Here is a 62,810-nt window from a genome sequence, read left to right on the forward strand (position 1 = left end):
CAACTCCAGAACTGGGCCTCTTCCTGCCAAGTCAAGAATTCTAGTTTGTGTTGGGAAGATGTTTACTCTCAGGAACACACACAGGTACTATAGGCACTCTGGCTTTTGTAATAGGGCTGGGTATGGTTGGAAATCGGTTGCCAATTAATTTATACCTGAGTATTCAATAGCAGTACCATAATATACGTAAACAGCCCCATCCCTGCAGACCGGGAGCCAAGAGTTAATATATATGTAGTAATATAACTACTAAATATTTTTATATTACTGTTTATAAAGATACAAATCATTTTTAAAATTCAAAATCAAATCCAAACCTATGAAACACATTGAAATTGAATAACACAATAAAATACAGTAAAAAAAATCGGAAAATTTGAATTCACATCAGGCAATATCTGGTCAAATGAAGTAAACATGGCTAAGAGTCTGGCTCTGCGCTAGCTTTCGGTACTTGAAGTTTGACAATTAAATTCATAATTCAAACAGTATTTAGATTTGATACCCAGCCCTAATGTAATATAACTACAAACAATACAAAAAGATAAATTAAAAAGATGACACAAGCAACTACTCAAAATAAAAAATCTCGGCCTCTTTCTCTTTCCAGAAAGCAAAGCTGCGGTCGATGTACTTGCAGATTTCTTCATTGCTGAAACTGGAAATGTCGGTTCCAGCGTGGAGCACGCCCTCGTCCGGCGTAGGCGTCTGCACGATGACCTTGGGGACCTGTCTAACCTCTGGGAGGGTGTGTTTCACCACCGCCACGGTGCTTTCGGTCGGACTCGCAGCGTCGCCAAAGAACTTCACTTTGATGTCCTCGAAGCCGTCCTTCCACTCGCGGTTGCCGGCCTCGATGTCCTGGATGACGGCCCTGTGGAAGTCCCTGACCAGCTCCCAGGGGAAGCTCCCCACGTGGTCGAACACCTCGAAACACAGCAGGTGCCGTATTTTGCGTTCGTCGACGGGAAGCTCCAACTCCAGGATGTGGAAGTAGCCCAGCATGAAGAGATCCAGGGTCAGGTTGTCGTACTCCACCGGCACGCCGTCCAGGCGGGGCAGGAACTGCTCTGGGGAGCAGAGCGCCTCCTGCCTGTGGAGCCTGTAGGGACACGGAAAGGTTACTCAAGGTTGTATCAACACTCCAGTAGAGATTATAAACTTAACCACCAAACACTGCTGAATGACCTCAACGATCGAAGCGATTTGCATTTTCTGTCACTTTCTACAAATGGATTGATTGACAGCGTTTCAAACCAAACCTTTATGCTGTTCAGTTGAAACTTTTTAAGTTGAGCACCCTGGACTTTCAAGATCATTTTTATTTTTAATCAAACTGAACAAAAACTTTAGGATTTTAAAGCTGCATTATTTTACTTTTTGGCCACTTGGGGGCAGAGTAACCCAACAAGCTAATAATATTGGTTAGTGCCGCTTTAATACGTTTTTCCTTTCTATGAAAAGGTAATGCACAATCAACCATTTTTTTTCCATCAATGTTAATGTTACTATCTACACTTCTTACCAAATTTATAAAAAATAGACATTTCATGGGTTGAAAATGGCTCAACAACTCTACTTTATGGTCTATTTGACCCTAAATGACCATAATTTACGAAATGAACATCATACTGTATTGAAGAAGACTTGAAACTAGAGATTGAGACATAAACTCATGTTTACAATGTTTACTGAGGGAATAAATCAAGAGAGAAGGAGAGTCCTTTTCTCATAGTCTTCTATACAACCAGAGGAGTCGCCCCCTGCAGGTCAGTAGAGAGAATGCAAGTTTTAAGACTCATAGAATTCGCTCAGCAGAGCCGGCGGTTGCTGCCTGGTGAAGACATTCTGTCATAGAACAGGGACGATGTATATAAAGGTCACGACGTGCCTTACCTGCGTATCTGTCTGGACGGGACGCTGGAGATCATGCTCCTCCAGTTTCCCAGCATCTTGTTGACAGCACTCCTCTGCTTGAAGAAGTGTCCCAGAGAGCTGTTCATCATATTCGACTGGGCGCTCTCCACGCTGTTCCTGCGACCCGGCCCGGTCTTGTCGCCCAGCCCCGGTCCTCCGCCGCTCATCTTCCTCTCGGCCGCGTCCTTGCTCTTCAGTGACACGGTGTAGGCCGATTTCTTCCAGTGGCCCAAGAACAGCACGACTATGCGCTCCTTCCTGAGGCTGGTGGTCTCGATAACGTCCGCCACGTTTTCATCGTAGTCGATGCCGGAGTCGTCGTTCTGGTCGGTTTCCGGGGCCGGAGTCAACGCCTTCGGCTCTTTGTCCGACTCCGTGGCCTCGAGCTGCGCGGGACAACTTAACACCTCCTCCGGCTCGTCGGACGAAGGCGAGTTCTGCGTCTCAAAATTGGACTTCAGCGTCCGCACGGACACCCCAAACTGGTGGATCTCATCCTCTATCCTCTCCCTGCGCCCCCGGGTGGAGTTCTGCCGTTCGGGCGTCTGAGAGAACACAGTGATCAGCTCGGTGTTGGGCATCTTGCAGTAGGGCTGGTCCGTCAGGTTGGTCATGAGCAGAGACATGCTCTTCACGATGCCAGAGATGCGGCCGCACCACACGGGCAGGGGGACTTGATTCGAGAGGTTTCGGAACTGCGTGTTGGCGGTGATGTTCACTATGGGAGCCGGCAGGATGTGCCTGAGCTCCTCGGCGAGGCGGGCGAGCTCCATCTCGTAGCCCTCGCAGTTCCTATGCATGGAGACGTTGGCAATCTGCTGCTCCACATAGATGAGGTCGTCCTCCGTCAGCAGCTCACCAGAGGGCCCCAGGATGGCGTTGTGGGCTTGGGAGAACCTCCAGCTGACTTTGGCATATCTGTTCCCATTTTCCTGTCAGAAGAGAGGCAAACAGCGTGCAGATAAACATGCAGGATGTCATATTTAAACTTACAATTTGTTTTAAATATATTTCATGTGGCTGAGGCGTGAGAGTGAAAGAGTAATGATTCAGTAAAACTGCGATCCAAACCTCAAAAATATGACTTGGCGAGCAAAGTGTTCAGTGATTTGTTATATGCAATTAAAAGTAAATGATGATGGAATTTCCAAGTTTTTTTTTATTTGAAGTAATGCAGATTCAGAGCAGCATCACAAAAGTAGACTTTAATCTCTTCTTTGCATTTTGGAGCTGAAGTTGTGCTCTGGAGCATTTGTTTTGAAGGGGCTGCACAATATACCACTGACTCTTTTGGGGGCCGCAATCGATCCATAAATTATCAAAAATTTGTTGCCGATAAATCTCCTGTGTAACTCAATCAAAGCGCATTCATGATGTAACCCCGGTTCATCGTCCGGAGAGACGTTACCTTCCTCCTCTGGTCCTCCTCGTCCAGCAGCCTGGCCTGCAGCTGTCTCACCATCACTTGCCTCTTCCACTCAGCGATGGGACGGCCTCGCTCGTCGTGGGTGGGCACCAGGTAGTCGATGTCCGACAGGTTGGCCTCCTCGGTGGGCAGGACCACCATCTTGTTCTGCGCAGACACAGCCGGGTTTGTTAAGCTACGGACGGGGCGTGCTGCAAAAAGGCCGGACGTACAAAGTGAGAAAGCTTTACTGCTTGTCCGGTGAAGACTCCTGACATCCCCGATTGTTTCAAGGATTTAATGGACTTCATGTCGCCGAGGAGTTTTCTTCCAGCCAGGAGGTCGGCACCGGGCAACGTCGTCTTATCGGCAGCGATGTTTATCTCCCTCCTAGAGGACTTGGACTGACTGAAACCTTTAATAACTGAAATACACATCAGAAGTCTGTAAAGAACACACACACTTTCTTTTTCCGCCCCCTTCACTGAAGATTGACTTCCAGTAACAGAAATGTTTTTTTCATCTCACCAGATGTCGCGATTTGAACCTGCCCTATTCTGCTGAAGGCGGTTTTCTCCGGCTGGGCGGCTGTGGGCAAAGCGGAGGGTAAAGGAGGCGCAGGAGGGGGCTGAGGGTATCTGGCCTGCGGGGCCTCCTCGCTCTCAGGTTGCTAGTTTGGACAAAAAAAAGAGTCGATGATGGAACATATGCTTTGGGTGGAATCAGGGAACGAAAATGGAGAAGTCAGCGGTCTACCTTTAAACTGTCCATGGGTGTGTCGCTGCTGTAACCGTCCCTGCATGTGTCACTCAGGCCGCCGTAGTAGTCCTCCCTGCTGCACGGAGACAACACAGCCGGCTTCAGCTTCACCTCCTCCTCCTCCTCCTCCTCCTCCAGTGGAGCGGGTACCTCGATGGTCTTATCTGGGCAGGCTGTCTGCAAATAGGACAGTCACACATAATACCCTTTAAGACGTCCGAAGACCAGATATTAGAAAATGCGTCACTTATTTAGTAAAAATGAAAAACAAAAAAAACAAAAAAATGCTGACTTTTGAGCATTTTTTTCTGGCACCATTTTCAACAAAATCACATCCCAGTGTCTCATCAGATCACATCACACCTACACACAGACCTGAACGTCCTCCCTGGTCATAGACAGCCAGATTAAACAGTTTGTGACGCACATGGGCTATTTTCTGTTGGGATTTTTCCATTCCGCGGTGAAGAAATAGGTAACTTTTCATTAAAGGAGGCAAGGAACCATGACCTCTGCATCAAAAACGCTTTCTTTACTTTGTGCTCTTCTGTTTAATTCTTTTGTAAACAATAGACCTGGTTTGTGTCTTTACATTTGACTTCATACTGATTATAGAGAGGATTTGTACCTTTTCTTATTTTTACAGCACACTTTACTTGATAAGATATTATTCTGGAGTTTGTGTTCTACTGTTCATACCTAATGTAAAAACAAGGCGAGTGACATTTATTGTTGTACAGGGGGAATAAACTACGTGACGGAGGTTATTTAATTCTCACTGGAGAAAAAGTACAAAAAGGTATTAGGCGTTTGCTTCTGCCCAAACGAACATACAGTGTGACGTAAGCCGTTAAGAGTCTGTGGAAGATAGATGAATCAATCACACAATGACACTCATGACATGTAAAGGGAGTTAAGAATATTCAGCTCAAAAATGTACATAATGCCGGTGAAACAATACTTAAATGCAAAAAATGATATAACACTTAAAGCATACTATATTGAAAGAAACACATCCAAACATTTGAAGCCTGAGGGTGAAAAGCACGGAGAGCAAAACCAGTAAGCAGCCCGGGATAATTGGCAGCGCTTCACACCGCTCTGGAGGAAGTTGGATGTATGGAAACATTTAGATCCCCCTTCTAATGAACCTGCGTTGTCCTAATGCGCTCCATGCAGAATGCATATCAAATTCAGCTCTCCGAGGACATTATTAGTAACCCAAACATCAAAGGCAGCCATAATAAGGCTGCTGCATGCTGTTGTGCTTTGTGTCCGTGAGGTGGTCCGTGCCATTTCCTCTCACGCGGCACTTTGATGTCCAACAGCACGAAATATGCTGTGACACCGCTCGGGCGGAGGAACTGACTTCCCCGAAGTTGTGCAATCGGTAAATAGATAAACAAGGAGAGTGTGTGTGTGTGTGTGTGGGGGGGGGGAAGGGGGGCTGATTCCTTTGTGACCCTTCTCGTAACAGTTCAATGTCCTAGCAGCTATGATGAACCGGTCCGCCTGTGAGAGAGACTGTGTGTGTGTGTGTGTGTGTGTGTGTATTTAATTAGATCCAGTGGCCTGCGAGCATTTGGTTTTCATCAGCACCCCATCACAATTGCCACGCAGATATAGATAGGCGAGCCCTGTTTTGGCCCAGGATCCACTCCCCCTCTATCGAAGACCGCAAACAGCCCCATCCCTGCAGACCGGGAGCCAAGAGTTAAGAAACAGCGCTCGTCCTCGTTGCCGGGGCGCGCAGAGCCGGCGATTCCCCCCGGGGGTTCAAGGCCCCGACATTTCAAAACACCATGTGTATTTAAAGAGATGTCTTGTAGTTCTGGAGTCGCCAAAAACAACCTGCTCCCACATGAAATATTCATGTTCCAGGTGATAAATTGCAATGTGGAATGTATACAGCCGGTGTACATTATACACAGAACACTATAGTGTAAATACACGTCCACTCGCATGTTAAAAATACTCTCAGGTTTCCTGCGTGGAGGTAAATGCTCGAGGCTGACGGACGCTGTGCTTTAGCCAACTTTTACAGCTTTTTTTGTAGCTGAAGAAGACAAATGACAATATTTATCTCCTTCATAATGGAACATTGTAACAGCTACTGGATGAGAAAAAAACACATCTAGAGTACATGGTTCTAAAAAATAATTTGCTAAAAAAGAAAAAAAATCAGCAATGGCAACATGAAGCGAAAGTGTTAGTCATGGCTAACCGTAAGAGGCCACGGCTGATCAGAAAACAGGTAGAACATTGCCAAAACATCTCGTGGTTCTAAAAACCACAAACTACAAAACGTTCCCTTCCATAAACTAATCACCCAGCCTGACCAGTCACCTGCTGACTCAAAGAGAAATAATGAAGGAAAGCACAAAGGAGGCAAAAGAAGCAGAAAGCAGCAATCGAAAGTATAAAAATAAAAAATGAAAATGACGATCAAACCGACCTAAAAACCTACTGACCTTGACCTTGGACAATCCTCGATAAGACCTCACTGCGCAGCGAGACTCCGAAAAGGCACCGACTCCAGCGGCCAGGTAACCCGGGGCGATCGCTCCGCGTTGTGGATGCGACACTATCGGAAGATCACCAACCACTCGTTTGACACCATCGCGAGCATCCCAGTGGCCAAGGGCTGCCAGGCAATAAACAAAAACCTCTGATCGTGCCGTTAATAATTAAGGGACAGGATAGGATGGCCCGATAATGTCACCAAGACACGGACACAACCAACGGACACGAAGGGAAGGATCCGCGGAAAAGAGATATTTTATCCATGGGGCTCCATTCAGGAGCTTTTTTTGTTTGTTTTTTCCACTTGGGACAATTGAAAGGAGGAGGTTTTTTGTGAGGTTGGGGACAAAATCTACCTGAGATGATCAGCGGGATGCGGCAGTGGAAACGCAGTGACACCAGAAGACGGTCTGAGTGGGAACGTGGAAACGCTGACAACAACCAACTAAGAGTGCTGGGACACATTCTGGGCACATCATTCACCAATTTCCAACTAACTATTATTTATTTTTATTGTCAGTCACAATTCCCTAGTTGCCTTAGTTGTTTGTTTTGTCGACCAATATTCCAAAACCAAGTGATGTCAGGTGTTGTATAACAGCATTTCCCAAGGTTTTTATCTGGGAACCCACTTTCTTTTCCGAAAATGACAAACCATCGCGACCCATTTCACAAGATCTATAAATTGTGAGAAGAGTGAATTTGTGCGTGAATAAATGTTCCCTGAACATTTTTACTGCCATTTCCGCATGTTATTGAAAATATATACACATATTAGGTAATTTAGAAATAAGAACAAATAAATGCATCATTTTTGGTAAAAACAGGATGTTCGATCGCCTTTCATAGTAGATTCAATGTTATAAGTCGGCTCCAATTATCACAACAATAAGTGCATTCAAGCTCCCTCAAGTGGCCAGAAAATGTACTGCAGGTTTAAAAGTGAAGTGAAAGACGACGGAGGAAATTCTGCAGGTTTATTTGGAGACCCTAATAAACAGCTATTAACCGTGGCATTCTTCACTTTAACAGCTGGATAATGTAGACGGCATTACACTGTGTATGGAGGTATAATGTAGGATATAGATTTTATAGTTCTGTAAAATATCTCCCCATCTGTGTCACACATGTAAATGTGATGCAGCCGGGCTTCGTGAGATTGAGACGGATCAACAGACCTGGTGTGAAAGAGGATGAAGCTTCAGGAGAATATTACCAAAACTAATCTGATAGATGTTAAATAGTGATCATGTTGATTTATTTATAACACAAATAGAAGTCACTAAAGCATGCGTTTTCTTTCTCACTGCAAAAACAAAGCAGAAACCTTGACAAAAACACAGTGATGAATTACACAACGGTGCGTTTCCTCTGTCCAAGTCTTCTAAAAATAAAGCGACAGTATCTTGGGCCGGATCGCTGTGGATGGAGCGCAAAAGCCACGAATGTGTGTGAAGTAAACTTCCGGCCGCACACTGTTTATTTGATCGCAGCTGTTCCTGAGATGCGAGATGAGGAAGAGTGGGGTCTGACCCTGCTGTGAGCGGCCAAACACATGCAGCTCTCTCGGGTCGATGTCCCAACATGTGGGTTTTGCTCGGAGATGAGGCGGCCGGACTGACACTTTAGAACGGACCAAACCCGTGACCCACAAACCCGAAACACCCACAGAAATGTGATTAAAGCCCGCACACACATCTGCGAAAGCGGAGGGTTTCGAAAAGCATTACATAAGTCTACTATCCTAATTTTCCGAGGGTTTAGAATCAATGAACAGCCGGTTCAGGTTCTCCATCAGATGACCCCTCTCTGTGTGTCCGATTCATACGTTGCCAAGAAACCCGACACATCACTCTGTCTGCTACCGTCTTTACACAACATCAGGGGTGACAATCGTAGCACTTCCAAGTCACTGGAAAAAAACAAAACAAAGAAGAAGAAGAAAAAAAAAACCAAGACGCACAATCAAACGTGTGTTTGATTGTCAGTGACATCCTGCTCTCCGAGTCCGCAGAGGGATAGAGTTGCCGGTTCCTGGCATGAGAACGGTGAAAACGCTGAAACTTAAGCTTGTGGATCTCGTAACGGGCTCAGGCCCCGGGCCCTCCACCTGAGCCGCAGGAGAGCGGTAACCGATAGGCCCTTAGTTGGCGGCGGCTCCGGCTGCGTCCGCGACGTCCCCCGCGCTAATTACCTCCCCATTGTTAAAGGGAGGATTATTTCTGAAGGGGGGCGGGGCTTAGCGGGCTCCCGATCATCATCATCATCATCATCCTCTTGGCGTTTGAGCGCTGCTCTTCTCTGCTGACTTATTAATGGCCTTCTGTCGGACGGACAGCTTGCGTTACTCTCTGCGTACATCGCTGTGTCGCCCGTGCTGCCGGGCGGCGAGTGGAGAAACGGGGACAGACCGCGAGGCTTTCAGGCTCAGTAAGTCTGCTGCACCAGTATCAGCTGTCATCCTCTAAAGCTAATGATTGTGAAGCTGTTCAAAAGAAAAAACAAACAATTTAAGATAAAACTGACTGGTAATTTGAGGTGAACGCTGGCCGGTTTTTAACTGCCTTGACCCTCTGACGCCAGGCACAAACAATGTGTTCGCTAAAATATTCATCGGCCACATTGAAGGGTGTCGTTTCTGCACTAATTAAAAGGGCTTAACTCTGAGAGCCCTTGGTGGCAAGAATCTCCTCCGGCACTCACGGCACCTCACTGAGCACAAAAGCCATCATCGTCCTCCACTTCCTCGGCCCTCTTAAGCGGAGAGCAAAAGCCATCCGGCCGAGTGGAAGACAACGGTGCTGGAGAAGGGCGCGCTCGAAGAAACATTATTCACCAAGGCCTTCCAGATGTTGTCGACCACAAACCAGCCTTGGCGCTCATGGTGAGGCAAACAGCTGGCCAGTGCTGGCACAAAGAGAGGAGAGGTGTAACACGGGCGAGGAGCTTACGTTCGTCTCCATGGCACAGAGATATCTGGCACATTCATGGTGTCCGTTGTAATCCGCCAAGTCTGCTGCCGTGAACCCGTCAATATCATGATCTGAAGGGTTCGCTTGATTGGCCAACAGGATTTTACAGCACTGAAAGAAGAAGAATAGAACAATATATACAGCTTTATGACAATAGTTTAGTGTATTCAGACAAGATGAGACTCAGGAAAAGTAAAGAAAGAGGTCTTGTCCAAACCTCCAGCTCTCCATTCTCTGCAGCGTCGTGCAGTGGGGTCCCTCCCCAGTAATCCTTGATGACCTTTGAACCCATGCGAAGCAGCCTCTCCAAGATGCAATAGTGCCCTCTGCTGGCAGCAAAGTGCAGAGCAGTGGCTCCATCTCTGTCCTGGCAGGTCAGGCCGACATCGGTGCACGTCACCTATTTTGGGGGTGAGTGAAGAAGGATGGAAAGCGGTGACTGAACAAAACCGCATGTATTCACGTCGCAGGAAACGCCGTGCCTCTCTACTGACCAGCCACAGCACCACCGCCTGGTGGCCCATGTGAGCGGCCGCGTGCAGGCAGGTCATGCCGTCGTGGGCCCGCAGGTGGACGTCGGCGCCGCAGTCGTTCACCAGGTGCTCCGCCACGTGCAGGTGACCCTGCTGGCAGGCCAGATAGAGCGGGGTGGCGCCGGTGAAGGTCTGGCGGTCCACACAGCTGTACCCCAACACAGAGCTACGTGTTGGGGGTTACGTGTCACGTTAAGTAACATCAAATAGTACCACGTAGATGTAGACATGTAGATAATGCTAAAAACATGTTGGGTTATTTTAGCTTCAACAGGCTGCTGTTCAGTTGGGACAATTACTGAAGTGATGGACAAAACTTAAAGCTGAAGTTCTTACTGCTATGATTTGAACTTTGACTTTATTGATATTCTGGCCATGACGGGTGAAACCGACAGACCAGGACAAGTCGGTCCATATTTGGTAAATGGGGGAGCTTCTCAAACTGTTGTAAACCCGTTGATGCAAGTGTTTTATGATGCTCCGTCATATAAGCACTACTCCGAAACTTTAAACAGATACGCGAACAGGATGTACACCAATTTGAGTTCCCATCAACATATGTCCTTCCACATCCGCAAGGCTGGCATGCGACGGGCGGTGCCCAGACATGTATTTATTATTCACAGGTAACTGATGAACTGATGGTCACGGGGGGGGGGGGGGGGGAAACTAATTGTGGCTCAACTAATATAATTATGATTCGGTTTTAAACAATGTGCCTATATATTTGTGCTTAGGAGGATAATAAAACAGATTATTACAATTGGTGTGATGCTGATCTTGGGTCCATTTACCAGGTGAACCCCAGCTATGATTGGCTGACTGCACATTACCGACCACATCCCCAATATGAGCAAGTTGTGACGCATTCACACTTAGCGGAACAATAGCTGTAGTTGTTACCTAAAAGGTCATGAATAAGTGGTTGATACGTTAGCTCAGTGGTTCTCAAACTGTTTTTGTCACTCCCTACTTTGGAGGAAGAAAAATGTTCATGCCCCAACAAAATTGTAACAAAATGGTCTATGCTGCACTTTTTATTTAAAAATAACTTTTGTGACTCCATCCGTGCTTTTTCAAATAATAGAATAAAGAAAATTGCAATCAAGCCAGATTGCCCCATCAGACAAAAACAAATAACATGTGCAATCACTTTGTTTGAACAATGCAAATAAAGTTATATCTCTGCAAAAAATTACTAATATTTGGCAAAAGAAATAGCTTATTGAGGCTGCAATTAACCCCCACCTGTAATACCTCCCCCACAGTTTGAGAACCACTGAGTTAGCTGTATGTAATGGGTAAACACATAGTTAGCTAAATGTATTGAAATGAATGTATTTATTATTTTTTGTTGTTTAGTCTGTCTGTTATTGGATATTGTCAGCGTGATTTCTGAAAAAAGTTGTAGAATGATTTCAACATGGGACAAGGAGGATGCTGAACATACGGCTGAGGGAGAATGTAAAATAAATGCATAGGTGCTGAGTGAGCATGACCCGTATACTGTATTGCACCAATGCAAACCACAACAGATAAATCATGTTGGGACACATTGAAGCAGTGAGAGACTGGCTACTGACAAGTTTTGGGAGGAAGGTTAACACTGGTCTGTCCTTACTTACTTTCTGTTGCTGGTGGGTGCACTCAGTAACGGCTAGATGAATTAGGATTTTTCTTTGAAAGCTTTGTATCAGTCTAGCTCACCTTGACCCGAGCAGATGGTATAGGTTCCGGTTGTGAGGCTGATAAAGTAGAAGGCCTAAGTTATATTTGTTAAACCTCCCAGAGTTTGTGTTTTGCCCCTGTTCAATACATGGATGTGTTAATAAACCCATAAACACATCTACTGGGGCGCTGGCTGTGAACTGACCTGGGAGCCTGTCGAACGAGCAGCTTTAAGCAGGCCAGGTCCCCGTTGGCCGCGGCGTAGTGAGCCGGCACGGCCCCGCAGTTCGTCTCCACCCCGGCCTCTCCTCCCACAGAGAGCAGCCACCGGATGACCTCTGCACAGCCGAACCGGGCGGCGAGGTGGAGGGCCGCGGCGCCGGCAGCATCCCTGTCCTGGAAACACGAACAGAGGCTGTAAAGGCTCACTGCCGCACACATCCTTGACTATCAACACACATTCATTCGGGGCATTTGTTTTCCTTTCATGAGCGCCTCCAATTAAGACATTTGGTCCCATTAATAATCAGTGAAAGAAGAAGAAACATGTGCTCTTTACAGTAGACCTGTAGAACTGTGAGGCACAACAGGGATGTACATGCAAGTAGACTTGACTCTATCCTAATAGCTCGGTGAGCGCTCCCCTGAAGCATCTGGACCCAATTACACTTTACAACACTCATGGATACCCAGTAAGTCAACGCCACATGATGTAATCAGATTGTAATACATCTGAAAAGGTACAGTACCTTTTTACAACTGCAGTGATGTAACCTCACTCTGGGATCAGTTAGATGACCATCTGAAGCCATCTCCTGAGTTTAGGCTCACACACATAACCGGAGTCGGTGGAAATTACCGGGAGAGCTGGACATGTGGCATCTCTCCAAGGCATCTGAGCTCTCTGGGTAGGTTACCCCCTCTCTCTCTCTCTCTCTCTCTCTCTCTCTCTCTCTCTCTCTCTCTCTCTCTCTCTCTCTCTCTCTCTCTCTCTCTCTCTCTCTCTCTCTCTCTATGTCTCTCTTTCTGGAGAGATTCTCACAGTGGATAAACTCACCTCAACGTTGCAGCCTCCAAAGTCCACCAGCCACTGCAGCTCCGGGACGTGTCCGGTGGCTGCTGCGTCGTGCGCCGGCGTGGCCCTGTTGGAGGCCCGCGCATCGGCCGCCAGCCCCAGCTCGCTCACCAGGAGCCGCAGACACTCCAGGCGCCCGCACCGCGCCGCGTGGTGCACCGGGCCCGCGCCTTGCGCGTCGACGATCACGGGTGAGAGATGACCGGAAGCCGCCAGCTCCCTGAGGGCCGCGAGGTCTCCCGCTCGCGCAGCCCGGATGGCCCGATGAAGCACCATCACGGGGCCACGGGGCCGCTACGAGGAGGTGGTGGCGCGCGCAGCGGGCTCCCTGGAGCTCTTTGGCTCGCGCCCGGATAGCGTCGCTTTCTCGCTCATGCTCGATTCTCATTCAATAACAACCGCTCGCATGCGTCTTCACGAGCCAGGAAAGTGACACCCGAGCGGGCAGCCAGCTGGCCGACATGGCTGCTGGGGAAGAGGGGAGGGGTGAGATGGAAAGGTGATGAAGGACGGGTGCGGGCGCAGTCCTCGTGGCCTCCCGGCGCTCCTTTGTGCGCCGGTGACCGTATGCTGCGCCGCCGCCTCACTGGAGACGGGGGAGCTGAGGCGGCGCGGCGACTCAAGTAACGGGAGAAGTCGGAGCCGAGGCCCGGTGCACAGCGAGTGTTATTCTTTACAAGTATTTTAAAAATTCATCTCAGTGGGGATGACTGGATACATTTGCATGATTATGATCGACACATGATGTTTTATAGCTCTTTGGATTCGAGAGGAAATATTAAAAAAGGTGTATGTTCATGTTTTATTTCCATAACACTCATGTCATCAGGGTTCATAAACATTTTGACCAATGGATTTCCATGACCAAACATGTTGTGAAATCTCGGCTACATTTTCTCACTTTTTTATGTATACATAAAAAAGTGAGAAAATGTAGTATTTAAAGCAACAATGAGAATTCCAAAGCATACATGACACAAATGAATGAGACAATAGTTTGATTAAAAGAATAAACATTTATAGATAGAGCATATGCCTGCTTATATTTTGAGCGTCTTTCTTTTAAAAGCATATTAATTATTTCAAACCCAGCGTAAATGAAAGTCATGGATATAACACATTTCCATGACTTTTCCCAAACCTTTTGGAATTATTTTTTTTCAATGACTTTTCCCAGGCCTGAAAATAACCATTTTAATTAAAATTCCATGAGTTTTCCATGACCGTAAGAACCCTGTGTCATGTCCCCCCCACACACTCCAAAATTAGCTCCTCACATGATGATGTGTGATGGAAGCTGAGTGCAGTCATCACCTCCACAACATCACCCCTCAAGTTCTTCCCTTTTTATTATTTATCTTACACATATTTTTGCATGATCGGCTAAATGTCCCTATAAATTGAAGCGTTCTTACTTCTACACGCCTGACCTTATCTGAGCTACAGAACGACTGTCTAAGCACATGGAGGCTAACAGTCCATTTCTTCCAGCTGCCGCACGGTCTCCCTCAGGTCCTCCACCACCGCGTCCACGTCAGCTTTGGAGGTCGCCCTGCCGACGCTCAGCCGCAAGGCACCAGCGGCCACCTCTGACGGGACGCCGCAGCTCAGGAGGATGTGCGAAGGCCTGATGGACGGACACAGGGCAGCGCAGGGTTACGTGGACTGCGATCAATATGGCGTGTGGACAGAAAAGAGTAACGCGGTGAAAGAGGGACTCTTTTACCTGTTTCCACTGTCTGAGTGGCAGGCGGCGCCAACGCTGGCCAACAGCCTCCTACAGTTGGACAATACCCTCCAGCCTAAAGCAGGGGAGCGAGAGAAAGAGAGAGAGATATTAATCATTCAAAGCCTTTGTGGCTTACAAATAGCCCTGTGCAGGTCATGAACTGCCTCTCACAAACATTGGTGTAGGGTTAGAGGACATAGCAGGGAGACGGAAGACGTAATGACATCACCTTGTAATGTTGGGCCCAGGATGGACACGTTACATGTGTTCGGGAGGATATCGGAGCCGGGGTAATGGCTGTTGAAGCGGATCTTGTCTTTAAAGATGGCCTGAAAAGAACAACACATTGACGGTACGCTTTTTTTTCTTCTTTTTTTAAGTATAAAAAGGTAAGAATGATGATAATATGTTATCATTTTTAAAGTCAAAGAACAAACAATCGTGCTACAGTTCAAATTAGAACAGTGCAGCCAGCCGAGGTCTAGATCCCCCTGTACCCTCACAGATAAAGAAAGGTTCAATCTCCCTCCATTGTACCTCCCAACTCACTTTCGGCTAAGATGGCGAGGAAAAAAGAAAAAACAAGGATTTATTCATCTCGTATTGAGACCAACTTGAGTGGATCATAACATAACAGATGTGTAGTTCATCCAACTCTTCTATGGAGGCCAGTTTTTGAGCCACGATAAAGGCATACGTGTGGCCACCAGTAACGGACACGGTAAGGCTTGTTTGTAGCCTTGCTGAATGCCTCTTGAAGCAGTTGATTACTCGCGGCCCTTTAAGGGGGGGTGAGGAGTGAGACGTCAATATAACAGGTTTTTCAAAGATTGTGAATCACCTCAACCACAAGAGGTCCTTGAGCATAGAGTCATAAATGGGCATAAAAAATATCAGGCTGACGGGTCCAGCAGTTAGTGAGATTAGACGTGGACAGACACACACAAGCACATGATCTCCCGGCGTAGATAAGAACCTCAATAACTCCAGAACCTGCAACGTTTCTGTTGACAAATTTCAGACACAACATCATCTCCCAAGACAGAATCAAACTTACCTTCAGCCGGTCCTCCAAGTAAAGTTTGGTACTTTGCATATGACTCTCATAATCCGACAGATTAGAGGTCACCAGCTCTGCAGCCTAACAGACACACAATAAAGCAATAAATACATTATCACATCGGAAAGAATAAATAATAAAACTAATTTAGAGTTAGACATTATTCAGCGGAAGCTTCTAGAGGAATGTTCCAAAACTGAAATGAAGTAAATTCCAGTAACACGCATACGGAGTAGGAAACATACCTTTCCCAGACCAGCGATCATTGCCGTGTTTTCTGTGCTGTAGTATTCAGAAAGACAGAAAATAGACCCGTATATTTAGATCTTCGCCGTTGATTAACGCATACTTGGTGCTTTATTGATCGATTGTCGCGCGTTACCCTGGTCTGAAGTTTCTCTCCTGTCCTCCCCCGAACAGCATCGGATACAGCGGCGTTCTCGTTCCCGGGCCGTTCACAAACAAAGCACCGATCCGGGGGCCGTAGAACTGGAAGTGCCACAAGACCGTTCAATAACATGTCGCCCTATTCCTGATGCCAAACCAAGGTTCTTCGTCCGCCGGGTGCCTGACCTTGTGACCCACGACGGTGAGGTAATCCACCCCCAGCTCACAGGCGTCGACTCTGATTTTCCCCAGAGCCTGAGCGGCATCGGTGTGGAACAGAATCCTGAGCCGCTCCTGCTGCTTGTTGAGGCATTTTATTCTCTGGCAGATCTCCGGGACTGGCTGACGAGACAAAAGAGTGTCAGCACACGTGCGCACATTAGCTTTGTTTTTTAAAATCATATTCACAATACATCTAACGATTATCCGCTGATGCAACTCTCTGCTTACCATGATGACTCCCGTCTCATTGTTGGCCAGCATGATGGAGATGAGACACGTGTTGGGACGCACCGCAGCAATGACGTCCTCCACCTCCACGCGCGCGGTCACCTTTGACACGGGCACATACGTCACGTCTGTGACAAATAACACAGTCAAGGACGCGAGTAAGCGTAGAGACGCGACTTTGGACTAGCTGCTCAAACAAAGCGTGGTCTTCCTACCCGCCTTGCCATCTCTCTGCAGGTGCTCAGCGACTAGTTTGACCGAGTCGTGCTCCACGTTGGAGGTGATTATGTGAGGAAGGCCGCCGCTTCCATTCCGGTGTCCCTCGTGCTGCTCTGCAGCCGTGCGGCTTCTCCTGAAGTGCTCTACGGCCGTGTGCAGCACCAGGTTATTGGCCTGGAGGAAGATTTGTTTGCTATGAACCACCCCTGCGTGCGTCCGTGACATTACAATTCTGCACAAATCATATTCCAGCATCACACAAAATGAGAGCAAAAAAAAACAAAAAGTCCCACTTGCCTCTGTTCCACCTGATGTGAAAATTATGTCTTCTGCTTTGCCGCCAACCATTCTCGCCACATTCTCTCTGGACTGATTTATTGTTGCCTTTGCTTTAGCGCCTACAAATAAAAATTGATTTAGCACCTTTTTATTGGTTCCACACTGAGATACGACATTATTGCTCGGGTGCTGAGAAGGAATCAATAGCTCTTTAAAGGAAATTGCTTTACGCACACGCACACACACACACATACACACACACACACACACACACACACACACACACACACACACACACACACACACACACACCTCATTTCCAAATCCAACAACAAGTCAATGGCTTTTTTGGTGAGGGTTTAAGTATTCTTCACCTGCTATATAATTGCTACTCGGGTTCCCCCAGGCATCCTGGAGGGCTTCAGAAATGGCCTGGATCACTTCTGGTTCCAGCGGAGTGGTGGCATTGTAGTCCATGTAGATCCTACATCACATTATAGACAGACATCTTTCTTATTTCATGTACTCAGTTCAGCCTCTACAACATCAAGAGCATCATCATTGAATCAATCTCATCGTGCCGTCCACTGCCGACCGACACAGATCAAAACCTCCCCACCTGTCTAGATTCATTTCTGAGTAATGTTGAAAGGAAGGGCCAGTGCAGGTGTGACCCAGAGCAGAGGTGACGTCATCAGATTGCTTGGCCATAACACTCCTAGGGAGAGATTACACATTTAGCAGGATGTCTTTGCACATGTATTAGTCAGGCAATAATTCCAGTGCTTTTTAAAAATGTCTATCAAACACCATACAACTCGTTTGCAGCGAAACTATTTACATTTCTCAACTTTTAAATCAGTTGGGGTTGCATTTATGTATTTATTTGCTGTGTTTTGACAGCTGGTTGGACGGTTGGAAAAGTATTATCCCCATGGGAGTGGATGCCTGCGAGGAAAACAGCAGTTGTAACTGAACCTTGACTAGTGTCAGCTCCTGTACACTTAAATTATACTCAGTTATCACACCACGTTGTGTGCGGTTAAAAACCATCTGTGTGTTTCTAATACAGGGGTCCATTACTACGGAAGCGCATTGCATTCACTGGATAAAAAAAAAAATAGACCCCTTTTCTCGTTATTACGACATTCTGATCTCGTAATTACGAGATCTTTTCTCGTAATTACGACATCCTGATCTCGTAATTACGACAGCCTGATCTCGTAATTACGACATCCTGATCTCGTAATTACGAGGAAAGATAAAGAAAAAGGAAACGTCTGTAAATCCTCTCTCAGTGGCAATGATGGTGCTATCGCAGTTAATCTGCTATTATTACCTTCTCGGTTTGAGACAGTGGGAAATACTGATGTTTCTAAAAAATGAGGATGGTATTAAATTGAGTATGTCAGCACTGCGCAGGCATCTCAAGGAGTTAGGATTGTTCAGGCGGAAAGCCCAGTCTGACGTGCTGGATGTCGCTCTGTTTCTGCACTAGCAGTTGAACCAACACGGGATGCTTCATGGATACAAATTCATGCATTTGAAATGCATCCAATCTGGTTTGGTAGTGACTGTAACGGACATCTGAGAGTTTAAAGTATTGTAATAGTTTGTTCCTTTTTTTTTGTCCTTTATTTTAGTCCGTTTTGTTACTGCAGTCGGTGCATTTCCGGTTGCGCTCTTATTTTGAAGGTACAAAAACGGAAGTTGTTAGTAAGAAACGGGCAGAAAGGAAAAGTTGCCATAACAACGGAAAACAGTGATAAAAAGGTTACGGATGTATTAGTTTAGCACCTGGCTGATATGGGCACAAGGTTTGCACCTGTTCAAGTTCATTTTTTTGAGAAAATATTGTTTTAGATTGTTACGTTTTTTGTCTGTGTCTGAGCTTAAGCTAACCAACTGCTATTTCCGTTTTTCTTCATAGTTCTTACGGTGAGTTCAATAAACCTTCACGAACCATCACTTAAAGACTCCAGACTATAATTCTGCCGGGGATGCTACAGTGACTCAAAGAACTGTGCGGCACCTGTTAAAAATCCTAGATCCCCAAGGAGTAGCTAAGGCAACGAAGACGCCTGTACACATACATGCATACAGACGCCTGTACACATACATGCATACAGACGCCTGTACACATACATGCATACAGACGCCTGTACACATACATGCATACAGACGCCTGTACACATACATGCATACAGACGCCTGTACACATACATGCATACAGTGTCCAGTATGGCACCTTTCGTAATCAGGTCAGGATGTCGTAATTACGAGAAAAGATGTCGTAATTACGAGATCAGGATGTCGTAATTACGAGAAAAGGGGTCTATTTTTTTTATCCAGTGAATGCAATGCGCTTCCGTACATTACACATTTGGAGACAACATCAATGACGAAAGCGTCACCATAACGCAACGTTGTCCCGTCATTCCGCTGTCTGACGTGCCAGGTGACGTCATTACCTCAGCTAACTCGCTTCCTTGGCACCAACGGTTAAAATGAAACGTGTAACGGCTACATTAAAGCCACCCGTCTCCTCCCTGCAGTGACCGGTGGTACGTTCAGCCAGCTAACGCTCCTTTACCGTGGGTAACATCTGCTAGTTAACTGCTGCTACAGCTAGCTAGTGCTGCTAACGTTAACTAGTGTTTGATAGCAGGAGGACGTTTCACTATTTCCTAGCTCTCAAGAGGAGTCGCTAGGTTCTCCTCCTCGCTGAGAGTATCGGCTGCGTGTCTGACCTTGTGGAGGGATGTGAAGGCGTCCTGAAGGGTTACTAGTCTGTGTCAATCATTCGTTAGCTAGCTGTGGGTGAGGCTCCGCTGGTTCACAGATGTCTTAAAGGGAAAGCCGCCATTAAATAAGTCGGGGACCCATCAGAGAACGGCGCAAACTATTTAGTTCAATGTTTACATGTGTGGTTTACGTTATGAATTATAGTTAAATTTGATCAAAATCACTTTGGAACAAAGCTAGCGTTTAGTAACATTAAAGACTACTCTCTCTCTCTCTCTCTCTCTCTCTCTCTCTCTCTCTCTCTCTCTCTCTCTTTTACCTAAATTTGAAACTCAAATTTATGGAAGTCCGTTTCCGACAAAAAAAAAGTTAATATAATTATGACTTTTTATCTCATAATTTCGACTTTATTATCTCATAATTATGACTTTATCTCATAATTTCGATTTAATTATCTCATAATTATTACTTTTGATCTCATTATGACTTTTGATCTCATAATTTCGACTTTATTATCTCATAATTATGACTTTATCTCATAATTTCGATTTAATTATCTCATAAGTATTACTTTTGATCTCATTATGACTTTTTATCTCATAATTTCGACTTCATTATCTCATAATTATGAGATAATAAAGTCGAAATTATGAATTATTTTTGTGTGACGGAAACGGGCTTCCAAAGTAATTTGTTTTGTAATGTCGAAAGAAATAGAAAATATATTAGTAAGTCTTGTCTAGTAGAGGAATATTTAAAATAATAAAAGATAGACACATATATATGAAACTCAAAACTCTGAATTCTGCTTCCATTTCAACAACCTGTTCTCGAAAAGCGGCAGAAACGTGACACTGTTGTTGTTTGTTTGTGCTTTACTTGTGTCCTGTACAGAAGAGGAGTCCGTGACTGTGTTGTTGTTTGTTTGTTTGTTTGTGCTTTACTTGTGTACTGTACAGAAGAGGAGTCCGTGACTGTGTTGTTGCTTGTTTGTGCTTTACTTGTGTCCTGTACAGAAGAGGAGTCCGTGACTGTGTTGTTGCTTGTTTGTGCTTTACTTGTGTCCTGTACAAAAGAGGAGTCCGTGACTGTGTTGTTGTTGTTTGTGCTTTACTTGTGTCCTGTACAGAAGAGGAGTCCTGGCTTCGTGTTGCATAATGTCCATGTTTATTTCATATATGACAATGTGTTTAGTGTACACAAACATTTGACGCTAAACTCTCAACACTCAGAGACACTGACTGAACTACTGCCCATTGAAGATTTTGTAAATGGGTGCAACTTTATAATACACTGTTCACAGCAATCATGTTTATATACAATGCAAAATCATTTGAAGACAGGGAAAAAAAGAAATGTACAGGTGAAAATAGAAATCAAAAAATGTGAATGATGTTCCTTTAAAAGTGGGGAGGGGAGGGAATAGAAAAAGTAGATTTTGTGAAGGTTGTCAGAGCATGATGGTGACGTGCATATTGAAAATAAAATACAAGTGAGACAGTGAGGTTACCTACAGCATTACTCCGTACAAGATGCAATGCCCAACAGGGCCGCAGTGAACCAAGCCCCCTCACATCCGTGGACTTATTACAGGTATAATCACACAACCTCCACTTGGTTCCCCGACAGTAACCTACAATCAATAAGTAACCCGACTGTGGAAACAAAAACACCAGTCAACATAACCAGTACAGCAGTTTTAAGTTTTTTTCCCAATATTAATGTACATTCAGTGTGATTTATTTGTGTGACTTGCACCAAGAAAACTTTGGTTGGCTCAAATGTGACGCACATAAAAAAAAAGGCCCAATGAAAACACACGTGGGTTAATCTGAGCACAGAGATCAGGCTGGCTCACATTTTAAGAGAAGGGTTTTAAAGAATACGAGCCAGACATGAGTTATGGAGCGGGCCTTCCCTCAATGATGATGGGATGAGGATGCTTTGTTAGTATCTTTAGTGTGTTGTGTAACGGACGCTCGACTGTCTGCTTAGCCACGACGCGTGTAAAACGTTTTTAAGATAAGTCAGCCTCAGAAAATATGGTATTGTATGGACTACCTCAGCAGCAAAAATTCAAACATGTGATATGCTGTTACAATGGGAGCGCTTCTAAAAACAGTCTGACGCTGCGAGCTGTTGTCAGAGTGCGTAAAGTGACGTGCGACTGTCGGTGCGCATACTCTCCAGGCTGGCTGACCTGAGGCATGCCAATGTCAATCAAACTTCACACAATTGACAAGCCGTCACTTGATTTTGAAGTCGGATTCATAATCGAATGAAAAGCAATTAGAAAATGCATTGTAGCACTTTTCTTAAAAAATTTGATTAGGGATCAATAAAATAAAAAAAAAGCAACAGGAAGAAGTACATTGATTTTTTTTTTCTCCCATTCACAAGATGATTGTTAAACACAATCCTGAAATACGTTGACATGAACTCTTTATACCACTGTGTTATGGACGTCCTGTGTGACAGCTGATTGCCATATTAGATACACAACATGGACATAAATGATACCTTTTTTTGTATGTAAGTGATGACGAGGATGAAGAGCAGGAAAGTGGTGTGATATGATCTGCAGACACTTCCAGAACAGTAATATATAGCAGCATGAAGGATGTAGTTTGAGTAAGTGGTGCGGAGGCTTACCGTACAGTATGATTGAAAAAAGAGAGGCACTACATTAAATCAATATACACATCATTCAGAAAACCAGTTCCTTATTCTGTACTGTGAGGAACAGTTTATACTTTTAGATCATTTCACAAGGTACCTTTGTGCAGCTGAGGATGGTCAGACCACCGTGATATTTTCCACCTCACAACTTGGTGACCTTTTCAGAAGTGTATCCGTTGGGTCAAAGGTCAGGTGTGACTATCCTAAGGGGGATATTGTCATTCAAGTAATCTTCAGCACAGAGAAAGGGGCCAATCATAACCTGTTTAAATAGCGTTAACTGCATGGAGACAGAGTTGTTTTACTCATAACATTTAAGGAACTCATATTGAAAAGTGCGGTGTGCCGAAATTGCACGGTACTACTACTTTAGAAATATAAACGTCTTTGTAAATAAATACATGCAGAAATAAATAATAAAGCTGTTAAATATCTAAATATATCACATTTTAAAACAAATAAAATTCAGGTAGAGAATGAGGATTAATGGTGACGACGTGTGGTTACTTATTGTGTGAATGCAGATGCCCTTGGTGCTCCTACGAGTAGCTAAAACGACATGGACCGATCAAAATGCCACAAGAACGATGATGATATGCCATTCCCTTGCCAGGCTGTGTGCTAAAGTTTCTAAGAAGTTTTAAGATTCAAGTACCCGAAAGAAAAGATAAGTATTCTACAGAGTTACACTCAACTGTCTTTTTTTTCTTCTTTTTTAGCGTGTACTTTTTGTACTATCTGTACGTCGTCTGCAAACCAGTTTAGACACTGTATATATATATATAGCTGCAGAGTTGAGAGGAATCGGCATGATTTCTTTTTCTATTTACTGATGCAAATGGAGCAACGTGATCCTCGCTGACGTGGCAGCTTTAGGTAAAAATAGATGTCACTGCATTGTTTTTAAGGAGTAAATGCATAAGGCTCGATGTGTCACTGACAACAACTACAGTACATTACCATACGTATGTGATCTGAGATAAGAAACTGTTGCTACTTCCGCCGTTCGTCTCCGACCGTCCAGCTTTGAATAACCTCCGGTACAGTACAGTGACAGCTTTTTCAAGAAGTTCTTCTGACTACGAGACTCACGACGCAGCAAAGGCCTGACACGAAATGGGCGCTTTAGTGCGGAGGACACTAGTGATAAACCGAGAACGTACAGGGGAGAGATGGTTGTTGGTGACTGTGGTGGGGGAGGGAGGGAGGGCTCAGCACAAGGGGAGGAATACGGATCTATGTACATCTCAAGTTCAGCCTTCTCTCATGAGATTTGAGTCTTGTTTCACATCCTCATCGGTCCGGCTCGTCTTCTCGACAGCTTCGACCTGAGAGGCAGAGTAGAAACTGTATTTGTATCAAAGATGCGCTTTTTTCCACTTACAAGTTTGTGTTTACTTTTACCTATCGACATATTTGTTTTTTTCACCTGATAGTTCCAGCGAGGAGGGGATTAAACGCATACAGCCAGTCATGCATCTCCTTGTCATTAGTGGCTTGTAGCAATATTCCGCGATGTTCTGTACAGACGGCAAACGTGTACGGTGTCTGGTGAAAGAGCCAAGGAAAAAAGTTTAAAATACCATACATTCTTTATTAATAGCAGATCAGAAAGTGGGAGTTTTTGGTGAATCACCAACCTTCAGCATTGCCTGCTGGTCCTCACTGTACTCCACCTGGGCGGAGGAGAGGTTGAGGATGGCGCGCTCCACCGAGTCTCTCTCCGCGTTGTAGATGTAGACGTACGGCCGCCGCACGACCACGTAGCGCTTCACCCACCCGTTGGTGTGCGGCTCCAAGAAATGCAAGTAACCCTTCTTCGACACAATCGGGCTGCCGAAATAAGAGGTCAAACGTCAGCGCACGTAACACCAAGAAAGATGTCCCCGCCGACACTAAGTGATGAGTCACCGGGGCAGGCTCACCTCACTCTGATCTCCTGGATGTCAGGGAAAAATCTGCGGATGCGTGGTTTGGGTTCAGAGGCTCCGTTGATGGACTTCTTGGCCTCTAGGTCCTGCTGCGCGTCAGGACTCGGGCTGACGGCACGAGAGCGCGGCATCGGGGGTCTACGTTACAGAAACAAGACGTCTGTGAGCCCTCGTAACACGGCAGCTAGCTACACCGTCTGCAACCAAAGTGATAACAATGGCTAGCAAGGATGACAATTGCTCAGGCACTGACCTGAGCTCAGCGTCCCCATAGCATCCCTCAACCAGCGAAGGGCATGTTGACGAGGGTGTGATTGTGTTGAGAGCGGAGATTGAAGCAGAGTCTCTTAGCATTGTGACGGACATCTCCGATATCTGCAACACACAGACGCACAGACGCACGCTCGCTCAACTGTGAGGAACCATTCAACGGACATTGAATCAGATTTTCATTCTTTTCAGGTGTAGGTTTGAAATTGGAGGTTGAGCACTACCTTGCTCTCACTGGCGCTGACGCACACGTGGCTGTATTCTCGGTTGAAAGAGTGAGTGAGCAGGCGCAAACACTGTGTAAAAAAAAAAAGACAGGGAGCTTAAAATGTCTTCTACGGTCAGATGCAAGCAGAGTCAAATCATAAAAAGGCTCTCTGACTATATGTTGATTTGACATGAATGTATTGAGGTATATTCAGGACAGACTTTGACAGATCAAAGACAGACAGCAACAAAACACAATGAAGACTGCGCTTCAGTCAAACAGGAAACTCGGTATCCACTAGGTGATGACGGCTGACCTTGGCAGCGAGCTCCCTCTGCCTCTCGGTGGTGATTTCAGAGCTGGGGCTGACCTCCTGGTCGACCTCTTGGGGCTGGGGAGACTCGCTCAGCTCCTCGGTGACGCAGGACTGCAGCGCCTCCTGGCCCATAAGCATGGTCGACTCCAGCTTCTCCCTCAGGAGCAGGTAATGTTTGGTCTTCTCCACCTGAGAGAAAAATCACATCAACATCGTTGACAATGTCCCTTGTGAAACTTAAAGAAAGTTGTCGGCAAGCAACTTTTGGAAAGTGCAGAGGAAAACTGTTTATTTGACAAATTCCAGTCTGGTTTCCATCAGCGGCACAGCTGCTTTTAATACCATAAATCATAATACTGTATTATATAGTTTGAGGAGGTGGGTTGGGATATCTGGTACTGTATAGCTCTTGAATAGTTTTTATCCTGTTCTTCTAATCGTAACTTATTTGTATTCATTGCTGACACTAATGAGTTCCTCAAGGATGTATCCTGGGTCCTCCCTTGCTTTCCCTTTACCTGCTACCTTATCCATCAGTTCAGCTGTGTCTCTTATCACCGCAACTTCAATGATATCCAGGTTTATGCATTTCTGAAACCATTACATACTTGTTTTCAAGTTCATAGAAGGGATGTCTCTTAGTTTTCTGCAGTTGCAACACAGAAGTTCTTGTTTTACCTTCTTCTTGATATTTTACATCTGCACATCCGACTCGGTTTGCCTGGCTTCGAACTCAAAGCGGAGTTTAAGAAACCTATTATATTCTTAGCTGAGCTTTAAGAAACGTCTTATGTGAGATATGCAGTCCTGTTACTTTATTTAAGAAGCATTGAAACATGAAGCCGATAACTGGAGCACAATTTAAATTTGTTCAAAATTCAGCAGCACAAGATTTAACGGTATTAAAAAAGGATCATACAATTATCTTACATACTTTGGATCTTTCCTTAAATAACCTTTACATTTTGTTCTTTTAAATTATGTACCATATTAGGGTTTCTCTCTATGATTTTTTTCTTTACCTTAAACCATAAAGAAGCTGGTAACAGCAGCATAACCACAGCTAGGCTACTAGCTTGTGCGATAAAAGAAAAGTAAATAATGCCCTCACATCTTGGAGGAGGCTGAGTTTCTCCAGCTCCCACTGATGGTCCAGAATGAGGCTGTCACTCCGGGGCCTCCACCCGGCCAGGTTCTCCTCCCCGCGGACGTAGGCCACGGAGGTGTCCAGCACTCGCCTGCGTCTCCTCTGCATACCTGGAGGGGTTAGGCGCAGGGTTAGAAATGTGGCAGAGCTAAGCTGAACGCAAAATGGCGACTTTATCCAGACTCTCACCTGGGCTTCCTGCATCTGCCAGGTTACACAGGCTGACCTCATAAACTCCAGTTACACGGTTTCTAGGAGAAGACAAAGACAAAGCTCTTCATCAACAAAGAGAACACAGGAGGAGCACAACATGTTCCATGGTCTGAAGCGTTGAACCCACCCATCTGCCGCTCTCAGGCTCCCAGTTCCAAAAAGGTTTCGGATAGAGCGCGAGGCCGAGAGCTTAGTGTCTCGAGAATAAAACACCATGCAGACATCTTTGGTTATGATTGCGGGCTGGGTGCAGTTCTCCATCTGCAAGGAATGTGAGAGAAGGCATTTCTGATATTGATCCTCTGGAGTAATTCACACATGACTCGTGAACGCAAGGCACTGTGCTGTACCTCCAAGTAGGCCGAGAGGGTCATGTAGATCTTCTCCCCGTATGGAGTGACTCGGTTTAGCAGCAGCGAGTTGTGCATGGAGCTATCCCAGGCGGCCTCGAAGCGGTAGAAAGTCCTGAGGTGGTCCGAGGGACAAGCGTTAGCCAAGAAAATGAATCAGGAGTCAACAATCAAGTCCTGAACTCTATCTGAACCACAAATTAGCAGTCAAAGCTAAACCCATGCTAAAGCCTGTCAATCTAGCAACAGGAGTGTTAACATCAAAAATACAGAAAGTGGACTAAAATCTGATTTGTTACACTGACAACACAATATTAAGATTTTTTGTTTTAGACTATCAATTTACTATTAGCTTTGTACAGTATGCAAACATTGCAGGACGTATTCCTTAAATGTCAGTACAACAAAAGTGCCAATGAAATCGTTCTGCATGCAACAGGCTGACTGAGATGATGCTCTGCTTTGTACAAACACTACAGAGAAGCAAAGAGAGCTGAGATGACTCTTAGCATAGAAAAAAGGAAAGGGAGAGCGGGGGGATGAAAGACAGCCAGATGAAAGGGACCGGGCAGTGAAATACCTATGGTCAACTCCCAAGGAAATGCTGTGAGAAAGAAGAAATCAGCAAAAGAGCAGAAAGTGAGAGACAGGAAATGTGTTGTGGTTGTGTTGGCTGGAGTGGCTGGAGTGGTGGTCTTTGTTTCACACGGTTATCTCGTTATGTAAAACACCGCTATGGTACAGCTCCCTCATGAGAGAGCGCTGGGCCATCCCTGGGAAGGTGCTGATCGACTGGATGCAATCTCACATCCTGCCCTGTCGTAGATCAGCTCAAATAACGGTGCATGGCCGCTCCCCGAGCGGAGAAAAACAATACGGCTTTCTGTTACGCCTCTGATTTACTCCATACGTTAATGTACACGATTTCTCCCCCCCCCCATTTCCCCCGAGGGGAAACAATCACACACTGAAAGCAGTTATTCTTCTGGCCTGAATCCCGGTACAGGCTTGACTTTAAAAAAAGAAAAAAGATAATCCAAGCATGAATTGTAAAAGGAAACTAATGTTTCTGTAAGCCGTAAAAAACAGGCTGAATGGACTCTTCATGAGGTTCAGATGTTGGGGCCCGCTGGCTTTGGACTGAGGTGACCTTGTGGGAAAGTGAACAATGTGTCACCCAGAAGAAAGCAAACAGCAACGAACTGAGTTGACTCTGTAGGAGTCAGGAGAGCTCACTGCTGTTCTGTGTGGAGAAAAGGGGATTCAGTGTAGAGATGGCCTGTTTTTGAAGTAATTAGCAAATGCGCCAACTCGCACGCGTGCACACGCGCACTTCTTTCCCAGTAGTAGAAAAGTGTTCGCTTACACTACAAGGGAGCAATTTCCTCTTTGCACTGCACCAACATGTGCTTCGTTGTGTTTTTACTACCTCCTAAAAACGCGGGAGCCAGGATTGAAGTCATGCTGCTGGCGGAACATGTGAGGGCCCGTTTGTTTCTGGCGTTTGGCACAGATCCGCTGAGGTACGAGATTCAGAAATCTTCACAACATCGCCGCAATTCTGAGCAAAGTGCTACTGGTGAGGTAATGGTTCAGTGGATTACATTTTAATGGCTGCATTTTAACAGCACGCCAGAGCGGGTACTGTAAATGATGTGATCCATATTACAGCACGTTATTCCTGTTAATAATCTGGAGCTGTGATGGGAAATACTCGCTCTCTGTTGGGATTAAAGACGACTAAGGAAAACATATCCATGGATTCACAATATTGCTTCACTGCAATATGAAAATAACAAACAGAGTGAAGCAAGTGGCAAATAAGCAGCAGTTTCTGAATTTCCTTGCTCGGGACAGGACGCATCTCAAATGAACTGTGCTGTAATAAGGATCACTTACACCCTCTACTGGCAAGTACTAATACCTCTTACCCATGCTGCATTTCTTCAGGACCACCAATAAAGGGAGCACAATCATGTCAGATGTGACTTTTTAAATTGAATCTCTGGAGAATTCAACAGCTGTAAACAATCGTGAATCAGAGAGTGTGACACTGGCCCCACGACACCTCCGGCAAAGACACAGCCAAGGACAGTCGACGTGAAGCAAAGCGAGCCATGCAGACCCTGTTCCACCGTGAACCACAGCCTGACAACAGCTTGACACACACACACACACAAACACACTCACACATCCACACACAGCCAGCGCAGCAAGACAACCAGGGGCATGCAGAGCCACATCCCTTCTCACTCCTCATGAAGGGGAGACAACAAAGAGGCACGGATGAGTTGCTGACAGCGATGGCAGAGCAGGAGAGAGGGCAAAGAGGGTGAAGTGGGAATGACAGGCCGTACAGGACGTTAAAGAGATGAGGCGTCTGTGTAACTTAAGAACATGAGAAGAGAGGCAAAATAATATACCTAGGCATGTCCGAATCAAGAAACTGTCTGCAAAAGCAAAAAAAAACAACAATAACATTCTGTTAGTGGACTGGAGGGAGAAAAATGTTAGCATCCATATATACCTTGATGTTAGTCTCTGAGCGACTGAGCAGAGACCACACCTGACCACAACCGGACCTGGTGCTGAGCCCTTAAGCTACAATTCTTGGCCGCCGAGGCTGCAACAGGACAAACGCTGAGCGCTGAAAACCTTAAGGGCGCAGCACCGAGGTCAAAGGAAGGTCGGTCGAGTGGAGCCGCTGGTCAAAGCTGCGTGGAGAGCGGTGACTTTAGAATAAAACTCAGTGAACCCAGGTCTGGGGGAAGGCGCTTGCTGGTGTTGTTTGGCTTTTTGTTGGGAAAGCAGAGGGATTAAGCAATGCCCCGAACACAGAGGGTCACAAAAAGTGTAAATTGAATGAGTTGAACTGGGTTAATATAATCATTTTGGGATAAAAGACATTAATATAAAAATCAAAACTGATATTTGTGCACATGAACCATTGTAAATACACCTTATGACACATGCTACCCCTTTATGTGCCACCACAAAGTGGTGATGTTGATGGGAAGTGATTTGGGATGTTAAATGAAAAACCAGTGAAGAGTTAATAGGGATTTTTTATGTTAGTAATTACTGCGTTTCTTGAATAAACATGCTACATAACATATGACACAGGTTCTCATTATAAGTCTTAAAAGAAACCTACTGCCCCCTACTGGCTGGCTGTAGAGCAACAAACACACTTTATAACTATTTAAGTACTTAGGACCAAGGACCGTCTTTTTCGTGTAATCATAGGTAAAGAAATGTCCTAGCAGATGTCAGTCACAAGGAGCTAACGTTTTTAAATTGTATTTATTTCAAAATTAGACATTACATCTGTGAGTGATTAACAGAGATTGTTTTTTTGTTGTAATCTTTCAGTTAATCATGTGATTCAATAAAGTGATGATGGAATGTTGTATATCCGACTTATGGCATCACATTGAGTCCAAATACAGAGTTGATGTTTATTAGTGATTTACACTACGCAGTGATACATGCTGCTAGAGTTAGAAAGACATGCATTTTAGTGCCATTTTTGGTGTGCTGCTGTATTAGACCCGTTCATTCAGCAGTGAGATGCAGTCAATCGAGGGTGCTTGGTTGAAATGCGTTGCTCTCTGGAGTCTACAAGCAGGTCCAGCGTTAGTGGTTAGTAGCTCTAATCATGGCTGAGAGATGAGACGGGTTAGAGGTGAGGTGGTAAAACAAGGTGAGATGCAACGTGTAGGCACAATGATGGCAACCAAACAAACAAAAAGCACAGATAAGCCCCAAGGAGGGTCGCACAGCCAGCGCGGACGAGTGGGTTCATAACTCAAATGTGGACTTTTCAATTCCCTTTGCTCATGGTCACTGTGGATGTTTTTATGTGTGGCCTCCTGCAGCTAGAGAGAGAGGGGGGGAACTATTCTCATGCAGACACAATAATAAAAGATCACAATAAAACTTGCTGGGCTTTGCTTCAACATTCAGGTTGTGCTTCTTCTGCCATGCCATCACCACTGTGTGCCGTGCTTCTGCCTGTTCCAGTGCAGGAGCTGCCACAACTGTAATGAAGTGAAGTCCTCGGATAACACTCTTGTTGAATCATCGAATTGTTTCCAAATTCAGCCAAGCTGCCACAACCTTGTAATAAACAAATAACCTATACGTGGGCACTAATACTGAATTCGCATCGACCATATATATATAAATATCGAAAATCAGAATTTTTTTTCTCCAAAAAGTGCTGGCCCAGTGTTTGCAAAGATCTTTCCATCAAATGCCTCCACCAGTACGTACCGGTCATCCCTCATGGGTCTGACGTAACCAGCAGACAGGATGTTGAGAGAGAGAATATTAGGGTCAATGATGGTCTCATCAGCTTCGGGGGTGTTGCGGAGACGACCTGGGAAGACACAAGTGCTCCAGTGAGAACAGCTCATGCACATCACCGCTGGTTTTCGGCGGCAAGAAGGGCTGATAACCAAACTCACCCACAACCAGCTCACGGATATCCTTCCACTCCATGTCACCCCCTGACTCGTGTACGATGGTGACGGTGACTCTCCTCTGGAGGCCCTGTGGGCGTCAAGAGAAGACCGACAAAGGAGGAGAGGTTATGCTCGGTTCAGTTCAGATATTCCAAATATCTTATCTGCTCACGGTGTGATGGACATACCTGGTGCAGCAGGAATGTGCCATGACAAGGCATTCCTCCTCTGTGGTCCACCACCGCAGGGATGTAGCTGGGGACACACAGAGGAAAACAAGCACTGAGCAACGGTGCTTTTTTTTTTACATCGTTATAACTAATCCTTAATAATAATTGTTCAAGGGATGCTCTATCCAGGATACTCACTCTCCAGTGGCCTCCAGCTCGCAGATCTCAAAGAACACCATGAGATCATATTTGCAGTGGCAGGGTCCTGCCTGAGGGCGAGTCATAGCCGTCAGCTTGGTGGCGGGCACTGTGTTTGTGGGGGGAAAAGGAGATAAGAAGCGTGTGAGACAGGTTGAGACGGGACTTGTGGGTAACAGCAGGGAGCTGCTCTACGCCTACGCGGGGAAGAGAGAGGGAAGAAGAAAGGAATCAGTGATGCAGCGAAGGAAAGGAGCCGCTTCAGCCTGGAGAAGAAGCTTCTTTCCTCCGGCGGATTTATAGGCAACTCCTGCAGTCCTCTCTTAAAAAGGAGAATACCACTAATGTTCCTGGTGTTATTTAAGATTTTTACTTATATATTCATAAGCCTTTTAACAGCTTGGGCTTGAGGAAAAGCACATGCACAAACTCCTCAAACATTACTCTCCTCTGACAGTATTGATGTTGTTGTTCATCATTGTTTTGTGGAAATTATTCAATCTAGTCTCACTGTTAGTTAACTGCATTCCTCCAATTTAGGTAGTTGCCCAAAAGGATTTAAAGTTGCATGAAACAAAAAACCTTCACATGCATTGGCCATAGCTCGAGCAAACATACTACATACAAAACTAGAAATATTGTATGTAGTATTTTATATCATGCGTTCTATATTTAAACAAAGAACAAATCAAGTATACAGTATATAGATATACTTATTGGTGTGTTTCCTTAATTATTACTTTTGTTCACATTCGATGTCTCCTACCTCTTTTGCATGTTTTTTCATAACATGATTTTTACCACTGGAGATCAATAAAGTCGATGTAATAAATACATATTTAACATTCCCATCTTGAGAGTATTATTCATGGCCAACTACTGCAGCAGAAAGCTGTGATCCAGTTCAACAAGAGGGAGAACTGAAAGGAGAATCCAACACGCAAGTTTCACAGTAAACACACCAGAGAGCCAATCCAAATGAATCCTGACACAAAAAAACTATCTTTTTATATCAAATAGTTTCATTTTTTTTAAAGACCATAAAACTTGCTAATTATTTATTAGGTTTTGGGACACTTTTACAGAATATCAACCCAATAGAAGGACTGTAGTGTTGCATTTGAGCAGAGTCGATGCTTGTTGTCACAGCAGCTTCATCCGCTACATAAAAGTAACACGTTGTGTACTCTGAGATAATAGCCAATTCATTACCTGCTTTGGGAGTTTAAAGTCACACCAAGACTAACACTTGATATAAAAAGGCTTGCAGTCACAGGATTCACTTGGATGCAACATCAAATAACCAACCCGGCTTCTGAGCTTTAATAACTGAACAGATCGAGATGGGCGGAGCTGTCAGCTGAGCTTGCTCGTTTCCTTCCAGTAAGAAGGAAGCAGCCAAGCCGGCGGCAGACAGAGCGTGGTCTGACAACGAGTCCACCAGCACCCCATTGAACACGTCCGGGACCAGGTATCGGATCAGGTCCAGCGATTTCTCCCGGTCCGGCGAGGTGTCAGAGTCAACTGCTCATACCCAACAACATGAAGCTACGATGACATGACTTGCAGGCAGACCGGTACGAAGACGGTACGACATGAATAAATGGAGGAATTCAAGCCAAAGAGTTTATTTACCTGGTTTTGACAGAGGCATCACTCGTGGGAACTGTCTTCTGCATGGACGCAGCGGACTGGTAGTGGAAATAACAATCGCCTGTCATTTCATGAAAACACAACCGTATACATTGCCTCTGTCTGCCGGTAGACTTCATACCTGATGACGTCTTTACAGAGAGGAAGAAAAGGCTGTTTCTGGTAGTGTCCAAACACCTCAAACACTATTGGCTGAGTCTTGATGTAGTCGACGAAGGATTTAGTCACCTCAACAGCAATCTGTAAAAACAACGCAGTGATGTTAAAGCACTTCACATATTCTAACCTCACAGCATTGGACAGATTTGCTTTCGCTTCTTACATTCTGCACGTGGTAGAAGCCCAGAGGCGGGCCGCGGCCGGTGTTCTTCAGAGGTTCGGTGGAGAAGGCCTCATCGTGGCGGTGGATGAAGCTGAAATCAATCCAAGTTGCATAATTTACATGTGAAACTATAAAAGGAGCATAATAGATATTGACAATATGAACATAATGAAATGTTTTTTACTTGAACTGGCAAAAGATGTCGGCATATTCTGCAGAGATGCTGGAGGCCTGCAGGACGGTCACCCTGAAGGTGAAGACGCTGCCGATCCTCAGGTGCTCCAGAGCTGCGTCAAGCGGGCCGTCCTGACTCTTCAGCGGACTCTCCAGCTCGTCCACACCGGCTGTGAGGAAACGCGAAAGAATATAACAATCAGACACAGGTTGAAGCCGGCATTCTAGGCCGCCGTCGGTCAGGCTGTGTTTTGTTGTACTACTATTACCACTACTACTACTACCACTATTAGGAATGTACTACTGTTTTTATTTATTTTTGTCATGTGGGCTTAATTTCGTTAAATAAATTATCTTTCAATCCTTGAATATAACCAACAGCTTTAGGGCATTATAAGGACATTATATGATGATGAACTCATGTATGGAGACTATTCTCCCATTGAATTACCAGAAAACATTGTGATGTATATCATTATCGAGATATGAAAAGAACCATATTGCAATAGAAGATTTTGGCCATATCGCCCCCCCCCCCCCCCCCCCCCCCCCCACACACACACACACACAAAACATGCATCCACTCACTCATAAAATACAATTACCCGCACCAGTGTTATTGTTGACCTCATCCGCTGAGGGTCCCAGTTCTGCACTCTGACCCTCTCCCTCCACGAAACGAAGCTCCTCCTGTGAAACCCCTGTGCGGGACAGTCCTACGGAGCAGGTCTCGGACTGGAACTGCAAAAGCAAGTCGCCAGGCGGACCGGTTAGCATGTTGGTATACACAGGTGGCTCCTGCACGGTCTACTTGGGGTGATTCATTTCTCTACCTTTTCATATTGCTGATCCTCAAAGGAGATTTTGGCAGTGCCCGACTGCCTCACTCCCGAGCCGTAGTCGGGAGCTTCCTCGTCAGCTGGAGGGAAACACAAAGCACCTTCACTTCACTCCCTCAAGAAGTCACACACACGCCTGCCCTTTCTATCCCGCCGTCTCGGCGGCGCCGAGGCTGAGGGTGCGAGCCTTACCTGATATGGCCTGCACCGCCACGCGGAGGAAGCCCTTCACTTCTCCCCTCTCGCTGACGATGGCCACGCGGTGGACGAGAGGAACCGGGTACAGCAGGTTACTCAGATAAACAAAAGCTCTGATCCGGAAGCAGAAAGAAAGAAAGAGAGCGAGAGAGAGAGAGGCGGTAAAAGATTAGAAGCAACCGATCTCAGGAGACGGCTCACACTTGATAACATCTCACTGGACTGGACAACAGAACACACAGCTGCAAAGCAACCAAACAGAAGCTGGGACTGCTCTTGCGACGGCCATGGCTGCCCTTTACTATTGCTTTGCAGGGGCGGGTTTTTTCCCTGACCATCTACAAAATAATGACATTGTCGGGACTAGTATGGGTCACATGCAGCATTGCTTAACTTTTGAATTGTACTGATGAAAGCTTGGTAAGGCTAAGGAGCATGTGTGTGAGGGTCAACTTTGAACTATTTAAATGATTGCAAAATAACCAGCTCACTAATCAGCTGGACAGCAGATGATTTCCTCATGAGTAATTCATTCCTGGAATAATGCTGTTGATTGCTTTTTTTTCATTGCTTAATGATTACATGCTACTGCCCTACAAGTGCATCTTGGACTTGCCTAAATATGAAAACACTACACTACATATTAAATGTACAGAACCACAATAAATGAGCACTAGAGGCACTTTGTATTTGCATTAGATTTGAAAATACTTAGGTTGTGACTTCTGAGGATATAAATGTGGGGACAGCTGCACTAGGAATGTTCCTATTTCTTGGTTTCTCAATCTCTAGTTTTTTGCTACAGCGCTTGATCTTGCAGTCAAGGACCACATTTCCCACGAGACAATAGAGGGAGACATTAAGGGAGTGGTGAGAGTCTAAAAAGGGAGTGGCTTATGACAAGATTGGTGAGGTGCAAAGAAGGCATGCTCAGGACAAAACGGGTGAACAAATATGCTTTCGACGTCTCGACTCAAAGGAATCAAAAGCAAATGGAACAGAAATCATCATACGGGACACGGCTCAGCTTGAATAGAAAGTGCCAACAGCTTGATCTACACCAAAAATAAAAGAAGAAAAAATAAAAACAACGAATGACATCAGAAATCAAAGTGCACCTCCTGGGACCAAGTGCTAATTTGTGCAAAAGAGGGGCACTAGTTCATCATCAGACGTATTCAAGTAAAAAAATTGACAAAAAAGGTCAAAATGAAAAGACTTGTGCTCTGGCATGCCTAAAAGAGACAGCTGCAGTAGAAACCAGCTCTTTCATCTTGAGATTTTGAGTCTTCCTTGAACACCACTTTGCTATTTCACATGAATCATTTCAGACTCTTTCATGCTCATTCAGGCTGGCACAGCGTGGTGAGAAACCTCTGGCTGTGGGTTCCCGTGTTATGCAAATCCGACCTGAATAGTACTCCATGAGACATGTCAGTGCTCCGGCTAGTGAATGGTCTTCTGTAAAAGCCACCAGTTTGCTTTTAGCCACACGTAAGTGAGACACACACCTCAAGCAGCTGTTGAGCGTCAACTTTGCTTGAATTTCCATGGAAACAAGTGGTATGAACTGACCCACCTCTGGGCTGACGTGTTTTAGAGGTAGAATTGTAAAATGTGGGAGAAGCTTTTAGCCTGCGTTCGTGTGAAGAAACAGTTAGCCAAAAGGAAAAAGAAAAGAAAAATCAAGCTGCAGTCAAATTTGATGAGATTAAAGATAGAGAGCAAAGGGATGAACCCTTAAGCCCAGAAAGGTCTGCTCAGTATCATGTTCATGAAAACAATAAATCGGTGTCGTGGTCTGACATTTGAGAACATTTGTTTCTCAAACATGAGACAACGTGACAATTAAGACAGGGAGCAGAAACTAAATAAAATGGCTAGCTGTTTTAGAAGATGAAATTAAATAAATTCCCTTGTTAGTATTCAACTCCACTGAGGCTATCCAACTGAAATGCCCCCAACTCCATGTTGATATTACAGCTAAAGTTACTTGTCCCAACTGGACAGAAAAATGTAAATGACATGTCCTCATGCACACAGGACTTTGAGGGCTTTGTGGACTTTGTGAGAGCACACACTGTTTCTGTATTGTGAGAACACTGTCACGTCCTCTGTGCTGATGTCTACTGAGGCAGTCGGACCCTGAGTCTCAGCGTGAAAGAGCTAGTTTCCTCCAACCAGCATGCTCCCGAAACCTCACCAACCTTCCCACTACACTGAATAATGGTGAGCGGTCGTAAAAGGGATCCTGGCCTTCGCCGGAGCCTCGGCAGAGCTCTCCCTCATCATCATCATCATCATCATCCTCCTCCTCCTCCTCCTCCTCCTCCTCCTCCTCTCCCCCGAGCTCCGAGCACGGGTCGTCCAAAAAGATATCATCGTCCAGGTCCTCCAACGCCTCCAACTCCTCCCCTCGACCCTCCCGCTGCGGGTCAGCCAGCTCAGTAATTTCAGAGTTGGAGAGGGTCGGGGACGGGGTAGGGTCACTCATGCGCTCGCTCATGCATGTGTTGAAAAAGGGGTTTCTGGTGCAGCCAGAGACATGGGAACTAGGTTAGAACAGTTGGATAGAAAGCACACACTTGTTCAAACAAGAGGGGCGGTAGAGCACCAGAGATGGACTGGACCACAGGAGAAAACCGGCCTTCCTTTAGAAGGGATAGTAGATGTTTTTGAGGTGGGGTTGTGTGGGGTAGCTATCCGTGGTCAGTGGATGAGCAACAGGAGATGGAGGAGAAACAGACGGGAGTTCCAGCACAGGGGCAAAGCGATGTAGTGCAGTGGCCGAGTTCAGGTATCAGGTTAAGTGTATGCTGTATACACGCCATCTTACCCTCACATAGCCCTTATCTATACTCTCTTCAAAGCCACTAGACTCCTTTGACCCAAACAGTCATTCAGAGTTTTTGTTCTACCACTGCCTCGATCGGTGAGAGCGTTAGTGTTATGATGTAACTTTGGTAAATCGATATACTCAAAGTAACACAAACAAACTGGGCCGCGTTAGACCAGCAACTCCCAACTGTTTTTGTCAAAAGGAGTCTCATGGCTTTGAAGAGACCACAGATGGCTTCAGTTCCCTGGTTGAAGGGCTGTCTGATGGACACGTAAAGCTGTGAAAGTATTCTCATTACAGCGTACCGGTACACTTAAACGAATGCTGCTTTGCTCCTTTGCTGGTACTCTTGTCCGTTTCACCTAACTGCCGTTTTTTAGAGTGCATGATTAAAACTCACCCTGTAACAAAAGATGAATGCTTTTAGTCCGAAAAATGAAAAATACATGGGGTAGAGGTGCACTTTAACCGATTGTGGCCGAGATGAGTATTACAACAACCAAACACAAAATTATCCTTGGAAGGTTTTTTTTTACTGGCAAAACTCTTCCCCTCTGTTTCACAGATGAAACATCTCTTCTTTTATTTATTTAGAAATATTTTTACTGCAGAATTCAGATTAGATTCATTTTTCTCACTCGGCTCTCAGGGCTTTTGTAAAAATCAAAATGAGCTAACAGATGACATATTTCAAGGAAACATGTTTAAAAATACTGCCTAATCGTTTTTGCTTGTCTTGCAGGAGCTAAATACCATTAAAGGCTTGTTGCTGCATATTATGTAACAGAGCCATGTGACACTGTGTGGGACCTGTTTGCAAGAGAGAGAGAGAAAGAGAGAGAGAGAGAGAGAGAGAGAGAAAGAGAAAGAGAGAGCTTGGCAATGATTGGGAGGCTGTGTGCCAAAGTGGGAGAGAAAGAAACAGCAGGCTTTGAGTGGGAGGACTGAAGAAAATGTCGATCTCAAATGTTCCAGATGATTTTTCCCATTAAAAAAAAGACGGGCATCAACTAGCATTTACTGATCATTTCAATTGGTTGTTCAGGACATTCATTTACAAAGCACATCAAATTTGGAAAAGTTAAAAATTGACAGTACTGAGTTAAAACTTCTCAGTGAAGAGAAGATATAAATATCTGTTGTAATGGAGATATTTGTGCACAGACTGGGATCACCAGACATGAGCATGACAGAGACTCTGTAAAGAAGTGGGCTGCAGTCTGCTCTCAGCCATTGTGGCCCTTCAGCTCACCCCAGGCACAATATGTGGTAGTTAACAGCCTCCCATTGTCCCGAATGGAATGTCTAACCCTGGGCTCTTTTGTCTTTGCCCTTCTCTACGAGTTCAGCGTGATTGCCTTCCTGCCCTGTCCAAACACTGCACAGGGCCAACGGTGATCCGCAGCATTTACCTGCCAACCAGGCGGAACCAAGGGAAGCGGTCATAAAAGGGATCCCCTCCGGTCATCACGTTTTCCCCGTCTTCAGCGGCATTGTTGGGCACATCGGCGGCGCGATCGTACATCTCTCTCATGAGATCCAGCCTCTGCCTGCAAGAAGCAGCAACAGTTGCCACATTAAGTCACTGGAGTGAATGAAAAATGTTCTAGTGATTAATACTTTTTGCCCAATTGATCCCTCACAAAATAATCTTTTTTTTACATTATTTATATTGTACAATGAGAGTGTATCAGACTTTTAAAAACATTGTTGTGCACAGGCTTGTTCATGTACCTTAGTTTTTCTAATGTCCAATAGTGGGTGGCTCCGTTTTTCTGATCCTGCACCTCCACTGCCACAATGGTGCGTGGGAACTGTCTCTTCTCCCGGTCCTTGGACGTCTCTGGGGGCAACAGGTCTGGAGGCAGCGGGGAGTAGAGCGTGTCTGTGAGCAGCACAAACTGGAACTGAACCTGCAGGGGCACAGAACTAGCATTAGTGTGGTCAGAAAGTCAGATAGACGTGTTGTAACATCTATTTGTGGATCTACTGTCAGCTGAAATGATAACAGCATGTGTCGCACCTTCTTCTTGAGCTCCACGCTGATGGCATTGGCCTCCTTGAGAAAGATGGCGTTGCCCCATAACAAGTCACGGAGAGAGGTGAACTGGTAGCACCGCCACTTACGAAAGCTCCACACCGCCAGCTCTACTTCCCTCTCTGTCCATTGCACTGGTGGCAAAGAGTAAAAAAGAAGGATAAACACCATCTTTAGTATGAGTACTAACACAGATATGTGCATGTGTCCAATCATTTGCACTACCTTCCTCCTCTGCCTCTTCCTCTTCATCAAGGGTTTCTGGGTAGTAACTGTCCACTTGCTTCTGAAGAGCCTCCAGCTTGCTCTCATAATCCTAGACAATTAAATAATGGAGAACATGTCAACACAAGACCTTTAGGAACAGATGTCAGTGAGTAAACTGTTCGGTCAAACTGTTGAAATGAACAACCAAAATGTATTCAAAAATACTTGTGAGTTGTATGTAAAACATGGAAAAAGACTGTGAAGCTTGTTTTCATTGTATGAGGTTTTCTTTTACTATTTTTCTATTTTTTTGTCGACAACCTACTGTAAATTTAGTGGGTTTGTTTAAATATATAAATTAGATAGTGCTCAACAGTTTTAGTTAGATCCAGCACACATATCTGCTCGTTACTGTACCAGTCTTTGCTGCTCCAGAAGGTTGTTGGCTTCCTCTCTTTCTTTGCGATACTGGTCCTCCAACTCCTGCAGTCTGAAGACAACAAAAAAACTTGTGTGAACAAAACCGGTTGGAGACTCACCGCCTCAAAGGTGTTGCTGGAGCAGCATGCAATTGCCTGTGCTCTGTGCTGCAAGGTTTCAGTGTCACCTTGACACTTCTTCCCTTTTTAGCTTCTTTATCTGTTCCTGTCTACAATGTGGTGGTGAGACGCTATCTGCTACCTACATAGGCTTTCTCGAAAAAGTCAGGTATGAATAAATGGCTTACTATTTCCCCCCCAAAGTACCTTTGCTCCATTTCCTGTTTCATGTCGATGCCCTGCTTGTCCAGCAGCTCCCTCTGGGCGAAGGCCCAGTCCACGGGCTCAGCAGGGGTTTCTGCACATGGCGTCCTCTCCCTCTCGGCCCGGGCCTGCACAGGGTGGTTGAACCGGAACACGTGGCTCTTCCCCAGGATGATGCGATTTCCTTTACGCGAATAAGAAGTCAAAATGTGGAGTATACCACACACGCATGTTTCTACTAGGTACCATGCATCAGGAGAGGTGGAAGTCACAGAGAGCTTACGGACCTGATTTGAGGACAGTGGGCTCGGTCACTCTCTTTCCGTTGACATACGTCTCAGCTCCTTCACACGGCTCCAGGACAACGACTAATTACGAACAGAGAGGGCAATATGAGGCTCTACTTCCTGTCTGTCAATATCAAACTGTGACGTACACAACGAGAAGCCTACGGAGCAATAAAGGTCGCTCACTTTCTCTTGTTGGACCAGTAGAGCTGGTGAAGGTGCAGTGCTCGTCCTTGATGAAGTGTCCGCTGAGGACGATGTCCTGACGACTGCTGGCGTCTACACGACCGACCCTGAAAAAAAGAAGAATTGGCGATATGATGTCGGAGCAAATAAATACGGTCCTGATTTTATATGGAAACTGATAACGCATTAAGCACTTCAATAAAGATTGTTAAATGTGACAACATCTAACCTGGTCATCCCATCTTTAATGTAGTACAGCAAACACTCAGACATCAGAGGATCCTCGTTGAGATTCACCAGATGAGGTGTCTGATGCAGAACAAGGAATCATAAATCAATCAATTGTTCATTATCCATATGTTATTTACAGTATATCATATGCATACAATGCACACAAGAGAGCTGAAAAGCAATCTTTGAAACAATCAGAAATAGTTAAAACCATGCAGTCAAATTCCCTCCCCACAGCTTCACCGCATGAGTGTTCAGTGCTTAGTCTGGTGTTTTAGGGCTGCAGGAAAACAGCCATCACTGAGATGGGGGCACTACCCCCCATGTTTACACCCATGGCGGCTTCCGGCGGTGCGAGGAAGTGTTTGAAGTGTTTAATGAAGTAGATTTCAGATAACACTGAAAGAGAAACCCTCGACCGATGTGCCTCGACGAGGCTCCTGTTGAAGTGAGACTTCAGAGCACTCAAGAGAGGGAGGCAGCTTTAAACACTTCACAGCTACAAACCTCGTTGGGGGAAAACAGCCCCACTGTGTCGATAAACACAGCCTGGGGCTTTCTAGGGCTATCGGAGGGCTTTGGGGTAAATAAACAAGCATTTCAGTGAATAATTTAAATGGTAAGTTTTAGATCACAGAGGAGAGTTTTGCAGACGCCTCGTGTCTTCTTACCTTCTTGGGAGAGAACACGCCGACTGTCCCGCCATCTTCTCGCATTGCCACACCCATTTCTGCCAGCAAGGCCTCTCTGTGGACGAATACAAGACTCGGTGAACCAAGCGGCTGCAGGATTTCTTTTCTTTTAAGATGCCTCACACAATAATATAGTTTACATGTTGCACAGTGCAAAGTGCAAAGTGGTTCATTTTTCTGTACACGTGCATACTGCACACACAACCCCATTGTTTATTATTGACTAAATACTCAAATAGTTACAACCTTTGGTCAAGAGGAAAGACTATACATGCTATTCTTCAAACCTGCTCTACTTTTGCACGCACTACTTCATGCAAGTGATGGAGTCATTTTAAAATGAATAATTTTATAGACAAGAAAAACAGGATTATTAACTATGTTTTAGAATATATGATATTCTATTAGTATATTAGGTTGTCTTTTTAAACATTTATCTGTTATAAGCCTGTTGTCTCTGTGTGCATGAATTAAGATATATATATCATATATATATATACTATACGTATGGTAATCTCACCTTTCCATTCTAATGGCTTCCGTTCGGCGAAGTTTCTCTTCCCAAGTCTCATTGAGTTCAGCAATGATTTTCTCTGTTTCCTGAGATTTCAGAAGACAGTGGTAATTAATACACGGCTAGTAATCTATATTTTTCTTTTTGCCAACAAATCCCATGAAAAGACCAAACAATGAAAAGACCAAACAATTAATTGACACACTAACAAATATTGTGTGGTGTATTCAAAGCCTAATATGTCTTCTCCCTCTGTGCCTCTAAGCTCTAGTGTTGTCCACAAACTATTAAAATCACATAAATGATCCACACTGGTTAAAATCAACGTGGGCATTGTAGTTTATTTTGAGTCATGGTTCATAAATACTCACTCGAGCACCAGATCCATGACTGAAAATAGTCCTCAACAAATGCACAATTCACTCCTGTTTGCGTCACCTCGAAAACTGCAGTGTGCAACTGCTTTTTAATCGTCTCCTGTCATCCCTCTAAATACTCAAAGCTTGATCATTTAAGTAGGAAGTAATGGGTCAAACAGACAATATTGATGAACAGACTGATGCATTGTTAGATTTGGTCCTCTATACTTAAACTGCTGAGAAGGTTATGAGTAAAATGCTTAGAGAGCACACTGACGATGTATCTGCATATGATCTCACAATAAGCGTTGGGCATGTCCAATGTGTGCATGCAGTACATTTACACTGTGTCAATGCTCACCTTCAGCCTCTCGATGGCCTCTTCGCTGCCCGGGCTGAACATGATGCGGTCATGAAGACTGGCGATGGAGCCGACGCGGCTGGTCAAGGCTGAGAGAGACGGAGAGGGACTCATCCCCGTCATGGCATTCGTCACTGTGGAGAGATCATCTCTTTGATTCACGGCTTGGTCTTTATTGTTATTGTTCTTGTAATCGGATAGGTCTGTCGTGTGTACGGGAAGCGGGGTCGGGGCAATCGATAACGGGGGGGATAAAGAAAAGTAGAAATGCAAACAGATAAGGAGGAGAAGAGAAGGGAGAATAGAAGAAAAGAAAGAAGATATGTGGCTTGAAACAAATCTAACTCACAGAGAGAAATTTCATCTACTAGTATAGAAGCGAGGGCAGCAGCAGCAGAAAGCCCCGCAGAGAGGACCAACTTAAAAGATGCAAACAGGCGGCATCAAGCCAGGACCAAAGAAAATGCAGCTATGATACAAAAGCTTCAAGCAGAGCGTCATATGCATGAACATTCACAAACAAGAAAATATATTTGTATATTGTTCGTCCGCCATTTCAGAAATAAAACCTAGAATGAGAGATGGATTCTATCTCTCATTTCCAGTCTACGAAAACAAAATGAGTCATCGTGTAGGAAAAATACAAATATATTATAAGCTCATTTGTGCAGAAACTTAATGACTCATTTGTAATCGGGTCATGTTTCCTGCAGAGAAAATCAGGAAGCCTGAACTCTCAATCAGAGATTATTACATAAAAGCAGCAAGATGCATCTGATGCTCAGTTTGCTTATCACTAAATACTGAAAGCAGGAATCCATTTCTGTATTTTGTAATCACATTTTTTGTATTCATCAAAAATAGTCTACCAACTACATTGATGTTTTCTGTTCAGTGTTTTACCCTGGGATTTCGAAGGCCTATGACAGAGTATATAATACAAAATAGAATATCAACTCTGCAGCTGCTGCTATGGCAACTACAGCAATAAATTGGGAAAGTGTATCGCACCCATCCATCTGGACACGCTGTCGGCCGCCAAGATGGATTGCATAATATTGCCTTTGCGGTGCAGTTAATGAAGTCATGGGTTATAGAAAGTAAAAATTTATAAAATTAGATGACTTCCTCAAAAGATGCCATATTATGGAAGTGATTATATTCTCTGTGGCATCACCAATGCCCGCCAACAGGGGGCAATAGAGTCAGATGGACCCTTCCAGGGGATTTGGGAAGCTACAGATTCTAATTGAGGGAAATCATAGGTCGGGATGAAACATATCTCACTGTGGTCCATAATCGTCCATATTGTGTTGCTCTGGTTTGTTGCTTCATGCAATATTAAGCTTTGTCCCGCCAATGCCACGGCCATGAAGCCATACACAGATCTCTGCAGCACCATGACACGGCCCATTCGGCCCATTAGGAACTGAAGATTACAGCCAAAATGACAAAGCTTGAAAAAAACAAAAAAATCTCCCACAAACGGCAGGCTGCTTGTTTTCCAGTGCGACTCGCCTAAAACATTCTGATCAACGCTTTGTGATATTGTGGTGCTGCAAAGAAAACAGGCTACTGAAAAAGCTACTTTTTACTGCCACATTAAGCGCCGGTGATGCTGAGCTGCCACAAGAGCAAAAGCAATAGTCAGAAAACACACGTTTCAAACCCTCTATGTCAGCACCAGACATTCGATAAGCTGGGAGAAGAGAAGAGAAGAGAGAGAGAAAGAGAGAGAGAAAGAGAGAGAGACAGCGGAACACCTTGAGATGAAATGTCCATGGACTGAAACATCATCTTATACATTTTTTGTGACAAAGGTTGGTGATGTACGTACTAATTTTTATAGTCATATTTTTCTTTTCACCTGAGAGACCCTGAGAGGCAAGTAAGGGGAAAATAAATCTGATGATCTATTTTTAAGTTTGTTGTTGTAACACTTATTTTGGCCACGAGAAGCTGAAGTGCACCACTACCCTGTGTTCTGAATGGGATTAAAAGCATTATTGTTTTCTTTCTTTCTTTAACTTTACCATGCACTCTAAACACAAGGTACACATTGTATGTGTCAGCAAGTTATGCACAGTATAATATATAGAGATTTCAGAAAAATTGAAAAATTGTCCATTCTAAACCTTTTTTTGAAGTCATAATTATATTTTTTTCTCACTTGCATCTCAAGGCTTCTATAAAGGATGTGTGGACCAGAATCGTCAATGAAGAAGCAGACAAGTCACATTCACTGCAATTCAAACAAAATAGCTAGATCTTACATTTAGAAACTCCACACCTTCATTATTATTACATGCTAATTTGAGCTAGCTTGACATGCTAGCTCCAGAAGCTAATGCTTGAAACCCTGCCCACACAGTTTCCCACCCTGCCTGTTTTTTTAGCAACAGCATGGAGGCGTAAACTGCACTGCAACTCCGACTGCAGTCTGAAGAGAACCAGTTGCTGTTCGTCTTCATTCACGTCGTCTTCCCATCGATTTTGCTGCACTGGCTCCTAATTTATTTCGTGTTCTATCAGCACACACAATGGAAGTTAGCCGTGTGGGCTGACGTGAGACTGACAGTGTATCATGGAGGATAGTGTGAACGCTAACTAAAGGATGTAAACCCCCACCCCTAAAATAATATGTTTAAAAGTTGAATCTAGAGATGGCGCAAATGCTCATATAAACCAAACGAATGATCCCTTACTGTCAATGATGTCGCCCAGGCCCTGGGAGCAGAGGAGGTCTTTCAGACGGGACACCTCCTCCTTCAGCTCACGCACCAACCGGTTGCTGGGATCCTCGTTGATCACGGCGTTGCAGCGGATCTGTTTGGCACGGTCTGCGTACCTGCGGACATGAGGGAGGGGTCATTGAGCATGTGACACAGGTGAGGGAGGAGACAGGATTCTGCAGCCTGGCACTGCAGCTGCAGCTCATGCGAGCCACTGAGGGAAAACGTGTATTACGCAACAACTTTGGTCCTCAATGACATCCCTCACAGCCGCACTGAGCAGCTGTGTGGGAGGGAGAGAAAGACGCAGCAGAAAATGTGTTTTCTACCTGAGTGTGCTGAGGGTCTCGTCGTAGTTGATGTCAGCTGGACTCAGGGCAGCTACCATCGCAGTGCGAGAGTTCCCCCCTGACAGAATGAAGGCAAACACGTTGGTTTCAGTTTGTCAAGGACTAATGGATCACTGGGAGCAACAAATGTTGTGCTCATACCCAAGTTCTCTCTCAGTAACCAGGTCAAAACCGAATCTCTGTAGGGGATGTGGTTTTCCACCTTCTTCTTCTTTTTATTCTGTGTATCAAATTAAAACACCAAATTAAAATAAATCAATGTATTTATAGGCATTTGGGTGAAGAAAAACAAGAAATAAATGAATAACAATTTAAAAAAATCAAACAAATTACCTTATTCAACCCAGAGTCCTGAAATGAAGGAGACAGTAAAAGGTAAATGCATATCCTTCATAACATCTGCTTCATCTCACAACATACTGCATGCAGATATGATACGTACCACTTCCGCCAAAGCGGAGATGACCTTCCCCAGTGTAGTCAGAGATTTGTTGATATTTGCTCCTTCCTGTGACCGAGCAAGAAGCAGACAATGATATAAAAGTAAACACAGTGATTCACTGTTTTAATATTGACATATTATTATGATTATAGGCATATTCAGACCGGAAATGTGCTTCCATATCTGTGTTTGATTATCTCAAATGCATTTGAGGGAAACGTTTCACCTTAAGCCTGGTCCCTTTGGCTCCAGTGGAGTCTGCCCGCTCGCTGCCAGCCAGATCCACCAAACTTATCTTGCTGACCTGCAACAGAACATCCAACAAATGGACTCCGTTACATAAACAACACATTCATTAACCGACAACAAAAACAACCCCTAAAGCGATTCATCTTTATTCAGGAGACGGGTCTCATTAAAAAAAACATCTGCACAACGTAACGTTATAATTACAGTACGACCTTCAAGCCGTCATTGATTTCCAATTTACGACAAGATTTAAATCAGTGTCATCAATCAGCTCATTGATAAGCAGTGGCAGCACCTCTATAGTAAATACATGCAGTCAGGATGGGATAAAACTCAACCTTCTCAGAGGTGTTTTCAGTATCGGCATCGTGGCGTTTCTGAGTGAATATGATGTTGAAGACGGCATGCGAGCGGCTGCTCGTCTCGTTCATGTTGGTGGCGGCCACAGTCCTGTGGACACAACGAACAAGCAAATTACTAGTCCTGCTATTTCTACTATAGGTCCAACAACAAAAGTAATCAGGATTTAAAGTGCAAATTGATAGAACATAAATATTTAGTTGAACCTCAATGTACATTATAAAGAGCTTCAGCTTTTGATTGTTAGCACAGCTATAACTCTCATCTCCTCTACTTCATCAGAAATGTCTTAAATGTATGTGTGATTCATGCCTTAAAAAACAGATTTCTGCTCATACCTGCAGTGCTTTTTAGGACGAGATTTGTTTAGGTGTGAGTTGCAGAGTGTTGTCTGCCATGTCGACAATATAATGGGACTATATGTATTCTTAATTTTCAGGTGAACAGGAACCATATATGGTATGCTTCACCATATTACCGAGAACAACGGTGAAGGAATAAACAGGTCCCTCACCTGGCCTTGTTGCCGGAGTCCATCAGGTCCTGGATGTCGTTGTAGGACGTGACGGCCAGCTTAGACAGGTCCTCCACATAAGGTCCCATGAGAGGATGTTCTCGGACGCGCAGGTTCCCTTTGTTCTTGGGGTTCAGTAAATCCCGCACACGTTCACAGTAGATTTCCATGTAGCTCACCTGTTCAGAATCATTACATTAGCTCAGCGCATACAGCAGACCTCTATCCGTATAAACTGCATGAGCGGCGTTTGGGAATGCAGATGGAAACAAGCTTGTACGATAAATCTCTTCCGTTAGTGTGAGATCAATGATGAACATCATGACAACACGATTGGGAATGTAATGCTCACCTCCACAGAGTAAGACATGCTGTTGCCTGCATTGTCATTGAACTTGGTGAACAGATCTTCACACAGCTGGAAGGAGAAAATTATGAACGTTACTTCCACAATTGTCACATTTGAGACAAACTCATCTCTCCTTTAAATGTATCATCAGCCAGTCCAGTAATCACAGTGAGTCTGTACCAGAGGAATGATCCCTTGTTGATCCTTGACATCCTGCTTCCCCATCATGGTGTAGGACTTGCCAGAGCCCGTCTGGCCGTAAGCAAAGATGCAGACGTTATATCCCTCGAAGGCGTGCAGCAACATTTCCTCTCCGATGTCTTTGTACACTTGCACCTGAGAGGCATAATTGATGTCCTCTGGCTGCGGACAGAAATCAATAATCAGCCACTTAAATCTTAAACTTTCTCATAAACCTGACAAACAATGAAGTTAGGGCTGGGCGATAAGTCAATATGACCATTTATCATCTTTCAGTGGAGCCGTATCGTGATGAAATCATATATAAAATAACGAGCATTTACTGACAAAAATGTCAAACTCTATTAAATCCGACTATTGTCTTAATCTGATGTGCATTCATAGACATTATTTTCACACACACAGTGATGCACAGTGCACAGTGATGCACAGTGATGCACGTGTGTGTCTCGGTTGGGGTGTCAACACTACATTCGCGCTGTGGGGTTCAGAGAGACTTACCGAGGTGTGGGACCAGTAGGAGTAATCAAAGTTGAAGCTCTTGTTGTCTTTGGTCTGCTTGGGGTTGACGATGGCTGAAAGACAAGGAACACGAGTCAGAGGGAGGGCGAGAGCCGGCCACGTGAAACCGTATCTGAGCTGTGTCGTGTTGTGCTAACAGAACCGAGAGGGCCTGAGTCGCCTCCTCTTTCTGAATCAACAGTCACAGGTAGTGTTTGGGCCTCTGCGCGACAGAATTAGATGTTAAGGGACAATCTTTTGGAAGGCGAACACTGAACGCTTTTTTACTTGATCACAGTCTCGTTGACCACATTGAGGACGGACACTACAGGGGAATAGGGGAAACATTTAAGCTAATAGATACCACAAAACACACAAAAAGTCTCAAATTGATTACTTACATGAAGAAAGTTATTTTAGAAATCTGAACATTGGATGAAGCCAGGCTCATGATACATCTTCAGTAGCTGCTCCACTGCCCTGCTGGTGGCTGTGAGGCTGCAACACTAATTACGAAGCTAAACACAAACTTGTTTTTTGCTGTGCTCTCTTTAAATCCCTCCCCTCCGGAAGGACATTCCAGAGTTTCAGGTGAAGGACTATCTCGCTTCAGGAACACACAGCTGATTCGTACTTGAACTCAGATCTATACACACATCTATACAAGTAGATGGGTATCAGCACAAAGGAACACGCAGTATTAAACAAATGTACTGAGGAAAATTCCCCATCAACTGTGCTGACGTGGCAATAAAGTATTGAACTTTATTCTTACTCGCTATTGTCAAATGTAGAGTTTGGCCTGATGGCGGTGTCAGATTAAAAGGCCACGTCGTTACCGAGCAGTGGCCATTTTAGGATCGCTCACACTCGTCAGGCTCAGCTCATCTTTCAACGGCGTCGGTGTGAAACAAGCGTCAGGCTCAGGTGATGTTTGTGAGCTCAGTGGATCTCGTAATATTCATTTATTCCAGACTGACAGATGATTGAATTTGAAGTATTAGTATGGTAAGTCACAGGTTGGTCTGTTTAGCACAAATCAAAATGAGACAAATTCAAACTTGTTACATCTTTCTACTCCGACAGGAAAATATCCTTTTCCCATTACACATCAATTACTTTAAGTTATAATCAAAGTTATTCTAATTGTCTTTTTTTTGGTTGGTGGTCTGGTGACCACCAACTCTCCTTCATGATGACACACATCTTTTTCTGGTTCACTTCATCTGTTCGTTATGTTATCCAATTGTATTCTGGAGTTATGAATGCTATGCGTTGTCATGAATCAGAAACAGAAACAAAACGATGCCTGAAATGTGAACACACATAGACTTTTTGATATATTAATTTATATATTATATTTCATAACTTCTTTTTTGTCCAGACGTTTAAATTCTGTAACCACGCATTTGACCTGAATGCAGCGCCTCAAGAAAGAATAATACTGCCCAAAAAAACAACATGCAGCAATGAGAGTTTTGCAGAAAAGTGCTTTCAGAAACCAATAAAGCCTGTGTGATGGGGGGCTAGAGCCTACTGTGTGTTCATTTTCATGATTTAGAGACCTTTTACAAATACACATTGTGTACTTAAAAAGGCAAAATATCAGATAAATAAATGCTAATTTCTTGTTTTCTTCAAAGGAAGCTGTCAAACTCAAATATTGCAATGAATACTCCAGCACATGGTATTGTGCTCTCACACAATATATCTGATGTGGTCTGGGCATGCCAGCTATGAAAATGCTTCCTCCGTGCTCCCGCAGTTGCAGACACCATTTTCTCCGCTAATGCATGTGGTCGATAACAGAGGAAGCGGCCCGGGGCTCAGTCCACTCTCAAGTCAGTGCACACACGCTTATTTCCTTTCTACACTGCTACTGTGCTTCCAGCCGTGATATATATGCCAGTGTGGCTGACGTGGGTTTCCGGTTTCAGGCCAGTGATGAAAAGACGAGGCCTGGTTTACCGGGCATGACGTGACCGTGTTCCCTGGAAGACTTATCTGAGTTCAGCGCTCGCAATCACCAGGAAATCAATGAGGTCTGCTGCTAAACGAAGCCACGGAATCCATTTCATTAATTAGCGAGAAATGATTTCCAAACTGCTCATTTCCTCTGCTGCGCACTGTCCCCCTGCCTCAAATGGTCCCTGCAATAACGACATCAGAGGCATTGTGATGACATCACCAGGTATGCCAGTTAGACTGAAATATCTACTTACAACTGGAGGGACAGCCAACATTAATCAATGGCGATCAATCCCTCTACTCATCCTTACATTTGTGCTTCAGTGATTTACTACCTGTTCCCGTAAAGCCAGACTACTCACGTATTCTGGAAGTAGGCATGTTTAAAGCGAACAATAAAAACGTCTCCTTAAATAAAACCGTACCTAACAGAGGCTCCTAACTAGCCACTCTTCAAAGAAAATGTAGATTATGTGCAGTAGTGATGCAGGTGAAACACTGAAACAAAAGAGTCTCACAGCGCACCTTGCTTACAATATCTTGCATAGGATTAGCAGCCAGTCGTGTTGCCGTTATCCTATTAGACATATGTGTTAGATTGTCATATATGGCAGATCAATTCTTCATCTACGTTCTAATTAGTTCATCCTTGAGTCCAAGTTGCAATTCTGAAGCAATCCCCTCCGTGTGTTGGTGAGAAATACCAAGAGAACGGGACCAGACGGACACACTGGTCCTGGGCCATGATTTCACTGCAAGAGACACTGCATGTACTGCGTTTCTGATATGCAGCATGAACACACATCCTCCCATCATTGATGAAAAATGCACATTTAAAAGGCCCTCTGTGAAAAGCCTCCGTAGACGTATTCATCTATACATCCAACACAGCCTGACAATCAATTCAGGTCCCAGAAGGTCTGAAGCTGCAACGTGGTGAAAACGTGAAAGAAACACATTGGTTTTCCTGGTAAATCACGCTGACGGAAAAGTGGATTCTACAACAGAAGAAAGCCATCAAATAAACCTAGTTAAGATGGAGACATGGATTACTTTATCAAACCTCGAAATTAAAAACAAAAAGAAAGATCTGATTTTACCCAGAAGCAGAGGCCTTGTACTCCGACATCCTCTCTTTGCTTACTTATCTCTGATTGTTGTATGATTCACACACACACACACACACACACACACACACACACACACACACACACACACACACACACACACACACACACACACACACACACACACACACACACACACCATACTCTTCCGATAAGGTAATCACTTTAAAGTGGCAGAGATTGGCAGAACGTAGGAGTGCGACGGTGAGACATGGGGCCTGCCTGCCTCTTTTAATTGCACTCGGCAGCTTTGGTGACGTTCTCAGCGGTCACCGCTTGCGTGTCAGAGTGATCTCCACCTGAGGACAGTTTTAGCAGCACTTAAAGCACGCAGAGCACGTCTCCCATCTTCATCACGCTCCCCTTTACCTCCCACCATCTCTTTTTATGACGGAAACGCTATTTAATCACGAGGAGTTGAGTTTATAGACGATGCCAGGTCTGGAAGGCACGTCATGGTTGGGGAGGGGGTCTAAATAATTAGACGGGATACAGCAGCAAGTCATTTCTCTTCTGGCGGTGTCCTCAGACAGGAGCAGGTCAGGATTCTATGCACGTACCCACAGTGTGTACACGTTTATCAGCATCATACTGACGCTACTGCTTTTCATGCCTATTTTTTCGCTCTCTTTCAAAGATGTGATTTGTGCACTGTGAAAATAAGTAGCAACAATTCATAAAAGCTATATCAGCTCCCCAAAATCTGTTTTTAATGCCTAAAATATGATCCATCAACAAGAGATTCCTCCATCATTAGACCATTTGAAACAAATGGAAACAAGCTCTATTATTATTATACCCCTCTGCAAACAAGTATCTTGCAGTCTGTTCTAAGGTGACTTCATATCTATTATAGTCATTGATTCAGAGCGGTATTGTCAGTAATTGTTAGCTGTCCATGTATTAGAAGTTATTTTGTTCCACCCTCGTGCAATGCATATTTATTTTTATTATCAAATAATCTGCCAATTTTTTCTTTGACTGATCATTTGTTTGGTTTGTAAAATCTACAAACCCACGTTGACATGTTGAAGCTCGTTTTGTCCGACCAGTCATACAAAACGATCGATTTTAATATAACAGAAGATTAAAATGTTATAATCTGGAACCTGATTGTATTGGAAGGATATTTTTTGCTTAAAAATTACTTTGTAAATATTATTTTGTACACTGACAATCACTTTTTTGAGACTTAAATATTTTACATTTATACTTTTAAATACAAATACATATTTGCAGGGTTTCAGTGATTTAAATTCCGCCCAAAAAGAAATATATATATAAATATATTTTTATGTATCCTTAATTGAAAAGAGTGTGCAAATTAGTTTCCCCGGGTGAGATGTTTAGTACATTTGTATCTGTATTTGTTCAAGTTTATATATTTTACTGTCATGTGTACAACAATTACAGAGAAGCCATCACTTAAATCTCAGGCTCCCTCCAACACATGCTCATTAAATATGTATAAGAAAGAAAGACAATTTAGTCTAAGACTTAAACATAGTGCATAATATACACAAATAAATTATAAAATAATATGAATGTGTGGTAGACAGGTGTATAGTTGCTATGATTCAACAGGAATGTATTAAGAGTATATGTGCAATGAGAAGTAATACATATATATGTACAGAGATGTTACAGGTTGTAAAACAGTAAGTATTGTGTATATACTAGCAGTATTTTGTAAAACTACTCCACTGCTCATCTTTATCCCCGTCAGTGATGCCTACATGTCTGCTCTGGTTTAATTTTAGGAAGTACAGCATATTTTCAGCATCCTATTATGGTTCGTTCCATGTTTGTCTTCTTAATTGTGACTGAGTGATGCTGGTCAGACCGTCATGGGTGAACTGCCCCAGTCAATAGGAGAGGAAATGTGTCTGCGTCAGCAGGTCTGTCTGAGGGGATGTGAACCCACTGACTGGAGGAGAGCCACGTAGATGGTACTATTTTCAGCAGCAGCAGCACAGGCTGTTTGTGGATTGTTGTCTGCTGCTTTATGTTGGACTTCATGAAGCCTCAGGCACAAATTAAGAGGCACGGTCTATGCCACAATTAGCATTACGGAGCAGTGAACTTTATGCTAAAGAGGTATTAAAAATTTAAAAAAGCAACATGAATCCCCTCAGTTTTCCCCAAGATGAATTAAATCTGTGTTTCTACATTTAAGCACATAGAATACACAACAACAAAATACATTTTCAAGAGTTCTTATAGCTATACACAGATATTCTGCGTCAACTTTGCTGCAACATAGATGTAAGTCTCTATATGCACCCAACAGTCTTCTGAAGAGAGGCCCACTTTTCCTTCAGGTCTGTCCCCTGCATCTTAATTAAGGCTAGCGTGGGAGGGAAGGATCTCTCAAACAACAAGATTACTGCCATTCTCCTGCTTTGTGGGAACTGGGGTATTGACCCACTCATGAGTGTCAGAGAGCACAAAGCAGAGAGGCGCACACACAAAAAAGAAACCCACTCCTTCTTCTTCTTCCTTTGCTCTGCCCAGACTACAAAAAAGACAAGGGGGCATTTATCCCCTGCCTCTGTACCCCCTCCAGACTGCAACCAATGAGCTTTTTCATGACATCAGCCTGCTTACACCCTCCAGTCCACATCCAGAGCCATTGACTCGGTTTGGAAGAGAACAATCTGCTCTGCTGAAAGACGTGCCGTCTCAATGAGAGCGGCTCTGTGTGGCTCTGACCAGCCAGGCATTTTTTAGATTGATAAACTCTGTTTCATTTATGGATTTTAAGGTATATTGACTAATCGTGACTAAAACGTAATGTCTTTGAATTGATCAGTGTTGGGGGGCTTCCTTATGTGTCAAAATGTCCAAGCAATGTTTCTTTTACCTGACTCTTTAACTGCAATTTACCAGCTTGTAGAAGTGATGTATATTGTGGGGAATCAAGCCCACGAGCTCACTGAATACTGGATGCAGGTCCAGAGGAAATCTTTCGCACATTCTTGTGGTGCCTTATATTAAATATCATAACTATTTCTGATTTAACTGTAATTTATGCAAAAAAATAATTATAATAATTAAAACCTACATTCCTGAAAAACTAAAACGCCAGAAGCCAAATATTTCCCATCTTTTCATGAAAGAATAATCTATGCTACATATTTAACAATGCCTGGGTTCTCTCAGGAGGTCTAAAAACCCATACAATTAAAAAAATAGGTGAGTGAATATTGCAATGAATAAGCTGGAAGTGAAGAACAAGCAAACACCATACTGGTTATCATGGTAACATGCTTAATTAAAAACAACATACCCACTTTGTGTGATTAGAAAAACTCTAATTCACAGATTTTTTTCAAGGACATTTCAGTGGAATCCACACTGCAAATATAGCTAAGTTTACACTGCAGTGGGTGACACTGCTGACAGCTAAATACTCATCCACTTCTGTGGAGACGGAAGGAGCTCTGTGCCAAGGCAACACGATGTAGTCACCCTCATGGTGTGAAATCCTGGAGGGACTTCATATGAAACGATATTTTTAGATTTTATTTAAAGATTACAAGTGTTTAGTCGATCACGAAATGCAACAAATCGCATAGTTAAACCAAGTCGGCCTAAAAAAGCCACCAAGCTTGTCTAGTCACCCATGACATGGTGAGGGATGGGGGAGATGGCTAAATTAGGACAAACGGTAAATATTTCAGGAAGCCTCATCCATTATTAACAAATGGCTTTACCTTCCTAAGCAGACTACATATCGAGTATCTTTCCAGTCTCTTCACTCTGCACCGGATAACCCAAGGAATGTGGTGTGCTCTAAACTACATACTTAAAAAAAAAACATACAACAAATGGCCGCAAAAACAAATACAGTATGTTTGTGCAGGAAACCTTACAGTAGCTAGAGGCAGGTACACACATGTTCATATTTGATGTTGACAGAGTAATGTAAACGCATCCGCTATTATACGCATTAAATAGTTGCATTAGGGGCAGATTTGAATTGAAAGATTAATCTTGAAAATGTTGATTTAGGTGCCATTTTTAAACGTGGCTTAATCTGGCCACATAAACACATAACATGCGTTGCCCTAAATAAACATCAGGTCAAATATGCCTGAGATTACGTCACCTCGAGCATAGACTTCCTGACGCGGTGATAACATATAGATAACTGCTCTGCTCAGATTTGGCCCTTAATTCGACAATCTGGCGGTAAACTCAAAAAGGTTGACATTTTCTGCATAGATGGATAAAAAACATCTTCAATATTCGTTTTATGGAACTAAAGATGATTCTAAATACATTCCCAGCTCATATCACATGTCTTGGAACAGGCCTGCTTGTTCACAGGAGATTTGTACAGTCACTCATACAATCTATTTATCTTTTCACTAAACCTGTGGCGTTCAGAGGTCAAGGTCAGAAAAGCCTGAATCTGCACCTTCTGGGTGGAAAAAAAAGACTTGCGATAAACGTAAGTCAATAAAAACAAGAACACAGAACACACATTGTGAAGGTGAATCTTCTGGAGAGTACTTACTGGTGGTATTTCCAGACATCTGAATGATGCACTTGCTATCTTTTCCAATCTCCCTTGAGTTGAAGGGGCGGACTCGCACCGCCACCTTCACTGAGGCCCCGGCCATGATGCTGTCTTCCTAGCACCTTGGGGTGCCTTCTTTAGTGCCCAGGTGTGGGGACCGCAGGTCTGTAGAAGGGAGCAGAAAGTGAATCTCAATCAATACAATTCTAAGTTGTATCAGTTTGTGTGCAAATGACATGCTGCAACTGACGTATGCCACCTTTTTTGGCATGAAACCGAGGGCTATTTTTATTTATTTGTGTTGTAAGTCGTAAGAACTTGAGACCTTATGGTTGACGTGACGAGCACAATTGAAGAGGGCAGGGCTGTGTTGCTGTAACGTGAAAATACCACGCATGGTCAGCTACAGCCAGGGGAGATGGATAACAAAGCTAGCAGTAACAAAAGAAGTGCAGCAGCAGCTAAATGTCAGGCTATTTCTCTGGGTGACAATGGCTCCGAAACCAGCCACAAATCCAGCGTCTGGCTCTATTCAGCAGCTCGGCCTCGTGAACAACTCGTCCCCTAAAAGACGAATTACCAACATGAAATCACTGGGGGACTTCAGTGTGTTGTATCAGGAGCAACCATGAGTCATCATCTTCTGTGGCGATCAAATTACAATCACTTAATGTGTTCATCAATAAGCTTTAACAGTGAGCTAAATGATACCAGTAGCATTCACTGTCCAACTGTGAATACTATGAAGCTATCATAATGTATAGCAATCATTATATCATTATATATTATTCATCAATCAGAGAAAATGCCATTACTTTGACTTAATGTATGCCCCAGATTTGGGATGATGTTGGATGTTGTACCAATATTCAGAGTATGTCCCGATATGCTTTGTGACTCAGACGTCCGTCATCATAATTGAGTGCTGTAAATGTGCTGTGTCACCCCGCTTCCTGTTACACCCTCCACAACTGGCCCCGAAACAGAATAAGGTGTGAGACATATGCAGGTTAACATTGATACTGGTGGTAAACGTTAAAGGTGCAACCACACATATACTGAAAATTAATTGGGATTGATTAAAAAAATATATAAGAATATCAAATTGAAAAGATTCCACATCGAATCCAATATTGTTTTGATGTCTGACATAAAGGGAAGAAGATGCACATGCTTGAAGCATGTCTTATGTTCACCATCGTCACAGACTATGATGTGTTCAAAAATAATATTTAAAGTTCTGATGATTTAAAAGCAACACCCATGTTCATAATCTGCATACAGATGCTCAGACCAATCAGCTGATGATGCAGCTCAGCTGGGCGGCCACCATCTTCCCGGCGACAAAGGCTACTGTAATAAACCATGCCGGTGTGTATCTGAGCACGACGACAGTTTAATACAATTTGACCTTATCCCTCAATAAAACAGATTCATTGACGAGCTTCTTTTTTTTCTTATTTTGTTTTTGCATGACAGTGAAGCCTTACACCTGAGGTCAAAGCTGGCTCGAGACTCATATTGTATTGGGCGAAGACGGATAATTCAATCATGTGAAATACATAATAAATACTTCTTGCGTCATCTCGAGAGCTTCAGTTATAAGCGAACATCACTTAAATGAGCAGTTGTAGTTGTAGCCGACTAGCACACTGAATCTGGCCTTTCGCCCAATGACGGGGCATTTATTCCTGTCGTCCTGCTCATAGAAATACAATAAATTGTATTTAATAGCATTAAAAGCGGTAAAACATCATGGTTGAGGTGTATTACAGAGCGGCATAGCCACATAGTATCTATCCGACATTGACAGCCTCCTCAATGGCCGCACCCTATGCTCGTCTCTCCCCAGGAGATTTGACACTAAGTAAATAAAGGCTGTCTCGTTCAACCTGCGTTGCAGGCGGAATAATGAAAAATAAATGAATAAAATAAAAAAGGTAAAAACCTCACCTCCAATAACGTCGTGCTCCGGTGTCGTCCGCGTTTCGTCGCGCTCGTCTGTTTTAATATCCAGCTCCTCTGGTCTCCTCCAGGTCTGGCACTGCCCCTTAACAGCCTCCCCTCTCCATGCACACGGGAAGGGCTGAGGCTACCCACCTCCTCTCTCTCTCCCTCTCCCTCTCTCTCTCTCTGCCCGGCCTTGTCTCGCCGGTGGGGAGGAAGAGGAAGGTGACACTGGTCGGGTTGTTCGGCCGCTTCTTCGCACTCCAAAGCGGTCAAAATGGCCCTATTGTCTGCCTGTGGTAAAGGATGCTCGAGCTCCACTGAGCCGGTGACATCACCGATGAGGGAGGTAACAGCATCAATGCAGTAGTGGGAAGAGAGAGAGAGAGAGAGAGAGAGAGAGAGAGAGAGAGAGAGCAAAAGAAAGGAGGGGAGGGGAGACTGGGAGAACGATGAGGAGCAAGATTAGTATCCCTCCTCTAACATCTTTATCTAAGAAGTATTAATACTTATTTTTTAAAGTTTATAACAAACAGCAGATATTGTAGTTTTTTCTGAAGCGGTAAAACAGTGTAGTTTGCAGGTTCGTTTTTGAAAGCAGTGGACAATTAGGAGCATAACAACGCACTTGTTATGAATAGTGTTTAGTAGGTCAAGCCAGGGACATCAAGCTGAGTGGAGACAAACGGACTCTTTGCAGGTCTTTGCACCATGGAAACATGTCTGTTAAGAAGTGAAGCTGGTCTCAGAGTCTGGCCACAGAAACAGGATTACAGCAGAAATATTATCACGTTTCTTTTATGCCTCTTTCTAAAAGTGCTGGTTGTCTGTCTGCGTAGCAGCGTTGCAGGTCTTATAGCTGTGTGCCTGCAGCCTCTGTTAACTGCAGCATGATAAAGGTTAAATGGTAAATATACAATATAGGCTTTTTTTTCACAGAAGATATTTTGACGTGTCATAGTAGGGAAAGTACAGGTGTTACTGATGACGATGGCTACGTCTCATTAATGGTATTCAGACATCTTTAATTTCATTATTTACACCTGCGCTATTAGTGTGACATGTCCACATGTGTGCATCTGTGGCCGATATGTAGAATATCTGATGCAAAAAGGTTGTGTTTTTGTATTACAAAAATGAGGGTTCATAAAAAAAGAAAAATCAAATCAACATATAATGGGAGCTCTTTATAGTCAGAGAGAAAAAAATCCATGTTTGTCATGCGGCCTGTGTAAATGTCAGACCTATAAAGGGCCGAGTTTAAACAGATGAAGACGCAAAGCAACGCCTGGACAGATGTTTCTGTAGCGAAGCTCTCAGACAGTCAATGTGCCGATTGGAGAGATGAGAGGACCGGTCCTCGCTATGTCAACGTGTCCTTGTGCACGTAAGTGACAGTATATAGGTCGGTGTCTGAAGAGGTTCAGATCCATGCATTTTCTTCTCACTCTCATCCATCTGAAGACAAAGACTTCTGCACAGTGGAATAACCTCGTAGTGCAACGCTTGTCTGGGTTCTGAACTGCAACGCGTATGTTATACTCCCAAACTTATTCCATTGTACACCTAGTTTCTTGTTCTTTCTTTTGCACGTATGAAGATAAAATGCAGAGTCCAATTGCACAAGGAGGTTTAGCAGCAATAAAGGGCAGTGAACAGGAACTCTCTCTCTGGTAGAAGGATACTTTGGCTGCTCAGGTTTCAGCCTGAGTGAAACACAATGCAATTGTGTTTTGTGACCTTGCTCTTTGCTCAGCCCTACCGTTCCTATTGCCTACTCTCTCTCTCTCTCTCTCGCTCCTTCCCTCCCTCGTGGACACATTTGCTTGACGTGGAACATCTCTCTTGGGCCCCCCCTCTCTCCTCCACTTTTATCTGATGCAATTGCTTTATTTAATTCATCAGCATTAAGATTTCACAGTCTAATCCCTGCACAGAAATATCATACAGTTTTGCAGTGTATAGCCACGGTCGGCCAACACCACGCAGAGAGTACAGATGAAGATGATGGAGACGGATCAATAGATGAGCGGGAAACACAGCACATAACAAAGGATGATGTCACTGGCATGAATCATGAGGCAACCCGGGTACACTTGTCCTCCGTGGTTTTAAAATTGGGCCAAGCTGAAGGCTCAGTTTTATATGGGAACGTTAAAAAAAAGGAAGTGGCCTTCGATTATTTAGAAGTACCAGCGTCCACTACAGGAAGAAGCAGGAGGAGCGCTTGATATTGTTTCTACCCAGCCTCCCGGCTCTGTTCTGCCATGTCTAAATGCAGTGGCACAGGAGCCTGAATAATTGATTGGGAGAACGAGCTGTTGCCTTGAGCCTGGTGTGACAGAAGTGTTTTCTTTGATAGACGCTCTTAGCGTGTGTCTATCAAAGCCTGCAGAGCAAAATGCACAACCAAGTCCAAATGGATGTGGAAAACCAACAATTGAACTGCTTTTGACCATTTCACTGGTCTGTACAAGATTAGCATTTTGGATCATCCCAACCCGATTTCAGATGGCATAATTCCTGCAGCATCGGTTTAAGTAAGTGGGAGAGGCGCCACTTTTGTATCTATTTCCTCTCAAATCATAGATAAATTACCGTATTTGGAGTGAGGCTGCTGAATCTTTAGTCCATGTTCTATTGACCTACACTTTTGTGTGCTCTGAAGTGGCTTGTAACGCTTTCCAGCCAATCCGGTCTCACTCCCTTCCGGCTAACGCCAATGTAAACCTATCTGCGTCATCATTAGACGGTCAGAGGAACGGACGTATAAAAAGCGAGGGAGTCACTCAGGGAGGGGATAGTGGTGGTTGGGTTTGTGTTGTTGCGTAACAAGAGCAATTATTGTACGTATTAAAGGTACTTCAAATCCCTTTGTTGGCTACCCATTCAACACAGACTTAACTTCATAGCCTTCCCATTGGTGTTTACGGGACTACGTGGTTCAGCTCCCCACTATACCCCCATTAGAGCTCTCAGGTCTTCAAGCTTTTGGTAGAACCCATAATAAGATCTTGAGCAGGTGAAGGTGGTAAAACTGTGTACATTTAGAGCGAAACTCAAAACCTTCCTGTTTTCTCAGGCTGTGAGTGTTAGTGTGTCTGTCAGCAAATGTGTGTGTACTTGGATATCACTTTTCTCATCTTCCGACCACTCAAAGCGCTTCTTCATCATTCACACCCATTCTCACACTGATGACAGGGGCTACCATGCACCTGTCCATCAGGACTAACTAACATTCATACAACAATCACACACAGCAGGCACGGCTACGCGTGAGTCATCAACTGCTCCTTTCATTGAAAGCAGCACAGCCTCTGCACAGCCCCACTTCTTGCACAGGTCCCTGAAAACGATCTTGTCGAGGCATTTAAACGTTTTGGGGGATAATCTTCTCCCTCAACTCCATATGTTTTCAAACAGGTGCTCAAGGTCGGCCGCCAGGTTTCCAAGATCCACGTTCGCCTTTGCTTTGTTGCCCCTCCACAAGTATCCTGACGGACATTTGTCCCTTTGCTTGCGGCCATACCACCCTGAACACCCCTGATCTCGTCTGAGCTCGGAAGCTAAGCAGGGTCGGGCCTGGTCAGTACTTGGATGGGAGACCGCCTGGGAATACCAGGTGCTGTAAGCTTTTTTTTTTTTCTTCTTCTCCTAAATGTGTGTACAGTGTGTGCTCATTGAAAATGGGTTCTGATTCATGTTCTTTACACACAATTAGCCCAGGCCCAGTTTAAAACTATTATTTATCCTATCGTTTGTCTTTTGATAAATAAAAGAAAGAGGGAAAAACGATCCCACAGACCCTGAACACCACACAAGGGTTACAAAAAAAGAACCCTGAGATCAGAGCATAGAACCCTAGAACCCTGAGATCAGAGCATAGAACCCTAGAACCCTGAGATCAGAGCATAGAACCCTAGAAGCCTGAGGTTAGAGAGGCGCTCTGAATTTCAACGAGTCCACTGCGGAGAAGCAGCAGGGCCCTCTGCTGTTTGTAAGCGCAAGTAGTGACAACGCGCTTACAGCTTAAAAGTCCCTTTGGTAGGCTGTCTCTTTGCTTACGGCCATACCACCCTGAACACGCCCGATCTCGTCTGATCTCGGAAGCTAAGCAGGGTCGGGCCTGGTCAGTACTTGGATGGGAGACCGCCTGGGAATACCAGGTGCTGTAAGCTTTTTTTTTTTTCTTCTTCTCCTAAATGTGTGTACAGTGTGTGCTCATTGAAAATG

At 44.3% G+C, this 62,810-nt stretch overlaps 3 protein-coding genes across 3 annotated transcripts; all 3 read right to left on the bottom strand.

Annotated features, from left to right (window-relative positions):
• Positions 1-570: 570 nt before the first annotated feature.
• espnla (espin like a) lies at positions 571-13,128 on the bottom strand (the record flags this gene model as incomplete). Its single annotated transcript, XM_079220956.1, has 11 exons — positions 571-1,102; positions 1,897-2,849; positions 3,326-3,490; positions 3,574-3,746; positions 3,851-3,992; positions 4,079-4,258; positions 9,556-9,687; positions 9,794-9,976; positions 10,071-10,257; positions 11,983-12,173; positions 12,835-13,128. 11 exons carry the CDS (start codon positions 13,126-13,128, stop codon positions 571-573), a joined length of 3,132 nt encoding a protein of 1,043 aa, XP_079077082.1.
• A 563-nt stretch (positions 13,129-13,691) lies between these two features.
• On the bottom strand, positions 13,692-17,687 carry scly (selenocysteine lyase; the record flags this gene model as incomplete). The annotated part of the gene is made up of 12 exons (XM_079220726.1): positions 13,692-14,479; positions 14,579-14,654; positions 14,811-14,910; positions 15,639-15,722; positions 15,887-15,923; positions 16,024-16,130; positions 16,215-16,370; positions 16,479-16,606; positions 16,694-16,871; positions 16,995-17,095; positions 17,351-17,460; positions 17,596-17,687. 12 exons carry the CDS (start codon positions 17,685-17,687, stop codon positions 14,323-14,325), a joined length of 1,326 nt encoding a protein of 441 aa, XP_079076852.1. The 3' UTR covers positions 13,692-14,322.
• Positions 17,688-23,685: 5,998 nt separating this feature from the next.
• Positions 23,686-56,733, bottom strand: kif1aa (kinesin family member 1Aa; the record flags this gene model as incomplete). The annotated part of the gene is made up of 48 exons (XM_079220646.1): positions 23,686-23,728; positions 23,830-23,948; positions 24,041-24,233; positions 24,326-24,469; positions 24,585-24,706; positions 24,826-24,897; positions 25,126-25,314; positions 26,237-26,382; positions 26,462-26,523; positions 26,613-26,746; positions 26,836-26,950; positions 29,259-29,285; positions 31,111-31,216; positions 31,305-31,389; positions 31,490-31,556; positions 31,670-31,778; positions 33,305-33,360; positions 33,444-33,562; positions 33,645-33,735; positions 33,829-33,988; positions 34,424-34,559; positions 34,652-34,737; positions 34,850-34,968; positions 37,063-37,383; positions 39,107-39,244; positions 39,429-39,607; positions 39,718-39,866; positions 39,958-40,048; positions 40,357-40,429; positions 40,686-40,866; positions 40,970-41,050; positions 41,156-41,262; positions 41,385-41,464; positions 42,058-42,133; positions 42,599-42,678; positions 43,313-43,446; positions 46,018-46,160; positions 46,374-46,452; positions 46,536-46,614; positions 46,728-46,745; positions 46,837-46,902; positions 47,063-47,140; positions 47,424-47,535; positions 47,960-48,138; positions 48,312-48,377; positions 48,489-48,671; positions 49,011-49,084; positions 56,628-56,733. The coding sequence occupies 48 exons, from the start codon at positions 56,731-56,733 to the stop codon at positions 23,686-23,688; spliced, it is 5,373 nt and encodes a 1,790-aa protein (XP_079076772.1).
• Between the last annotated feature and the right edge of the window lie 6,077 nt (positions 56,734-62,810).

Source organism: Taurulus bubalis (assembly GCF_910589615.1).
Source record: "Taurulus bubalis genome assembly, chromosome: 7".
Taxonomy (NCBI): domain Eukaryota; kingdom Metazoa; phylum Chordata; class Actinopteri; order Perciformes; family Cottidae; genus Taurulus; species Taurulus bubalis.